At 40.2% G+C, this 66,686-nt stretch overlaps 1 protein-coding gene, 2 long non-coding RNA genes and 1 pseudogene across 4 annotated transcripts; all 4 read right to left on the reverse strand.

The window, feature by feature from the left end:
• Positions 1-9,450: 9,450 nt before the first annotated feature.
• LOC110182226 (uncharacterized) lies at positions 9,451-11,153 on the reverse strand. Of its 2 annotated transcripts, XR_015272883.1 has the most exons (3): positions 10,404-11,153; positions 9,590-10,010; positions 9,451-9,519 (listed from the first exon to the last, which is right to left on the reverse strand). It is a non-coding gene; the product is annotated as an uncharacterized LOC110182226 (long non-coding RNA). The 2 variants fall into 2 exon arrangements; XR_015272882.1 differs by having other exon boundaries at positions 9,451-10,010.
• A 19,760-nt stretch (positions 11,154-30,913) lies between these two features.
• On the reverse strand, positions 30,914-31,851 carry LOC147644905 (uncharacterized). Its single transcript, XR_015272884.1, has 2 exons — positions 31,439-31,851; positions 30,914-31,374 (listed from the first exon to the last, which is right to left on the reverse strand). It is a non-coding gene; the product is annotated as an uncharacterized LOC147644905 (long non-coding RNA).
• A 7,209-nt stretch (positions 31,852-39,060) lies between these two features.
• Positions 39,061-39,441, reverse strand: LOC147644906 (uncharacterized). The gene has a single exon (XM_086838344.1). The coding sequence runs from the start codon at positions 39,439-39,441 to the stop codon at positions 39,061-39,063; it is 381 nt and encodes a 126-aa protein (XP_086694470.1).
• Positions 39,442-39,474: 33 nt separating this feature from the next.
• LOC147644907 (uncharacterized) lies at positions 39,475-45,171 on the reverse strand (annotated as a pseudogene).
• Positions 45,172-66,686: the final 21,515 nt, after the last annotated feature.

A 66,686-nucleotide genomic window follows, 5' to 3' on the forward strand; every position in this document is an offset into this window, starting at 1 on the left:
ACCCTTGCCTTTAAGTAATGCGGAACTTTTCAACCAACCCCCGCAATCAAATGATAAGAGCTTTTTCACAATCATTAAATCAATTATAGCTAAAGAAGCGTTCGATGACCAATCACATTAGATTACGATCGTATGATTGCACAGTTATATAAGGAAAGCTCAAAACTGCAGCTTTCCTGCTTGTAGCTTCCCAAAGCCCTTATTAATATTCTCTTATCCTCTCGATGAACGTTTGTGTTTATGAGACGTCGTCAATCAATTGGATATCACACGTGTCTCAAAGTTATTATTCTTTAAATTATTAAATCGAGAAAAGCCGTGATTGTCAAAGGCAGTTTTGTATGTGAATTTGTGCGAGAACATAAGGTAATTAAGTGCCGTGTTGTGAGTCCCAATATTAATGCAGATTTCCGAAGGGCTCAGCTTCAAAGGTGTATCGGTGGCGGAGTCCCCGACAACAGAACCTTCTCTGCTTTCGAATATTTTATTCGAGCCAATTCAACACAGCGACCATTTTCGGCTCATAAATGGCTCATACGATCCATAGGCAGCGGCGAAAAGCCGCCCGGTGACGGATGTGAACTGGGCAACCAAAGAATCCAAGCCATATGAGAGATTCGATGTAGATCGGATACATCGCCTCATAACTTAACTATTATCAACGCGTGGCGGCGAAAAAACCCCCATCTGGCCGAAGATCCAGTTTATTAATTCCGCACATATCAGGTCGCAGTGTATGCTGCGTGCAACATTGTTTTTGTTTTGATTTTGTTATATTTTATTTAATTATTTTGGCAATTTAATAATAAGCAATTACCCCGCAAGATTGACATGAGTATGGCTTTCGTGTTGATGATTAGGTTTATTTGCATTTTTGACCAACAGCTCTCAACGCCACCGTGAACTTGGGCCCAACTTTACAGCGTATCATGGAGTGGTGAAATGAAAGGTCGTGAATAACAAATAACAACAACAACAATTACCTATTATCATTCTTTATAAAATACCGCTCTACTGTCCTTATTTTAAATCAATATTTTGCGGTAAAATCTAAGTAAATCTAAGCTTATATACAGGGTGCGGCAAGAAAACTTGGTGTTTTAGAAGGTTATAAAAAAAAGTAGTTGACATACCATTCCAAATTTTTTTTATTCTTGTAACACACATGCTGAAGTTTTCATTACACAGTTTTGAAGATTACATCGGACAAGTGATGGCCGCCGTTTTCAATGCACTGAGATACCCGATTTTCGAAGCTCAGCTGAACTCTCTCAAGCATATCGACGGGTATCAATTGGCGGGTATGCAATTACGAAACGACCGTTGGAAAAGTAAGCCTCGCAGGAAAATGCGCGCTGCTCTTTCGTCCAATGCATGATGTCGACTGACTGTGGAGTAGACAAAACTTCAGGAAGTCCCATAAAACATGAGACACTCCCCAACCTTACCCGACCACTCCCCGCCGCTTGGCGCCAAAAACGAATCAGCAAGTTTTCGTGCCGCACCCTGTATTAATCATGCCTTAATCGATAGTAAATACTTACAGCTACTTAATTGTTAATAATTATGATTAGGTGTAGAATTTAAGGGATAGTTAGGGAGAACGGATGATAGGTTAAATTTGATAGATTGTAAATGGAACTTAACTTGCTACGGCAGCAACTAAATTTAGATAAATGGATTATTAAATAATATTGAATTGAAGAAGATGACTTTTGAATAAAAAGGTCCTAATGGTTTGTCGCGTACTTATGTCGAACGCTCACTTAAATATGTGGTAGAGATTTTGATTTGATTTGCCACTACAGAAGTATCATTCTCATGGTACGGAGGGTAAAAGACTTTCGGGAATAATTACCATCTGAATTCCCGATATCCGTTAGAATCCCTTTGCTCAACTATACACGAGTCGGCGTGAACCCGAATTATCACCTTGACCCATCCTTTTCTTTCGCGATTCTTTTCGAGTAAATTATTGTTGTGTAAGACTCACTAATTAAATGTAGTATCGTGTCGTACTATCCTAAGCTAGAAAGAACCTCGACCACGGCGAGCTAGACCCGAGCATAGCAAGAGTGCGCATCCCTAGCGAAGGAAGTACAAGGTCCTCTCTAATAGTAAACAACACCCTCTATTAGAATATTAACTGGATACAAACCCTTTCAACACGAGGTACACTACACATTTTGACGTATAACGTGGGGCCACTAAACATTTTGGCGCACAAACGTGAAGCCGAATCAGGTCGTATATCTGTTTAGCACACGAAGCTCTATACTTAACCACCCACATTAGGAAAACAAAAGAACTAACTTAAATAAATGAACTTATTGGATTGAGAGCATCGATTGGAAGAGAAAGTGTAATTGAGGAATATGCGATTCAATTTAAAAGAGTATTGATCGACCAAAGGAAGCTGTTTCAATTCCACAGAAGCTTATCACCATACGTTATTTAACTCAACCTTGTTTACAATCTGATCTTCTTGGAACACATTATTCTGAAACTTTAATAAGTTGGTATTTTGTCCTATTTTCTAAGAGAGTTTGAGGCAATAGACAAAACTACAATCCACTAGTAATTATAGATTGAACTGAGATTTTCTGACAGGAGAATCGACATAAAGAAAGACAAACCAAATAGTCAAAACTAATTATAATTTAATATCTAGAATATGGCAGCCAAGCATAGCTCTCATAATGCAGTAGACATGTCGCAAGGCATCGAAAACAGCTACGCTTTATGTAAAGAAATATTTACACCAACAGTTTTAAACATGTCCCACTTGCAATGCAAATTGCAACGAAAGAATTTTATAGTATTTTAATAATTCATTGTTCTCTGAATTAAATGCCGCAGTAGCAGGCATATCTAGTGAAAGCGAATATCAGAAAAATAATGATAATTATCCATCTAGAAGAAATACCAGATCAGGCAGAGTCCTAGGTACACCTCCTAGAAGGGGAATGACAAGCAGAAACACATATAGAGGAAATTTTAATATGCTCCAATCACGACAAAAACTCCAACAACTTCCGGTGTGACTTTTAGTATTCAGACGGAGATGATGAATTATGTACAATTCACTGTTAGCCAACGGCAGGCACATCTAATGGAGCAACTCCCCTCTTACATAGGGAAGACCATAGAGACATCCATTTAAACTCAAAAAGTGTAAGTTGTCCACACTTTCCACAAACCACTCACAATAATTCCACACACGAGAATATTCAATCCAACAGAGATCGTAGTAGGAATGATTCTGATCAAAATCGTTATTCTCAAAATTATTCAGGTAATAATGTAAAAGAAAATAGGCATAAACAGGAGCAGTCCAAACTCTTATGTTAGCCCAGAAAAAGTATCAGGAATTATCCAAAAATGAGGTTTGAAGTTTGACGACAGCAAAACCAGCATCCGAATGGACGAATTTATTTTCAGGATATGTTCACGTACCAAACAAAATCTAGGTAATGATTTCGGTCTCTTATGTGACCATTTATACCTCTTATTCGCAAGAAAGGCAAGCGATTGGTATTGGAAGTTTTACGAAACAATTACAATTTCGATTAGAATACATTTTGTGGCGAATTCAGGAGTAGATTTGGTGATATTGAGACAGACCATGACATTTGGGAAGTCAATCTGAGATTAATTTTTCTTCCACGCCTTTACACATAAGGGTACAAAATTACTTAAATAAGCGTAAGGAAATATTTAATAATAAAGAAAGTACTGGGACGTTTTTAAACCCCAAACGATCTACTATAAGATTAAGAGAGTATTAGAAGAATGTTCGTCATGATCGACAAAAACTAATTTCGGCAATAGTTCTTAGTTCTGATCAAAGACTATATACTGATATTCCGATAGAAGGACATATTTATAAGGCATTATTAGATTCTGGAGCATCTATTAGTTGTTTAGGAGGCTTAACTACTCAGAATCTACTCAAACACAAAAATGTAAAGAAATGTTCTGGGGTAATCAAAACTGCAAACGGAACAAAAAGTAAGATTGTGTCAAAAAAAAAAAAAAAAAACTAATAAATAAAATTTCATTTCAGAGTTAGACATCGGTAACTTAGATGATAATAATGTGTCTCCAAAGTATCATGAGTTAAATGAAGGAGAAATACTTCGCCTTGAGACAGTTATTAAAACAGTTCCATCGTTTGCTACTGAAGGATTAGGTCGTACCAGTCTGTCCACACATATCATTGATATTGTGGATGCGAGTCCTATTAAACAGTGGCATTGGCCAGTTTCACCAGCAGTTGAAAAGCTGATGTTTGCTAAAGTAGATTACATGCTTGCCTTAGATGAAGAATCAACTAGCGCCTGGAGTAGTAATTGTGTCTTAGTAAAGAAGGGAGATAAAAACAGCTTGTGTCTTGACTCGAGAGAAGTAAATAAAGTTACAAAGCGAGACGCATATCCACTACCTCATATAGATGGCATATTAAGTCGTTTACCTCCAGCTAAATTCATAAGTGGTCTTGACATGAAGCATTCATATTGGCAGATACCGCTTGATATGAATTCTAGACAATATACTTCGTTTACAATTCCAAATAGACCGCTATATCAATACAAAATTATGCCTTTTGGTCTTTGCAGTGCAGCTCAAACTCCTTGCCGTCTGATGGATTGAGTTATACCGGCCCATCTAAGGACCAAAGTTTTCGTTTATTTGGACGATTTATTAGTTTCGTCCGAAGACTTCGAGTCACATATGTTTTTACTTCAATAGATAGCCTTATGCTTGCGTAAAGCTAATCTCACTATCAACGTCGGCAAATCAAAATTTTGCTTTATAGTTGGAAATGGACATATGAAACCCAGATAATGTTAAAGCGGTAGCAGAATTTCCACAGCCATCTTCGGTTAAGCAATTGCGACGATTCCTAGGCCTAGAAGGATGGTATAGACGATTCTTAGAAAACTTTGCTACTCTTAGTTTTTCTTTGACGGACCTCCTTAAAAAGAAGGTTTCGCTTTGATGGGATGACAAGGCATGACCGCATTTGAAACCTTAAAATCATGCCTTACTAGTTCACCTATTCTTATAACCCCTGATTTTTCCAATCAATTTATTTTGTTGTGCGACGCCAGCTCTTTTGGAATTGGTTGCGTACTGGCTCAGGAGAGGGACGGAGTAGAACTTCCAGTTTCATATATGTCCGAAAAGTTGACCAAAGTGCAACGTAATTATTCCGTATCTGAACTAGAATGTCTTGCCGTAATAAAAGGAATTACGAAATTCCGTGCATATATCGAGGGTCAGAATTTCTTAGTCAGCTCTGCAGTGGTTGATACGACTGAAGGACTTATCAGGAAGGTTAGCTCGATGGTCAATGAAGTTAAGAACATTTAAGTTCATTATTAAGCATCGCAGCGGCTCGCAGAACGTCGTAGCAGACGCTTTATCGCGACAGAACGAACCGAATTTTGCCAAAGTGGTCCAATAGTTGTCTTAGATTCTCCACATTTCAAAACCGCGGAATACTTAGACTTGATAGCGAAAGTATCTAAAAACCAGTCTGAATTTTCCGATCTATAAGTCAGGGACGGATACTATAAGAGGACTACATTTGCATCGAGAGATATAAATGGAGAAAATCCATGGAAACTTTGGATACCTTCAGCTTTAGTTCCCGACATTTTGTACCAAGCTCATGATTCTCCAAGTTCAGCTCATGGTGGCATGAGTAAAGCTGTAGAAAATCTGAAAAGATATTTGTTTTGGCCATGTATGGTGATGCACATACGCAACTATATATCTTATTGTGTCATTTGTCGTACCACGTACCCAAACACGACTCTAAAACCTCCAATGGGTAAACCTTTGACCTCAGAGAGACCATTTCAAAAGCTATATATTGACCTATTAGGGCCATATCCTCGAACAAAGAAAGAAAATATAGGATTACTTATCGTAGTCGATCATAATTCCCGCTTCCCTTCTTGTGTCCACTTAGAAAGTTTATAGCTTCTAAAATCTGCGACTATTTGAGGGGGCCTATATTTTATACATTCGGCGTACCAGGAGTTATACTTTCTGATAACGGTAGTCAATTTAAGTCAAGCTATTTTCAAGCTTTTCTAACCAGTTTCCGAGTACAACAAAAACTTACAGCAATCTAGTATCCACAGGCTAACGCTAGTAAAAGGCTTAATAGATCAGTATTAGCCGCGATTAGAGCTTATATAGGAAATGATCACACCAATTAGGATGACAATTTAAACCCTATAAGCGGCCCTCTAAGAGCATCTTTGCATCGTAGCACACGTTCATCTCCTACCATTTGGTCAACATATGATTCTAAACGGCAAGGATTACAGCCTCTTGCGCTCTTTGAATTTATTAACTGACGACACTCGGCTACAAAATCCAGATATATTACAATTGCAGAGACGGCATGATAAATTAAATATAATCAGATCATATGAAGAAAACGCTAATAGATACAATTTGAGTACTCGGCAATTAGAATTGAAAAAAAATTGGCGACTTAGTTTACGCCAGAAATTTTACGCAAAGTAAAGTAAGGCTTATCCAGCAGAGCTTTAAGCAATGCGGATCTTTTCAACCCACCCAAATTATAAGAGCTTTTAGGCTATGTCAAGGTGTGTAAATGAACTATGTGTCGAGGAGTGTGTGGGTTCGCCCTTGTTAAGAATCACATAATTGCTGTTAATAATTAAAGTATCGAGAGTTTGTCCTCGTCTATTGTTTTGGGGTGATCCCCACAACGTATTCCAGCTGTTGAAATCCCCTGTTCCCAGAGAAGGAATGTAATTGGTTGGTAGTATTGTTTCTAGTTCTGTTTGTGTAAAATTCTGATTTGGGAGTATGTATGCTTCGGATATTCTGAATTTTATTTTTGTTTGGACTTCGAGGGCAATAAAGTTGGTAGTATTGTTTCTAGTTCTGTTTGTGTAAAATTCTGATTTGGGAGTATGTATGCTTCGGATATTCTGAATTTTATTTTTGTTTGGACTTCGAGGGCAATAAAGTCGAAAATGGTTTTTGTGGGGATATGTTTGTATTACAATGATTTGAGTATTAATAGTGCGACACCACCTTTTGCTGGGATGGATGTTGTGTGAAATTTTTCGTAGGGGTAGGAAATTTTTGGGTAAGTGTTATATAGGTTTCTTGGAGGAACATGATTTTAGGTTTGCGTTGCTTTATAAGGAGAAGGAGTTAGTTGTAATTATTTATATAGCAGTTCAAATTCAATTGTAGAATTGTGAGCGTCCCCAGTTTTTCTGGGTTAATTTAGGGTTATTTATATAGCCGTTCAAATTCAATTGTAGTATTGCAAGAGTCATAGTTTTTCTGGGTTAATTCAGGGACTGGTATCGTTTTTCCTATCTTTTCTGTGTTTACTAAATACTTAATTTTAGATCTAGTTGGCATTGGATTTTCGTTATTATTTTTAAATCATCTTTTCTCTCTTTTTGACAAATTTTTTGGATACATTTTGGTTTTAAGGGTAGACATAGCCGTATTATTGTGCTCCGTGCTGAGAGAACTTCTAGACATAGCTTCGTCATCTTCTTATTGTAAGGGTGTTCGCTTGCATTTTTTATTGGTTGTTGTGAGTTTGATGTTGTAGGGGGGTTGGGGGGATATTGGGCCTTTTTCTGTTGTGTTGTTTGGCTATGGGTGGACTTGGCCCCTGTCGAATATAGTGAGCCACTTTGTTGATTTTTGTATATATGGGCAAGGCTGGACTGTTGTCTTATTTTTGCAGTGTTTTTATGGCTTGAATTTCTTGGTACGTTATGAAATCTGGGCATTTTCTGTCCCTTGAGATGTGATCTGCGTTGGGGTAGTTTTTTTCACGGTACTTGAAGCAGCTCGGGTTTTCTTCGCATACTTCTCCAATATCTAGGTTGATTTGGGATGTGCGGCTGCACTTGAGGCATGTTGATGGGCTTTTGCAATACTTGGCCGTGTGCCCAATGCGCAAGCAATTGAAGCAGCGCGGGGGGATGTGTGGTCGTACTTTTACTCTCTTGTATCCAAGGTTTACGTTTTCTGGGAGATTAAGCAGCGAGTAGGTAAGGATAATTAGACCAGTTTCGGTCGTATTACCCAAGGAGAACTTCATAATTTTCTTAACCTCTGTGACCTTTTGTTCTTTTGGGTTCTCAAAAACTTCCGCTTCTTCAATAACTATCAACTCATTGCAGTGTATGAAACCTTTGCACGCATAAAATTTGTGTTCGGTGTCTTTATTGGGAATGTTGCTGGGTATTGTGTTAAGTTTGAGAAGTTTGTCAGTTTGGATTTGGTTTATTGTTGCGTTCTATTAATTGACACTGGTAAATTCAGTTCATGTTGTTCGGGGCTATAGTACTTGGGAGAATTCAAGAAAGACACAACCGTACTGCAGAACTGCAGAAATATTATATATGGGCTATTTTTCAGAAAGGTTCACCGCGGCCAAAAAATTAAAAGTTCTTAAAAACGAGTATTTTTAACATGGTTACATAAAAAATTGGTCTGATTGATAAAGATTAAAAAAATATTTAATTTTTTAAAATAAATTTCGAAATAATCGATGTCAAAAACGCAATTTATGTTATTTAAATAAAAAAAGTCATAAAAAAGGCATAATTTGTTTTGATGCCAATCTCTTAAACAAAAGCACTTTATAAAAGGAATTCCATGCACTAAAGTTAAAGTAGGTGAAATGAAAATTAGATTGATCGATCCAAGTAAAACTGTTCAGAAAAGGCCATACCGATTAAGTCCATGCGAGCGAGATTTAGTTCGAGGGAAAATTGAGGAGCTTTTGAGGTGTAATATAATAAGGCCAAGCTGTTCACCTTATGCAAGCCCTATACTGTTAGTTAAAAAAAAAAAAAAAATGGTTCAGACAGACTCTGCGTTGACAATAGAGAGCAGATACAGAGCAATTCAAACACAGTGGCTGATAAATATCCGCTGCCACCTTTACAGGATCAAATAAATAGACTTCGAGGAGTTAATTATTTTACGTGTCTAGATATGGCCAGTGGATACTACCAAATTCCTATGGATGCTGATTCTATAGAGTGCACAGCATTTGTGACGCCAGAATTTGTGAATTTGTGCCATTCAGGCTTAGAAATGCGCCTTCCGTTTTTTAACGATTAGTAATCCAGGCGCTAGGAGATTTAGCGAATTCTTATGTTATCGTCTATATGGATGATATTATGATAACTGCCACAACATTAGAGGAAGCTTTTGAAAGATTGGAGATTGTTTTAAATGTTCTGACAGAGGCTGGATTTTCGTTTAATATTACAAAGTGTTCCTTCCTGAAAACATCGGTGCAATATTTAGGCTTAAGTGTCAGTGCTGGTCCAGTGCAGTCCAAACCCTCAGAAAATTGTAGCGTTAACAGCCCTTGTTCCTCCACAATCTGTAACATCACTTAGACGATTTATTGAATTAGCATCGTATTTCCGGCAGTTTATTAGGGGTTTTCGCAGTTAATGAAACCGTTATATTTCTTAACTTCTGAGAAAAATAAATTTAATTGGAAAGCAGAACATGAGCAGATACGGAAGAAGGTTATTTCTATACTTACTGATGAGCCAGCTCTTGTTATTTTTGACCCAAATTATCCAATTGAACTGCATACAGATGCAAATTGCAGTGGCTACGATGCATTTTTATTACACAGAATTAATAACAAACCCCAGGAAATAGAATATTTTAGCAAAACAACTTCACCTGCAGAGTCAAGATATCACTCGTATGAGTTAGAAACCTTAGCGGTCGTAAACTCCATTAAACATTTTCGACATTATTTGTTGGACAGGAACTTTACAGTTTTTACCGACTGTAACTCATTGAAGGCGTCAAGAAATAAGCAAGATTTGACTCCTAGAACACAGCAATGGTGGGCCTTTTTGCAGTCATTTACATTTGTTATCAATATAGAGAAGGGAAAAGAATGGCACATGTTGACTTTTTGTCGAGAAACCCTATCGCACCAGGGTCCTTTGCTGTAAAAGTAGTTGAAGAGAAGAGAGTTAACTTGGCTGAAATTTCAAGTAATTAGCTAATTGCTAAACAACGTCGAGACTCAGATATAGCCGAAATAGTAAACAAATTAAAAGACTTTTCTTTTGCTGAAGATATTGCGAAAACTTATGAACTAAGGGCAGAAATTCTCCACCGAAAAATTCAGAGAAATGGCAGAACTCGTTGTTTACCAATTTTGTTCTGATCAGAAAATAAATTAGCATTTGATTGCCACCGGTGCTAGTCGAGCTAATGGCCAAGTGGAACGAACAATGAGCACGTTGAAAAATATGTTAACGGCGGCTGAAACGGGTATACACTCTTGGCAGGATGTGCTAGGAGAGGTGCAGTTAGCAATTAATTGTACAACTTACCGAGTGACGAAGGCAAGTCCTCTAGAAATGTTATTGGGAAAAGTATCAAGGCCGTTAGGATTACTTCCACCTTGTGACATAGAAAACGAAGTTGACCTGTCAAACGTGAGAGCGCAAGCTGAAAAGAATGTTGTATCTACAGCAGTGAATGATAAAGAACGGTTTGATAAAAGTAAGGCGAAAGTACGTAGACACAATGTTGTAGATTTTGTTTTACTAAAAAACGAGGAAAGGCATCAAACCAAGTTGAGTCAAAAATTCAAGGGGCCTTTCCAAATAACAGAGTATTAGAGGGTGACAGGTACGTTTTAAAGTCAATAATCAGTAAACGAACTTATAAGAATGCGCATGAAGATTTAAGAAAGTTACCAGAAGGGGAAGTACCCGAAGAGCTGAATGTGTTTGATGACTATAATAATGAAAATAATGAGAATATTGAGAATGTTGAAAATGTTGAAGTTATTGACGAAAGAGAAGTGCCCAAATAAGGGTGGCAAAGATATGTTGTACTGCTGGCCAAAGGAAATGGCAGAGTAATTGGATGGTGTAATGTAAGCACAAAAATGAAATGTTTGAAAAGAGAATGTAAAGAGACAGTATCGTGGCCTGAGTGGATGATAATGAGATAATGTAATATTAATGTAAGCACAAGTGGAAAATAAGCTGATGTTTGTTTTGATCATGGCGTGTGGTGCATTAGATATTTGGAATATTGAATTGAGTTAAAGAATTGGATTAAAGAAAAAAAAGAAGAAGTCTGTATGTGTGAACATGAAACATAATTTTTGAAAACCTGAAGTATTAAAGAAACCCAAACAGAATGGTAATGTTTATGCTAAAGTTTGTTTTAAGAAAGTTTGATACTATTTTGATAAGTTGACATTAGTTAAGAGAAGTAAATAGGATTACTAGAAATATTTGTTTAAGTTAATAAATAAAAAAAAAAAATAAATAAATGAATGAAAAGGGGGCAAAAGAGAAACGTTCAGTTACTTATACACGAGGTCGTGTTAGAGTCAGTATGGCCGTGTTGGCGAATGGATATACCATTCGTATACCAGAGTATGCAGAATGCTAGTTCCTGGAAAGTTTGTCTTACGCGGAAGTTTGGCATTCTTGGTTCTCTTCTTTGATTGGTCCTCTTCGTTCGTTGTGGCGCGACACAGCTGCGCTGTCAGTTCCCTTTTTCATAGGAATCGTTATAGCGGGGCGGCAGCGTCGCGTCGCTGTCGCCGTGTGTGGTTCGAAGGCAGAACGATCGGACAGTCTTCAGCGATCGTCAGCCAGGAAAGTCGAAACTCACTCCGCTCGAAAATGGAACGCGACCACGAACCGACATATACTTTATATGGTCGGAGGTGCCTCCTTCAATGCGTTGCAAACTTCTGACTGAAATTATAATACCCTGCAAGGGTATAAAAATAACTACTTAACATTTTAAAGTCAACCCAAATACATTATTAAAATTTATTGTATTACAATTTTTTATTACTCTTCGCTGAAATCGAGCTTAAACTGTTTTCTTGGAAATGCAAGTTTTGTTTTTGTCGCTTGTGAATGCAGTACATTTTAGTGAATATCTTAAAACGACACTTCGCATTTTACTCTCCATCCAAATTTGATAGACTTGTTTTAATGATAGTTAGGCTAAGATTCTTCGGTGCAACTCCGAATTATTCTCCTTGTCGTTAAAAATTTGACCATTCACTACGAAAATATAAACAAAGATGGCAAGGAACGCGTGAAAATTGAAAAACGTCAATGTTCAAAGGACGCTACAGAAACGCTTGGGAGTTTTCCGGTATATTCTAGCGCCAAATTGTCTTGAATTGCTACCATTTTTTATATAAAATCCTATTTTGGGGGCAATTTCTCGTCATCTTATTTTAATTTAGCGCCAAAATATATTCCCGGTATCTACATGTTTTCAGAAAATGTTGGTTGGTTCAGCAGAAGCCACTTTAACCAGCTTGGTTTATATTTTGAATGAGTCACCGCATCGATTAGTAATTGCAGGTTCATATTTAGGAAAAATCTTAACTGTGTCACACGGATGGATTCTGTTTGAAGACAGTATTATTCATACTAGGTCGAAATATTTAAGCAACGGTTTGACTGAGATTCGAGACCCTAAGTGACTTAACAAATTTATTCAATTGTCACCAAGGGCTTTTTAATTTAATTAACTATGATAACATATTTAGGGGATTCCCTATACGACTAAATCGTTACGTTTAGAAAAACATGATCACCAATCAGTGATCAAGTGTATTCTGCTCAACGTTTATGATACATTACGCCGTCCTAAAAATAATCGGCAAAAATAAAAACTAAAGTTATTGTCCAACTTCCCCCCCAACAATTAAATGATTTTGTGTATAAGAAAAAAACTCAGAACATTCTAAAACATTCCTTAAAGTGTCCAAGCAATAGGTTTTGATCAGACACCTAATAAAATAATTTGATACTTAATGTGGCCCCTTAAGAAACAGGTGTTTAAGATTTATTTCTGCATTGCCTCAATCACAACATTGTATTTGTGGCTAAAGAAAACGAAACAATAAACAAAGAAATTAAAATAAATAAATAAATAAATGATATCTGATTATTATAGAAAAAAAAAGGATTTATCCTTATCGATATTTTAACCATCCATATATTGGGTTGGCAAGAAAGTCATTTCGTTTTTTTTTAGTAATCGTTTTTAATATAATTTATTTACGACTAATCGAGCACCAGGGTCACACTTTTTAGTATCTTTTTAAAGCTTATAGTCTTAGGTACTATCGACGAAAATTTGGTAATTATTCGATAACATTTGTGGAAACTATAGCAAATTAAACATGGAGGACCAAAGTTAGCATTTTCGGCATATTTATAAAAAGCGGTCAAAGCTCGCGAAAAATTGTGCGAAGTGTATGGTAAAGACGCCATTAGTGATCGCCAATATCAGCGCTGGTTTGCTAAATTCATGCTTAGAGATTTTGGAGTTAAAGACGCCCCACGTTCTGGTCGACCATCGGCCATCATCTTTTAAAATATTGAAAAAAACGACATGACTTTCTTGCCAACCCAATAATTCATTAGTATCGCGAAAAAGTAGCATACTATTTTGAAGATATTTTTTTTTACTGATTATGATGGATGAAATCTTGTATCATGATCAGTGATCATACTCGTTCTGTCATAACTGTGAGCACCATGGGCAGTGCGACTATACTCTTTAAGTGAGGGCGGCTGGAAGCAGGTCCCCAGTCGAGGTTCGACCGGGGATGCTGTCTAATTGTAGTGGGGCGGGCAAGTCTTTAAACAGCCTCCCCTCAACTCAGGCAGCTTCCCAGGACCAGGCAACCCTAGGTCGTAAGTTGCCTTGCCGCAACTTGATTAAGACTCAATCTTCCTTAAAGCCACTCGACAAGGAGGTGGATAAGCTCACGAAATTCCAGAACAACACCTTCCGAAAGACAAGTTAGATATCATTCTCAAAGAAGCAGTACCCACCGTGGTAGACAAAAGAACTGAGCGATCTCAGAAGAAGAGCGCAAAAGTATTTCAACGAAAGCTAAGTAACCCTGGAATGGGAAAGGCCAAGAAAGATTCCTGGCAAAGCTACTGCGAGTTAGTTGAAGACATAAAGGACACGGCGAGATTAAGCAAGATGCTCGACAAAGGGCGCGCAAGTGCCCTCCCTTATCAACAGAGCAGACGGTACTGCTATAACGACAATAAAAGGGGAGGGGGGGGGGGGGTACATCATTACCATGGAAAGAATCCAGTCGGCAATATATTCTTTTGTTAAATTAAAAAGCCCGGACTCTGACGGCATAATACTGGCACTACAATAATCAGCCAAGGAAATCATCTGTAGATGGCTAAAAGCCATTTACAAAGCTTGTATAAGACCGGCGCACATCTTGCTCTTGTGGAGGGAAGTGAAAGTCATCTTCATACCAAAACGAGTCAGAAGGGGGCACATCGTAGCAAAGGAATACATTCCGATAAGCCCCACCTCCTTGGCCCTGAAGACACTAGAGACATCGACTATCGGATGCGCAGCACGCGTACCGAAAGGGCAAGTCAACAGAAACAGCACTTGTACATCATATCGAGAAGACACAACAACACAAGCAATACACGACGGATGCCTTCCTAGAAATCGAACGCGATTTCAATAACGCGAATCCCGATTCCATCCTGTGCTCCTTTAACTTGCTAGGTGTTGAGAGAGGCATCAGAGACTGAATCGTGGTTATGCTAAAGATCAGGACGATCACAGCCGAACTGAGTGGCACTTACCTCACGCGGACTGTGAAGAGTGGCACACCCCAGGATGGGGTTCTATCGCCCCTACTCTGACTTATAAATATGAACGCCATATTGGTAAACCTATGTAAATATGGGTGGCATCAAAGCAGTGGCATACGCAGACGATGTGGTGCTGCTAGTATCAGGACCCAATCCTGAAGTGAAATAATGACAGGTGCGCTGAGTCACTTAAACATAAGGGCAAAAACTTGCGGACTAAGAATCATCCCCACTAAAACAGAACTGATGCTCGTCACAAGAAGTACCAAGATACCAGTTTTTAACATGCCCAGCGTACATGGCATGGAGTTAAAACTAGCGGAGTAGGCCAAATTTCAAGGAGTGATACTAGAAAAAAGCAAAAAAAAAGGGTTAGAAAAGCAAGCATTGATTTCAACTCCTGCAGGAAAATGTTTGGAGACAAATGGAAACTACACCCAAAGATTTTTGTATGGTCCTACACAGCAGTGGTATGACCAATACTAACAAACGGGGTCCTAGTATGTGGCCGACACTAACTAGGGCATACAACAGATTGAAGCTGACACGGATACAACGAGTAGCGAGGGCGGGCCGTGGGAGTAATGTGCTCACGGCCCGCGGCTGCCCTTGCTATCCTGAATATTTTGCCGATAGAACTGTTCGTAAAGGACCTTGCAGCGAAGAGCACAGTTAGATTTAAGGCAAGCAATTGCTAGAAGGAATACGGCTTGGCAAGATACTTGAAAGCATCAGAATAAAGACAAACGAAAAAGCGGACTACATGACCGCGGAGTTAAACTTCTCGAACGCATTCTCGACCTCGACAAAGTGGCAGTAGAGAACGAAGTGTTCCTCTACACCGATGGCTTCAAGATAAGCTGTGGCGTAGGGGCTGAGGATCTACGTTGTAGCAATCAATCTTCGGAAGCAGCCGAACCCTCCATACGCCGAGAGCTCAGAGACACCAAAGTACGGATCTACTCAGATAGCCAAGTGTCTATCAAATCCATAGCTGCCGTGAAAACAAACTCAGTGCTAGTGACAGAATGCAAGATGGCCCTTAATAGACTTGCTGAGAAAAATGAGGTACAAGTAACCTGGGTACCGGCACACAACGAGATCTCAGGGAACAAAAAGGCAGACAAACTAGCTCATGCAGGCTCGGCAGGGCTAAGTACGGACATTGAACTACCGATTTCCCTAACCGCGATCCAGACAAGGATCCATGACAATTTCAAACAGACAACCAATAAGAAATGGTGTTTAAATTAGGTGTATGATTTTACTTTTCGTTCAGAAAGATATTCCTAAGTTTAATTTAGTAGTTCTTAGGGTAGCTAATAAGTTTGAGGGCGGTAAAAGTCCGAAGAGGTTGGTCCTAAGTTTATGATAGTTTATGATATGTTTCACTAGTAGTTCCCCCCCACTGTTAGAACAGTTTTGCCGTCTTTCGCCGTTTAGTATGTGCTTGTGTGTGAGTTTTGTGTGTCCAGTTTTTAATCGAGTGATAATGGCGCATTTCTTCTGTCGCACGACGCAGGATATTTGGTTGCCTTTTTTTTCCAGGGTCAAATTGTTTATACCAGTGGATAAATGACGACCAGTCTTCCAATTCGATGTCGAGCTGTACCTGTTTGATATTTTTCCAGATGTCCAGCTGTACTTCAGGTATAATTGTATGGCACGGAGCCCGTCTGGCTAACTTTGCTTTAGAAATGTACAATGCTTTTTCGGCTAACTCGTTTCTAGACATTCCCATATGCGCTGGGACCCATAGTAGCTAAATGTTGGGACTATTTTGTATGCAGAGGTGACGAATTTCACATAAAAGGTTGCAGTAATTGTAGAAGTTTTGGACCCCTTGCAGGGTTGAAAGACTACCACTGTGAAAGAGGTTGTGGCTTTTGACTTAGATCCGTCCGTATAGAACCATTTCCGATCAGAGTAGTTGTCGGTAACTTCTTGAAGTAGCTGCTTAAACTATGTGCCTGGTGTCCTAGATTTTTGCAGAACATGGATTGAAGTGTCAATGGTCGTGGAGCGAAATTTCCATGAGGGATGACTTTATTCCATCGGTAAGGCTTTTCAATATTGTATCTCTTCACAAACTGTATACATTGAACTTTGAATTGCCTTCGATGCTTCAGTCCCACGTCGTAGTCCTTGCAAAGAATGGAGTTCGTTGAGCACATGAGTTTTGGTATCAGCTTAAAAGTGGTTTGGGTTACTCTGGTTTTAATATCCGGTAATTCGGCTTCGGCCAAGAAGCATTTCTTTGGGGTCGTTGGAATGGTGCCAATACTCCGTCTCACAGCAGCGTGATAAGGAGGTAAGATCTTATTTAGGTTAGATGGCGCACATCATCCGTAGATAGGGAGGCCATACTCGATTTTGGATAGCATCAAGGCTCTCGTCGCTTGCATAAATGTTGTGGGGTGAAATAATGAGCGCTTAGTTGTTAAGAATTTTATAATGTTAAGCCTATTGATAAGTTTTATCCTAAGTTCTATACAATGCTGTTTGAATGTGTGTCGTTTTTCGATAGTCAGGCCGAGAATTTTAAGAAATGGTACGAGTTCTATGTCTATGTTATTGAAAAACAATGATGGATATGCACAGTGTTGTTTTTTGAAAGAGTTTACATTTATTTACAGCAAGAGTAGCACCGGAAGTGTTTCCCCTATTTGGATTTCATCAAGAATATCTGTGAACTTATTGTTGAGTGAATTGGTATTCTTACATTTGCCAAAAATTATGGCATCATCTACATAGATTGAAAGGTTAATTTGCTTATATCTTAAAATGATATTATTTAAGTTTTTTGGCTAACATTTTTTCAAGAGTCTTGCTTAAGCAGAGAGAGAAATGGTCTAAAGGAAGATATTTCGTGGGTTGGTTTATTAGGTTTTAAAATTGGGATAATAATGGCGGATTTCCAGACGTGGGGGTAGGAGCCTTTACCAAGCATTTCATTGTACATTTCTAATAGGAGATACTTAGCTCCGGTCAATACTGGGAGTTTTACCTTTCGCGTACTGAAGGGCATATTCAAGCTCGCTACGGGTAAAATTAGAGTCGAAATCGGTAGCAGATGCGAACAAATTGGTTACTGTATAATCCTGCGGAGGAATTTCTACTTTGAAGGTCTTGTATTGGTGGGAGAAGTTGTCGTCCTTGGAATAGTCCGACCAGAAGTTCCCAAAAGCGTGGCAAATGTCAGTAGAGTGATGCAGCTCTTTATCTTTATATTTAATTGTTCTGAGGCTATATGAGGAGTTACCAATTAGGCGATTTAGATCGGACCATTTCTTCTTAGTAGAAGATAAAGGGCAAATATTTGATGTAAGTCGTTCAAAGGATTCTTGGCTACAAACAGATTTAGGTCGTTGGTTGAAAGAAAATTAGAGCTAACTTTGCATTCGGCGCGGTACAGATTCCAATTTGCCTTATCTATTTTAAATTTCGGAGGTGGTGGAAAGTTTTTGACATTAGTTTGCAAATGTATGTGTGTAACTATAGGATAGTGATCACTTCCATATAGAGAGTCTTTTACGGCCCACTTACAGAAAGGGAACAATGATGCGGATGCTAAAGTAAGGTCAATAGTCGTGAAGGAGTTGCGGGTAGAATGATGGGTAGCTGAGCCATCATTCAGAATAGTCAAGATTAATTTGGTAATTACCTTATCTATTTGAAGCCCTCTTGAGTTATATGAGGTTGACCCCCACATTGAACTCCAAGCATTGAAATCTCCAACATAAAGGATTGGTAAGATCCACTATTTTAAGAATTTCGTTGGCCGTCACGAGTTGGGATGGAGGTATATACGTATTGAAAATACAAATATTGGGTTGTAGGATTTCAATACCTAAAGAGCATGTACTGCCACTTCTTAATATAGGCTTATGAGGAATGTCTTTCCGAATGAGTATGCTGAGTATTAGAGATTGAGTTGTAGAAATATGCAGTAAATTGCTTGGGGGAAGCAACATTTGTAAGGTTATCTTTTATATGCGTTTCTGCAGGCAAATAACATCCGGGTTGGTAACGTTAATCAAAGGTTGTAGTTCGTGATAATTGTTAAAGTAACCATTCATGTTCCATTGTACTAGTGTAATGAACATAAATGGGACAAGAGATGGAATATTATTGCATTGAGATCTGGGATAGACGAAATTATGAATCTATATATATAAAAATGCTCGGTTCGTGTCTACTTCCTTTATAGACTTGAAAAGTTCTGAACCATTTAAGCCCCAATTTTTACACAACATGCGTTGAGGTTCCAGCTCGGTTATTGTCTACTTTAGATGTTGATAGCTTATCTGCGGTTGCGAATATATAATTTTTTTTAGCGTTTCCCCGTGACCCTACTGCTGCGCCCTCTACACGCAGCCAGCTGAATCGAAGCATTTCCTGTCAAACATTCAAAACATATTGAAAGAAGAAACTTGAAAAGTTCTGAACCGTTTAAGCCCAAATTTTTACACAACATGCATTGAGGTTCCAGCTCGGTTATTGTCTACTTTTGATGTTGATAGCTTATCTGCATTTGCGAATATATCAATTGATTTCGCGTTTCCCCGTGCCCCTACTGCTGCGCACTCTACAGGCAGCCAGCTGAATCGAAGCATTTCCTGTCAAAAATTCAAAACATATTGAAAGAAGAAATTGGAGATAAAAATTTTATTTTTTTGTTCAGGTTCAGTAGGAAACGAAGTCATGCCACCCATGAAGTCGAGTTTGGGTCGTCGTACTCGCAATACAGAAGCAAAAAGACGTAAGATTACGAATATGACTGACGAAGAACGGGCCTCCATCCGAGAGACTGAGCGGCTGAAAGCAATGCAGATGCACAACGAGGAATCAGCAGAAGGACGAGCAGATAGGCTTTAGAGGAAACGATTGAGAGTTAGGCAGTCGCGTTCTGCAGCAATCGATTTGATTCACTCTCAAAATAATGAACGCGATAGGGCAAGGGTAGCTGAAGCGCGTTTACAGCTTGCAGCAGATCAAAACCTGCAATACAATCGTCTTGCATTCAGATATAATCCAACTGTTGATTACAGCTCGAATCGCAATGTCGTTATTGGCCGGATGCATCAGGTCTGCATATACTGTCAGGCTCCTTCGATTGAATCAGACGAAACTTCGGTCCGAGGAATATATCCATTTGCGGGATGCTTTGATGAATGACCGTAATACAACCAACGTTGGAAAGCTCAGATTTTGCTATCCTCATACATAGGTAGTCCACGCCACATGCATGAATATGCTCAAGATGCCATGGCATATGTTCGTTGCTACGGCCGTTCAGACTTATTTATCACCTTCACATGCAATCCAGCTTGGGACGAGATAGTACAGCTGTTATTTCCTGGACAATCGTCTAGGATAGGCATGACATCACAGCCCGTGTTTTCAGACAAAAGCTCAAGTCACTGATGGATTTCATTGTGAAACATGGGGTTGTTGGATCTGTGCGGTGCTGGATGTATTCAGTAGAATGGCAGAAGAGAGGATTGCCGCATGCGCACATACTGATTTGGCTGTATGATAAAATTACTCCAGACGAAATCGACGATGTTATATGCGCTGAGATTCCACGGGCAGAGGTTGATACGGATTTGCATGCAGTTGTCATCAAGAACATGATCCATGGCCCTTGTGGTACCCTCAACCCATGTTCACCATGAAAGGTAGACGGGAAGTGTTCCAAGCGATATCCTCGAGCATTTACAGCCAACACCGTAACAGGGGACGATGGATATCCTCTGTATAGGAGACGGTCAACTGAAGATGGCGGCACTTCGGCAACTTTAAACATGAGAATTGGTGATATTGAGGTAGACAATCGCCGCCTGACTCTCTACGAACAGGCTTACCGCCTCCCATGGGCGGGCTATTTCCTGCGCAAGCTCTGTCGCCTTCCTGATTGGAAGTTTATACGATCTCGGGGTCTGTAGAGTATATGCCCGCTCCAACTCCTCCTTTCATCTTTGAGCCGTCAGTGTTAATATTGAGGTATCGAGCTTGGTCCTGAACCGTTTTCCATTCTTTAGATCCCATAAATGTTGATGTTTTCACATCCGGGCAAGTTCTAAGCCTCATGTAGTCAGATACACTGCTCATGGTTCGACCAGTTGAACTGTGCCGTTTCCTTTCCAATTATAGTCTCTAGAGCTTTTGTGGGGGTTGACCTCAGCGCCCCAGATATGCATAAGCTCCATAATCTTTTTGTAGGTCCTTTTTTCCGTGGCTTGCCACCACACAAAGACTCCGTATAGCAATGTCAGATGCACCACCGATATGTAGACCCAGTTCATCAGAGCTGATGAGAGGCCCCTTGTGCTGCTATCTTCTTGGATGCATATAGCGCAATGTTGGCCTTTTTCACTCTTTCTACATTGGGTTTCCAAGCCAGCTTGCTGTCCAGTACCTCGCCAGGTATTTGACTTGTGTTTTCGGGGTCAACCTGGTTGAGTTTTTTTTTGGAGGGATCGATGGCGGTACCTTGTATCCAAAATCATACAAAGCGCACATCAACGTAGAATATTGCAATTCCGTGAAATCGATTAAATATAACATAAATTTGTTGTAATAGTGTAAAAGATGCAGGGGATAGGTTATATTTGTTTTGATCAGGTAGAGCGGTTAAGTTGGACTGATAAGAGCCTGTGTGGATAGGGAAGAAAAAATATTAGAGGAAAAATGCAAATCTGTGAATGTAAAACTGCAAATATAATATGTATAGGTGAATGAAATGAAAGCAGGTAAATATAAATATATATAATTTATATTGTATGGATTCCTAGTCATCGAAGTTCTATCTGCAAGGGTATATAAACTTCGGCGTGCCGAAGTTAGCTTCCATTCTTGTTAATTCTGTCATTTGTTTTGTTTTGGTTTTTATTTTCGCTGCGTTGATGTGATAATTTAGCTACTGAAGAGTAGGAAGCGGTATTATCCGAAAAATTTGACAATGTCTTGAATATTGTTTTGGCCTCCCGCATGGTAAATTTTGTTGTTGTTTTAATTCTTAGTATTTCCTTTTGTTCTTGGTACTTTGGGCAGTCGGTAGGAGGCGGGGTGCTCACCAGCAAAAGTGGCGCAGCTAGTTTTCGTTCATTTACTTGGGTTATACGGGGGAAGGTCACGTTCGGAGCAGATAGGAGAGTTTTTACAGTGTTTGGCTGTGTGTCCGATCAATTGGTACGTCTGGCAACGCATGGGGCTTGGTGTGTACTCCCGAACTTTAACGGAGTGCAGGAAATTTAAACTTTACCTGGGAGGCTATTGAGTTCAAAGGTTAATAGGACGACTCCACTCGGCTTGGAGACACCATCTTATGACTTCATAAATTTGTACACGTCCTTCACTTTTTGTGATTTAAGTTCGTTGACAATTTCTTCAACGGGAATGTCGGAAAGATAAGGAACATAAACCGTTCCTTTTACAAAAAAGGGCCTCATGGAGCTTGCACTTTATTTAGCATAAACCAGTGAGTTAAGTAGTGTTTATAAACTTTTCAGTATAGGTTTGGGTTCTTACTAGCATTAGTAAATTTCCGTCCCGGAGGTTAAAAATTGACACAATGTTTTTGGAGATCACCGAACCAGTTGGCGCCCAGGATTGGCGACCCCGGGGCCATATTAAACCTTCAATATTATTAATTCGTATTTTATGTAAGTAATTGTTTCAAAAATTAACGCGAGAAAATAGGATGAAGAGGAGGGAAAAATATGGAAATATGGACTTGGGTCGATAAGAATAGAGGCCGATCGAGAACTGCTGTAGGGAGATAAAAGACGTCCGCTCGCAACGAGAGATATTCGAAGACTGTACCTACCCTAAAGTACAAACAACCAAGGAAAATGCAAAAGAAAAACAAGAGAACTAAGTTTATAGAGCTTATATAAAGTAATTTTTAATATGAGTTTCAAATTAAACTATTAAATGATATAATTTTATATTTATGCTTTGCAGAAGCGTTCCAGTATGGCGTTCAAAATGGGACTAAATCGATCTAGCTAAGTTTGCCTGTTCGTTTTTACGCAAACTAGTCCCTCAGCTTTAAAGCTATCTAAATGAAACTTTGCAATTAGTCTTATCTTCAAATAAAAAATGTTCAAATATTCAACAGATTTGCATTCAGACAGATTTGATTTCAGGTAAAGCCATTTTATTTTATTAAATAATTCCGCTTTTAATGTTATGGAAATCGGACTACTATATCCTTAGCTATCATACAAACTACCGTTAGAAATAGAGAAAAACATAAAAATGTAGAACTGGAAATCTGTAAATATTTTTAATAATTTGCTAGTATATACGTACAAATTAATTTGATTTGGGCTTAGGTTTATTAATAACCGTTATTTATCAAATGATTATTTGTGTACATTAATTTCATTTGGGCTTCGGTTTATTAATAACCTTTATTTATCAAATGATTATTTGTGTACCCAAAGCCTGTTAAGACTAAAAGTATTACAAAAAATATATTAAATGAAGCACAGCTAAGGATGTGGAGTACCAATGTAAGACTAACTTAAGGGTCTAATCCGACTGCAGCTCGTGGTCTCTGCCTGATCGCAGCGCTGCCACCAAAGTGCCGGTTCAGCATTTGATATCCGGCCAGTAGCGATCATTCGCTGACCGAGTGTTCTGGCCGGAATCCGGGTGATTACCCCTGGAGTGAGGAATCGGCAGTTTCTTGACTGCGCGTGTTGCCCATCGAATATGGCCTGCAACTCGACAGTTTCTGTCCATGGGAACTGGAATTGGATGTGTTAGCTTTCATATATATATTTATATACAGTCAGCATTACATTTACTCGGGTACCCGTGATTTTCAACTTTATTCATAAATGCAGTGTTCTCTTTTAGAAATTTGTAACACCGACATTGATTTAGTGATATTGTTTAATGCATTCAACTGGTAACTTGTAACTTAATTCAATCTTAATTTAACAAAACGTGGTTATCTTAATTTAGAACGTCCAAGCAAAACGAGATTCTGGCGGCGAATGCCATTGCGAGGAGATGCCAGACTTATCTGCAATCGATTACTTCCTTTTAGTACATTGTATCGAAGGGAATCAGAGACTTAGTATGTAAGTCCGCTTCTGGTAACTTTGGCCACCCTACCAACACTACCGGATCCAACATTCGGCCTACCTGATGCTTGATTCGACCCGAATGGTTTCATATACTCTGCAACTGTCTTAGTCCTATATGGCCCTTCTCCTTGCCCTATTCTTTCCACGTCATAACGTCCATGATTATTGACCTTGACTACTTTGTATGGTCCTAAATACTTTCCTTTCAACTTCAAGCCTGTCCCGTGTTGGGTGCGTTTAATAGCAACTAAATCATTCAACTCAAACTTACCTTCTACCTTTCTTTTAGAGTCGAATGCCATTTTATTTTTTGTTTGAATATCCTGAATATTCTGCCTTGCTATCTCTCGTAGCTTTTCCCTTTCATCCTGTAGCTCAGAAATCAGACAATCTTCGATAAGTTCTTTCAATTCCTGATTACTTAAAACACGCATATCCAATCCAGTTAGAAATTTGAACGGGGCGACTTTCGTGCTCCTCGGCTCAGTGTTGTTAATCGCCTGTTGCATTCTGCCTACCTGCTTATACCAGCACCCTGGATTTTCCTGGCTCAGTTTCGATAGCAGCGGGACCACTATCTGATGCATACGCTCTACCTGTCCGTTACCCCTGGGAACTCCTGTCGCGATTAGCAAGTGCTGTATTTTCTCCCTTTCGCAATACTCCTTAAAAAGGTGTGAAGTGAATGCAGCCCCTCTATCTGACACGATTCTGTATTGGTTACCAAAAAGAACTGATTGGCGCTCCAAAGAACTCAAAACTTCTTCAACCCCAGTGCTCCGTGTAGGGTATAACCATACATACTTTGAGAAAGCATCGACTATGACGAGAATGTGGTTATAGCGCTTCTTAGTTACTTCCATCGGGCCAACATGGTCAATATGGTATGTAACCAACGGTTTGTCCCCTTTGTCTATCGGCGTCAAAAACCCTTCCTGCTTTCCAGCTTTTGTATTCACTAAAATGCACTCTACACGGCTCTCAAGAATCTTCGCTATCTTCTCTCTCACCTTGGGAATGAAATAAGACTTCTCGACCAATTCTTGCGTCTTTTTTGATGAAAAGTGTCCCTGCTTGTGGGCGTTTCATATGATTTCGTCTTCCATAAGCGATGGAACTACAAGCAGCTCCCTATTCGGATCTTTGAATAAGATTCCATTTGATACATAGAAGTCTTCATACTGTTTTGTTTCGACAACACTCTTCACAGCCTTGGTTCAATCATCTGATAGCTGAGCTTCTCGCAAACGGTGTATTAAGCTATCTGTCACAACAAAACAAAACACCCTGATCAACGCATCTACATCTCTCATCTTATTACCTGACCTATGTTCAATTTCAGTCTTGAAGGTACATTGCCCAACGCGATACCCTGAGCGGAATCTCTTTCTTTCTCATGGTCATGGCAAACGCATTACAGTCTGTGACTATTTTAAATCTTTTCCCAAGAACGTAGACTCGCCACTTAACCAAAGCTCCAATAACTGCAAGCACTTCCAGTTCATAAGAATGGTACTTCTCTTCGAACGGCTTGGTCTTCCAACTCATATAGAAAATTAGGTGCCACAAGCTATCTTCCTTGTCACGCTGAAGCAACAAAGATCCGAATCCAAATTTTGAAGCGTCAGTATGAATTTCCGTTTCGAGTGAAGGGTCATACAACTTAAGAACAGGCCCATTGATTAGCGCTGTTTTTAATTTATCAAATGCTTCAACTTGCTTTTCTTTGAACTCAAACTTAGCTTCTTTACGTAACAGATCGGACAACGGCTTTGCAATCACGGCATAATTTTCTACGAACCTTCTAAAATACGAAGTCAAACCTAAGAACCTTTGAATTCTCTTTTTATCTCGTGGGATCGGAAAATTTGCAGCCGTTCTTGTTTTCTCCTCACCTGGTTTTATTGTACCCAACTCCACGATATATCCTAGGAAATTTACTCTGTTTTTCAATATCTGACACTTGCTCCAATTTATACGCAAGCCACTTTCTTCTGCCACTTTCAATACTCGCTTTAATTTCTCCAAGCCCTGTTCTACACTTTTGCTGGCAATGCTCACATCCTCCATGTACACTACTGCATCATCGTTTCTTATCGCCTCTCAAAAGACAGCCATTATAAATCTGGTAAACACTGCTGGAGAATTTGTGATACCGAAAGGTACAAACATGAACTCATACTGCCCATTCATGGTTACAAATGATGTGTACTTTTGAGATTCTGGAGACACAGGAACATGAAAGAATCCATTTGTCAAATCCAAAGTTGTGAAAACCTCTCCACCTTGAAGTCTTTCTAAAACGCAATCCATGTGTGCTGTTGGGAAATTATCTCTGACTATCTTTTCGTTCAGTTTCCGATAATCGCAGCAATAACGCTTCTTCCCATTCTTCTTGTCTACCAAAACAATTGGTGAAGCAAACTCTAAAGTACTTGGTTTGATTATTTTTTCCCTAAGCCATTCCTCCACTTGATCATCTACAATCCTTGGATGTTGAAAAACCGGCAACTCATCTGTCAGCAAAATTTTCATTTCTACAGGTAAACGTTGGTTTTTCTTTGGTTTGTAATTTTCCACCAACAACTGTACTTCAACAGCGACATTTTCCTTTCAATGATTCAATTTCAAGCTTGACTTTTGATCTTCGGTACTTAACATACAAAGGCTGCCAAATTCGTTCATAAGCTGCATACAGGAACTTTCCCTTCCCTGAACCTCTGCTGGCTGCACACTTTGAACTCTCTTTGAAAACACGGTTCCTTTCTGTGTGACCATCATTTCTACATTTTCTAAAATTGTAGTGCCTAAAATTGCATCAAATTTCATGTCTTCATCTGGAATCACGTGGAACTCGATCCACATTTCTATGCCATCGATACTAACTAGTGCTTTGAAACTGCCAAAAGTCAGCACCTGACTTTCTCCAATTCCAGTCAAAACTCTTTGCCTACCCATCAAACTGCCAACGCCTACATCAAGTTTTAAAAATACACACCTACGCATCAAACACAACTCTGCCCCTGTATCTACAAGTCCTTTGAATTCAATATTCGAACAAAATACGGACTTTGCTTCTAAACCACAAGATACACGAGAATGCTTCGGAATTATTTGCTCCGCCTGAATCACGTTAGTTCTTTCTTCCGTTTCGACTTGAGTCCCTACTTTACACTGCGCTGCTCGATGCCCTGACTGATTACACTTGAAACATTTCGATTGTACTGAACAGTCTCTCTTCATATGAGACGAATCTCCGCACCTAAAACATTTCCTAACCGACTCTGTTGTCTTTTCGTTGACAGACTCTTGAGCTACCTTACTGCTTTGGAAAGTGTACTTGTTGTCCGGCTTATACGAGCTTCTTGCCTTCTGGTATGCTTCAATCTGCCACTTCAACTCTTTCAGATTTCTAGCCTGATATAACATTGATTTATTCAATCTAGCATTTGGTATACCTTCTACGAAGTACTCGATTAGACTTTCGTTTTCCAACCGTATAGGCTTAGCTATCTCCATTAGGGCATATAAATACTCCTGTAAAGATTCACTTTTTTGCTGACGACGCTTTCTTAGCCTGCGATGAATCTCGGCTGTAGAAACCTGCACTCCGAACTTTTGTAGGAGAGCTAACTTCAAACTTTCCCAGTCCTTAATGTTTCTCTGGCTACGTACAAACATTTTGGCCGTAAGAATAGCCTGGGTGCCAGGACACAACGACATACCAGGAAATAAGAAATCGGACGAGCTAACCAGAGGAGGCTCAGCTGGGCGCAGAAACAGTATGGAGATACTAACACCGATAAACGCTGTCCCATCGACGATGCACGAACACTACAAAAAAATGGCCAACAGAGAATGGTCAAGGATGAGTCAATACATAAGAGCGCAGCTATGTTCGACAAAAAAAAAGCAGGCAAGAGCTGAATTCTCAAAGCAAGAAGGATATCAGTAGGATCACGGCAGCCCCTTCTGGTCATTGGACGATACGATCGCATGCAATAAGATGGAGCTACCCCATAACACAAACTGCAGAAGTTAAACAGCACCAACGAAGCAGGAGACGCCAAAGCACTTACTCCTGCCAGTGCCCAATACTAAACAGGACCAGAAAGCGTCACTTCGGTGCCTACCAGCTAGAATCGCTGAGAGAAGTAGAGAAGCGCAAAATTATTTTATTTTTAGTTGTCAAAATTATAAAAGGTCCGACAAATAATCGGATAAACTTAATAGTACAGAGCGTACGAATAAATGCTGTATATATCAATGTTCGGAGCAGACCGCTCGCGCCTTATTATGCGCTTATAGGTGTATCGCTGCACTTGCTTCGCTCTTAGGCGTTCTCTTCGTTACCTATTGCTTTTCCTCTTCTTTTTCTACCTTATCTGTTTAGCAAAACTACATTGTAAGCTAATATATTGTTAAAGTCAGGCGTCCAATCGACAGTTGCAGCTACGACGAGATTAAAACAAGAAAATAAAAATACGGCATATAATCGACATATTCATGTGTTAATTTTTATTCCTGAAGGGTGGTAAATTCGTTGTCCTCCTTATAAACAGTCTGCAACCCGGTGTTCACTGTTTAATATTGTTTAAACAAATCGCTTTGTTTAGCTGCCGCTTACTGGCACTTGGTCATAAGCACACAAGCAAACGCAAATACATACATACACAACTACCTGAGTGCACATAGCCGGCCGCTGATTTTCGTGTACATCGCGCTGTTAAAACAAAGTTGTGCCTAATATTATAAGCAAAAGTGGCTCGCGTTTAAGCTTCGTAAAAAATAGCACCTATTGCATATATAAAAACATATGTAATATATCAAAAACTCGCGTTTGTTATTATCTGCTGTTGCGACGCAGACAATTTAGAACAACAACATTGTTGAGGTTCCGTTGCATCTCGGTGACGCTGATTAAGCTCTAAATTTGCGCGGTAAAAACTAAACGGGTTCAGACATTTTTCTAATATTAATTCTTGTCGCGTGTGAAAATAAAACATGTCTAATACGGAAAATTCGGTTCGGCCTCAAAATGAACCGCAAAGATATGTTGACTTCTACCAAGCCCCTTTTGCGGCAATTGAGCTCGATGAATAATTATATGAACGGCGAGTCAGTTTCCCAATTCCTTAAACCTGGTCCTTGATTTTGCACAGACTTCGCTGGAAAATTTTGATTCTGGGGAGATAGAGAGTGGCCATCAATTCGATCGATTTCTCCACAGCGTTCATGAATGTGAAGACGAAAATAAATCGAGGTTTAGCGTCGCACCGCAAGTCGCAATTGCGGGCTGCAACCGCTGCAAATTCAACATCCTTCGACATTATTAATCATCCGGATCTTTCTTTCCGATCTAGGAAGCCTCGTTTCCATGGATCCTATTCTGATTGACCGGATTTTATTGCGACGTTCACCACGGTCACCGGAAATGATGAGGAGCTAACCGATTTTGAAAAATTACAATATCTAAGGTCAAGTTTAGGCGGCGTGGCTCTGGAGACCATGCGTTCGCTTGAGCCCTCGAATGCCAAATATAAAAAGGCTTTGGATTTACTCACCAATCGATTTGATAATAAAGTTATACATTTTTAGGCACACTTAAAGGCACACTTAAAAAGTGTCCAAAAGGGTTCGGCCAAGGGTCTTCGGGAGCCAAGTGTTTGCATAAATTCGCATCTGTTAGCAATCTCCACCCTTGCCACTACGCAGCAAATCTTGGATGGATTGCTAATTCACATCGTCGCACGAAAGCTGGATCAGAGGACACGCGACTGTTTGCGCCAGGGGCATAGCTTGCAGCAATGCAAGTCAACGCACTGCAGATATTGTCGCATGAAACACAACTCATTGCTCCAGTCTCAACACTACCATCCGATCCACTTTTAAACTCTCAGCCATCAACAATATCTTCATCAGCTTAATATCATGTTCACATTCATCATCAAAACCTGATCACCATTCATTAAATCCTCCACCAAAACCCACAAAAATTCTGCCCGTTGATTACGTGTTGTTTCCAACCGCTATTATATATATGACAAATAGGACTGGAGAATTTATGCCTTGCCGAGCAATCTTAGACTCGGCGTCTCAGTTTAACTTCATAACTTCTCGCCTAGCGAACCAGTTAAATTTGAATCACCGAAAGTCGTATACACTAGTCTTTGGGATTGGTAAATATTTCTTGAATTCTGCAATCCATCATGCCTCATTCTTCGCGGTCGTGACTCATAGTATCACTGATTATCAGGCCCATTTAAATATAAATGGAACATCATGGAAAATTCCACAAAATATATCGCTCGCTGATCCTAACTTCAAGCGATCAGAACGAATAAATCTATTAATTGGTGCTGGCCTCTTTTTCGAAATAATTGCTATGGGACAAATTCATTTGGGTAGCGCATTGCCAACACTTCAGATCGGTTGGATCGTGTCTAGAGGGCAGCCGAGTGCGTCAACAATGTTTATGGGGAAGACAACGAATTTGACACCGTTGAGCAATAATAATTAACGCAATCATTTTGAAGCAATTTCTAATGAAAATAAACGATGATTGCCTTTGCGACTGCAAGATCCTTGCGTTACAAAATCGGATGCCTCTTATCGTAGTCCACCAACGCAAATTAACCCATAGAAACCGAGCATTGGCCTCAGTTTGCTTTCCTGAGGACACGGCTTGCCATGGCTGAGAACCCTATACTTCTTAGTACAGTACCAAGGTTGATCTCCTCAACCGAAAGAAGGCCTTTTAACCGAACAGCTTTGCAACTTATCAAAAGTGTTGATGAATTTGCAGCTCGATGAAACGTCAATGCAAACGGCTCCATCCATAAGTTGCGGAACGACGGTCTGGAAGATCCTTAACTGGCTCCAGCAGAGAGGGCCAATTTGACGAGCTTCGAACAAGGAAAGAAAGTCAGTTAGCCCAAAGGGAATTATCCAGCAATTCTCTGTGGTTACATTGCGAATTGTGGAAATTTTACAATCTGAATGACTACCAATTGAGAGGTCAACTCCCCCATGATGAAAGAATGGGATCTGGCAATACATCATCCCAATCCACGTTAGCACTCCATAAGGATTGAAGAAAGATTTTAGATTTTGTAATGATTGGTGTAATTAGTCCAATGTCGCAGTCAGACTCCCCTTCGAGAGCTCCTGCATCATTCGAACACCATTTGCGGATTGGAAAGTAATCTCGCGACAGTAGTTCTTGAACTGAATCACCACCAGAAATTAAATTATCCACATAGAAATCTCTACGAACAATTTTTGCTCCAGCTGGGAATGATTCCTCCTCTTCATAAGAGAGTTGATGCATTGCTCTTATAGCCAAGAAGACAGTTGGTTTGGTTCCATAAGTCACTGTGTTTAACTTAAAAACACTCAGCTCGTCCGTGGAGTTCTCTCGTCACTGCAAAAAGTCATCAGGATGCGAAACGCGCAAGCAGCGGTACATCTTGCAGATATCTCCACAATGAAAAATCGAAAGCAAAGCAGGATGTTGAAGATTTTTTTTGAATTGTTGGCCCTTGGAGATTGAAATTCGATCACTAGGAATTAATACAATATAATTTAAATATATTTATATTTAAAAACAATGAAGTAATTTCTTACATTCACAGTTTTGCACATTCCGCTATATCTAACAGTAGTAAGAATACCAGATTTTCGGGACCTTCGATGTCGGCAAAAAGGGTAATAATACCTTTATATTCATCTCACTCGCCGCACTTAGCTCTGTGGAAATTTTTACATTAATCGGTCCTGATTTTACAGACATATTCTGGTATGACAGATCAACAACAACGATAGGAGCCTTCCTTATGAACTCCATGGGGGATAGAAGTGCTCGTGGTTCTCGATTGTAATACCTCTCTTTGAATTTTATATACATGTCGTACAAGACGGCAAACCGATTCTCATTATATTTAATATTCAAATCCTCATAGGGATAGACCTCAGAATTTAGATATACTTTTGCAATTCTCAAATTGTTTGTAATTAGCTGTCCATTTAAACTTAAATGCAATGACAGTAAAACGTGTGCGTTCTCGATTTGCAGACAACTTTACATTCCAGATATGATGTGTTTCCTGTACCAATGTTGAATTAATATAACAATCCCCAACTCCGGAATGCGAGTGGGAGAGTAGCTCCACTTTTCAGTACATTAAACATTTTAATTTTAGCACTGTCATTTAAAACGATGTGGAGGATCTTCCAACATATGTTATGTATAGCAATGTTGTGTGTTTTTCCATCAACTGTTTTAATATACATATCATCAGTGTTTTTTGTAAGCAAGAGAACGAGCTCATGTTTACAATTTAACACTACTTTCTTGTAGTCTTCAGCGAATCCCATCAACATTTTTAAAGGTACAGAAAAGCTGAAATGTCCTCCCGAAGGAATATTGTCTCCACCACTCCACCCGGCATTACGACAAAGAACTCCTTCCTGTTGGCCGACTGAGAGAAAGTTCTTAATAGTTGTAATTCCAGTAAACCGTGTCCTATCTAATTCACACCCGTTTAACTCATATCTTATTTCATCTAGAAAATAGGCCATACAATTATTTTTAAGCATCCCGGTAGTCGTTCCTGTGTTTGTTTTAATAATTTTGCTAAGTGTTCCCTCAAAGTGGAGAAAACTTTCACATGAAAGACATACAAGTCTTGGTTCTGTATTGTGATGCGAACTTCATCATTTGGCTTGAAGTTTTGTAGATATGGATAATAAGTATAAATTTCTTTTTTAATAATGCTTTCATCATTGACAGGTTTTTCTTGAACTTAAAATATCTCATTCATTTGAATAATTTTTATTTAATATTAATCCCAATGATTTTAAAATCAATTCATTTTTTAATGTGAGAGTCGGGCGTTGATTTGAAGAACCTCGGGTTGACGACGATGATGATTTTGAAGATGATGAATATGATGATGATTTCACTTCAACTGTAGATTTAATAATGTTATCAGTTTCTCCACGCAAATTAATTAATTCTCCGTTTTGATCAGTTATCCGTATTTCGAGTGTGCTTATTTCTCTGGTTTTGACCGGTAAATAAATCAAGTTTCGTGGTGTAATGTTCATTTTATATCCAGGCGGAACATTGATTCCAAATTCATGAATCACATGATTTGGTCTATTCCCCACATATGATCCACTAACATCCTTTTCTGTATCGTCCAGTTTTCATATCATCATCCTTAGAGATTCGTAGAAATCCAAATTTATCTTCCCAACACCTTTTTGATATATTTATAAATGCATTAATATAAATATCTCATGTCAACAGCGATATGGATATATACGATGCATGTTTAAGTCATCCTGTTTAATCATTAAAATAAAATTCGCATTGTCTCGAATTAAATGTTTCGGTATACGTTTGAGATAAATAGAATGAATCAATCTTCCTATGTCGTCCCATGTAAAAATAATCTCGAATATTATCTTATTTTTCGGATGCGACAACATCAAATGTCATAATGGAATTGTTTTCTGCTTTGATGAAAATGTGTAATATCCCATTCCTCGATTTGGTTTCACACGATTTTCCAAATACTCATATTTTGGTTGGTATAAACTCTTTGAAAATACATACAAATTTTCAAATTTTAAGCCATTTGGACTTTTGATAAGACACATTGGTTTATCCACAATTGGATGGTCAACAATTAAAGGTCTAATTGTGTTTGGTAACAATGAACTGTGTCGTGGATGAGTAATTTCACCACGTCACCACCTTCAATGTTTCTTACTGTGATACTTTTTATTTGTCTTAATAAACGCATGATTTAAAGGTAAGTACTTTATTCGAGGACAATCATTCATTAATTGAGGTTGATATAAAATGAGGAAACATTTTTATAATATAATCAGTCATTAATCAAATGTGAAACAGGGAACTGGTCTCATAAATAATTTAATAAACACTTTACCCTTTGAGGCTCATATACCTGGGTACAACTACTGTGGACCTGGAACAAACCGTGAGAAACGATTGCTTCGTGGTGACCGAGGGATCAATGGTTTAGATGAGGCTTGTCGGGAACACGACATAGCATATTCAAATAGCAAGGACTTGAGTGAACGACATAAAGCAGATTCCATCTTAATTGATAGGGCTCGGGATCGTGTAAAAGCATTGAATAGCAGCATTAGTGAAAGGGTTGCAGCATATTTTGTGAGCAACGTGATGAAGCTAAAGAAAAAATTTGAGATGGTAACAAAGCAGCAAAAAAAGATAATTGTAAAAAACTCTTGCCTCAATCATCAGAAAGGCAACAATCGAATTACGAAAGAATAAAAATAAATAATAAATATTTTTCAGCATTTTATTTTAAGCTCTGTTTATCAGATCAGATATGTTTATCAGATCAGATCTGACTATCAGATCAGGTCTTACAACCGGGTCTGTTTATCAGACCTCTTAACACCAGGTCTGTTTATTTGATCAGATCAGGTCTTATAACCAGGTCTGTTTATCAGATCAGGTCTCACAACCAGGTCTGTTTATCAGACCTGATAATGCCACACCTCTTTATATATATGCTTACGGTTAATAAATTATTTCTCAGTGCATTCCCAACCCCAAGTCTGAAATAACCACCCCTACTCTTTGAATTTAAATATTTTCAAATTCTATTACAATGAACCAAAGTACAAAATACACAATTAAATAAAACTCGAAATGCTTTAAAAAAAAAGTTTTCAGATTTGGAAGGAACATTTAAACCCATAACTGATCCATTAAATGAACTTGTTAAAAATAATAATAATATTAACAAAAAATTCCTGTCCAATACAGAGGGAGACAATCAAAATGATCAATTTGAATTTGACAAAGAGAATAAAACTACGCTTATGAAAAAAAAGAAACTAACATTTTACACTGCAGCTACAAAAAATTCAAAACCTAAATATAATGCATACAAACCATTGGATTGGAGATTAAAAAGTGATGATGATTCTAATAATATTTCTGATGGGTATGAGGTAGACGAGAACGATCACTTTTATTCCCAATCAGCTATAGATGATGATTCTTCATTTTTACCACCTGATCATCACTCACATCAATCATCACCAGTATTATTAAACCAAGCGACTGCTCACACCACTCAAACCACCCCCCATACATCACCATTGATGAGATCTCCACCACCAGTGCTTGAAGAGAGTTCAAAAAATTTTAATGTTAGTGAACTAGCACGAGATCATATTTGGGATAAATCGTATGGACCATACCACTGTAGAACCTCCTTTGAACTGCATGAACCTTATAGAGTGTTATGTGCAAATTATAATGATTTGTACACATTAATCTCTAACGTAGATTCGCTTCCCAAATTAAAATCTTTAATACTAACATACTTAATAAATATGCAAGCTAACAACCTGGCAGCACGCCGGTAGTCAATTTCCTCGTATTCTGTCCTATATTTTCCATCGCGCCTACTAACACCTAACCCAAACAGGCACGTGCCTGTGCCATACGGGCCACTTGAATGTCCTGACCGTAGTGAATCAACGTCAAAAAAAAAAAAAAAAAAATGACTCTGGTCAATTAATGTTGTGGAATAATCAAATAAATGTCTCAAATAGTACAATTGTGTTTGAGGATGAGCAAAACTGGCAACTCACCAGCGGATTATATTCTTTAATATTCCATCATCTTCCAAAAAATTATAATACAGATGATCTGGAGCTATATAGAGAAATTTTACTAAAAACTAATGCCTACCGAAGAAATTTTCTACCAAACGGACAAGTGAAAGGAACGATAGTATTAAAATATTCTCAAACTAGCTGTACCCTGCCACGTTTCTCTGTGGCATATTATGGTTGCACGCATAAGAAATAAGTCAAACAAATTCAAATTCATTTAATTCTGTAATACTTGTTGGTATACAATATTCTTCGTTCTCTATTCTCCGCGTAAATATAAAGACTAAACAATCTGCATCCAAATCTAGACTACATAACTCCAGAGATTGACCTTGAGCTTTATTAATGGTCATTGCATACGCCAAACGAATGGGAAACTGCAATCTCTTGAACTGGAACGGTGTATCAGTCGGGATCAGAGGAATCCTAGGAATGAGGACCAGTTGAAGGACCAGTTATGATCGTTGCTTCTACTACGTTGTTCGTCAATTTCAATTGACTGCGAGTCGCGTACCGTTGCAGAGTTTCGGTTTATATTCCGGAGCATGATAATCGGCACATCTATTTTTAATTTCAATATGTGTGGTGGCATTCCAGGCAGATCAAGTGAGTTTAGAAATTCCGTAGGGTAATTAACTGCTTCCTCTGCCTCCACAACGGTATCTATCGACTTATATGTAATTTCGTCAGTTTCTATGCTGGATTGGATTACATGATTGAGCTGGTAGGCATCTTTGTTCTTGGCAGCGAGAATAGCTCGTCCACTGAGCCAATCGTGATTCCTATAATTTATTCGGATATCGGGGAACACTTTTTGGATAAGTTCTTCCTTCTATGTAACTAAATTAGAGAAATTCTCGGGCAATACTATTTTTCTCGACGTCTTGTTGACTGGCAGCTTTCCGTTCCCAATGTCCAGTAGCTGTCGTGAGAATACGTCGGCAGAGTCATCGTTCTGTAACTGGACACGCAGATTCGTCTTCAACTGTAATGTACGTACATGTTGCCACAATATAGAATATTTTAGGCAAGCATTTATCTCGTCAGCTGGTTTCGATCGGGAAATCACAGGCAACGTTTGCCTTAAGTCCCCTTCGAGCAATATTAACGTATTCCCAAATGGTTGGACAGCTCCATGCAAATCCCGCAATGATCGATCGAGCGATTTTTTGTGTGCCATCGTGCATTCATCCCAAACAATGAGTTTACATCTTTGCAATACTTTTCCGATGCCAGAGGCTCTGAAAATGTTGCACGTAGGAGTCTCGATGATTTACATGTTCAACGGCAACTTCAGCGCTGAATGGGCAGTCCTCCCACCAGGTAACAATATCGCAGCGATTCCAGATGAAGCAAGAGCTAAAGCTATGTCCTTGTTAGCTCGAACCGTAGCCAGAATCAATGTAATGAGGAAGTTTTCCCCGTTCCTCCTGGTGCATCCAAAAAGAAGATGCCCCCAGCCCCACTATTTATCTTTTGCATGACATGATCATAAACCTTTCTTTGTTCATGGTTTAATTTCGTAATGTTTGATTGGACATATGACTGGAGATCACAACGGTTGTAATTCTGCTCACGCGGCAAATCCACATCAAATGCTGCAGTCGCAGTTCGGGCAGGTGCTGGCATTCCCAATTGACTTAGCACTTTATTTGCAATAGCTAAGCACTTGTCTTCAATCCTTATCAAAGTTTCATTGTAAATTCCTTCTGTCAATTTCATGGTATGTCAGAATTTTCTGGACGTACTCTGTGCGAAATATAATCACCCATATGCGAACGATATCTTTCCCATAACTCTGTCGGAGATGAATGGAAGCAAGCAGTCAATATGATTGCAAACAATGAGCGAATTTGGTCCGGATGTGGCGTGTTGCACCCATCATGAATGCAGATATCCCACTGTTGGTCGTTCTCCAACAAGTTTAAGGCTTTGCACGCACTGCGGAAGGTGGCATGCGTGATGCCGTTGAGATTTTTCAAATACTGGAAAGACCTGGGACCGGCCACATTCACCAACAGCATGCGAAGGAAGAAACATTCATCTTGATTAGGATGCACTGTATAGAGTCTACCGATTGTATTCTCTTTAAAGATGCCAGATTGTCCTTCGACGGGCTCGCCTCGTTATCGTCGCGCGAACACTTTTTTAGTGGCATTCCACGTGTAATAAGAGGGCACTTCTGAATACATCAAGGTTCTGGCAAAAGCATCTTCCTGGCATAAGGTGAAGAAGGCAGTCAGAGTTGTCGCAGGCGGATTCAGGACTCTTTCTTGCACATTTAGTTTTGTGAAATAGACACGTTGACCATTCTCCAAATGGACTGCCAAGTGAACTAAAGCTGGATAGCGTTAATGACTTGGGAACGAAAAAATTCGACATGCAGCCCCGTTGCTGCTTATGTATCTTCCAGTCTGGTATTGAGAGATATCATCGACAACTCGTACTGCATTGCTGTCACCTTTTTCTGCCTAAACACCAAAAACTGCCATATCGCTGACTTTATTCACGTACTTGCAGATATATTTAATCGATTTCACGATTGCAATATTCTACGTTGATGTGCGCTTCGTATGATTTTTACAATTGAGGTGAGTATGGAACCACCCAACGATTGTCTACCTCAATATCACAAATTCTCATGTTTAAAGTTGCCGAAGTCCCGCCATCTTCAGTTGACCGTCTCCATCCGTCTCCATCGCTTGGAACACTTCCCGTCTACCATGCGTGGTGAACTTTGGCATGAATTGCGCATTTATAATTTCCGCACCAAATGGCGTCATTTGAAAGCAAGAGTTGTACTTTTCCTAATGTTCGACAGGAAATGCTTCGGTTTAGCAGTAGATCCAGCGAATAGAGAGTACAGAGGCTCTGATGGTGCTTTAAGTTGAGGCAATTTCACTTTCCCGAAAGCTCAACACAATCCTTTTAGTTCGTTTTTTAATTTGAGAGCCTGAAAGTATGTGCACACCTGATGCATCCAGACAATAACGACATTGCAATGCGAGCTATAATCAACAGTTGTATAACATCGGAATGCAAGACGATTGTATTGCAGGTTTTGATAATCTGCAAGCTTCAAACGCGCTTCAGCTACCCTTGCCCTGTCGCTTTCATTATTTTGAGAGTGAATCAAATCGATTGCTGTAGAACGCGACTGCCTAACTCTCAATCGTTTTCTTTAAAGCCTATGAAATGAAGTGGGCGGATGGTGTCCAACAGAATCCTCAGCCGTCGTCAGCCAATAATTCCTCCTTGTTCGTTGGTAGGGTTGCTTCAGTGTTGTTGTTGGTGTTGTTCACTTTATGTCTCTTGCACAGTAAAACGAGTAGTTGGCTTCAATTTGGTTCGCTTTATTAGGCACTTCATTTACGATTAAATCTAAAACCCCGCTCAAGGGCTGCTGGGACCGGTGGAGTCGCCTTCGGCTGCAAGACGAGACGGAGCGAGCGAAGGCCGGGAGCAGCGAGAGCGAAAGCTCGTGCCCCCACACTGTTGCTCGAAATTAAGCGCCCTTGTGGCGCGAACATTCTCCCCCCCCTTTCGCACGCAAGACCGCGTTAGGCCTCTCGGCATGCTCCGGAGACGGTCCATCCGAATACGGTGCTCTGGGCGACGGGCAATCCCTCGTCCAATTTCAGGAACCCCGGTTGGATCAGTTTCGGATACAAGTCCGATCCTAACACGAGGGAAATTGTCGCTGGGCAATGGAACAAGGGATCCGCCAGACGGATGTCATCAAATTTCGCACGGGTGACGTCGCTCAGAGTCCGTGTAGGGGTTCTGATCTTGAGGCTGGGATCGAGCCTCAAAATCACCTCCAGGCTGAAACTGCCGGTCCGGGACCGGATGGTCGCCGAGCAGACCTGGTCTTCTCCTACGTCCACGGTGGGTAGTCTATACGCCGCCGCCAGCGACCGGTCAATCGAGCTGACCGCCATGGGTCAATCATGGCCCCCATCTCGAAGGTCGTCTTACCGGTATCCAGCACGACGCAGGCCGTCGGGAGCACATGAACGACCTTCTGGTGCAGCAACGCTGCCACCGACGAGGATGGAGTGGAGGCCGCAGGACGGGTTGCCTCGATTGCTGGCGACGGAGACCTGGAGACGGTCATCACGGACGGCCGCGGCTCCCTCGCCCGACGCGGAGAAGGCGGGCGCGCCTTGCGTTTCGAAGAAGGTGCTGGTGGCGATGAACGCGGCGGCTTTTCATGCAGATGCAGCAACGTATGGTGGCTCTCGCCACACTTTTTGCAGCCATCTATGCTGCGACACGTTCCGTCTGAATGTTGGTGGGCGAGGCAGTTCGAGCAGTACTTGTTTATCAGTACTGCTCGAAGGCGCTTTTCAGTGCTCAGTTTTAGAAACCTCTTGCACTTCCGAAGAGGATGGATTCCCCGGCAGACTCGGCAGCGGTAGGAGTTCATACCTCGTGAACGTCTGCTGTCCAGGGTTTCGGTGGTTCGAGGACGCGGCACCATGATGTCGAGTTGTTCTGCGGGGAAACGAAAAAAAAAACTTTAATGGGAGTCGGTCATGTGGTTGGAAACGGAAGGATTTTCATCGTTGGATACGTAGGGGACTTTACTCTCCCCAGGGAGGCGGATGACCTTGTGGACGGGCCGTTTTATTGTGCCGCGCGCCGTACGGATCTCCACCACTCGAACTCGGCCGTCAGCGCCCGGACAAACCGAAACGATCCTCCCGAGCCGCCACTCGTTCGGTGGCAGATTGTCATCCTTGACGACTACCATATCGTCTATTTTGAGATTCGTGGTCGGAAATTGCCACTTGTTGCGTTTGTGGAGCTCTTTTAAATACTCCTCTTTCCATCGTGCACTAAACTGCTGGTGTTGGGCCTTCAAATGTTGCCATCGATTCAGTATCGATTTTGCTTCGCCTTTTATTTCGGGCTCAGCCGTGGAAAGCAACGGCCCTCCAATTAGGAAATGGCCTGGTGTGAGGGCCAGCAAATCGGATGGATCTTCGGACATGGGGGAAAGGGGTCTAGAATTGAGGCAAGCTTCAATCTTCGCAAGAGCGTCGCTAGCTCCTCGAATGTGTACTTGCGGGTAGCCGTGGATTTGTAGAAAAGGGCTTTGAAACTTTTCACCCCGGCTTCCCACAGACCCCCCATGTGTGGAGCCCCTGGTGGTATAAAACGCCATACTAGTCCTTGAGGACTGTATGCTGCATTTACGGTCTCTTGGACGAGCTGTAGGAAGTCCCTTGATAACACAGCTGCTGCCCCCACAAAGGTCTTGCCATTGTCCGAGTGGACCCGCTGAGGACAACCGCGCCTAGCTACGAAACGAGCAAAGGCTGCTAGGAACTTCTCGGTTGTTAGATCGGATGCGGGTTCCAAATGGATAGCCTTAGTAGAGAAACACACGAATACACACACGTATCCTTTGGTAACGAGACATGCTCTCCCAGTATAATTTTTGATTTCGAAAGGGCCAGCATAATCATTGCCCGTGTAGGTAAAGGGCCTGGAGAAGGAGACTCGGTCTCTCGGAAGGTCGCCCATCAGCTGTGTTTGAAGTCTTTTCTTATATATTGTGCACACTTTACACGGAATCACCACAGCCTTGACAAGATTCTTGATCTTCGGAATCCAATACTTTGACCGGATCAGGCGCACAATCAATTGACTGCCGCCGTGGAGCGTAATCTGGTGAGTCAACTGAATGAGAAGGCGGGCCAGCCTACAGTCGTAGGGCAGAAGGATCGGATGTCGCTCATCGTACTGCAGAGCTTTTGACGCCGTGACGCGCCCACATGCCCTTAGAAGACCGTGTCGGTCAATGAACGGATATAAGTTCACAATTGAAGATGCCACTGGAAGGGGCCGTTTCTCTCGCAAACACTTGTACTCTTGGCCGTATGCTCTACGCTGCGCAATGGAGATCCGCGCTCGTTCTGCCTCTCGAATTTCTTCACTCTTAAGTCCTTCCGGCAGCGCTTGAAGAATCGTAGAACATACGCCAGGACTCGTAACGCTTTGTCCAGCTTCGAGAAGCGTTCCAGAAACTCGTCAGAGGGGGGCTTACTAAAATGCACCCTGACCGCCCGCTGCTCTAGCTCTGTGTTCGGATGCACATCGTTCTGTACTGGCCATAGCTCTTGTGGCCCTTGCAGCCACTCAGGTCCATGCCACCACAGTTGACTGTCCGCTAGCTCGTGTAGGGACACGCCTCGACTAGCTAAATCGGCGGAGTTCTGTTCGGATCGAACGTTTGCCCAGCAGTCGACTGGTATTGCCTGGGTTATCTTGGAAACTCTGTTGGCCACAAACGTGGTCCAGTTGCAAGCAGTTTCGTAACCAGGCCAGCACGATCGTGGAATCGGTCCAGCAGCGCACGTCGGAGCTGGCAGTCGGCATATGTGGAAGAATCGTTGCCACCATGTCGGTCAACAGAACGGCACCGCAAAGCTCTAGCCTGGGAAGGGACACGGTCTTTACTGGGGCGACTCGTGTCTCGGCTGTAAGGAGGTGTGCGAAGGTTTCGTGCCCAAACTCGACGCGCACGTAAATAGCCGCTCCAAAAGCCTTTTAGTACGCATCGCAGAAGCCATGGTACTCAACCTTTATATCGGGCTGGTACCGGACCCATCTCGGAACCCGGATCTGGCTGAGGTCGGAATACTCCAGGAGGAACGATCGCCATCTCTGACTCATTTCGCTAGAAAGCGTTTCGTCCCAGCCCAGATCTTGCAGCCAAATTTCTTGCATGAAAATCTTGGAGCGCACTATGAACGGAGCGAGCCATCTGGCCGGATCAAACAACCTCGCAATTTGGGATAACACCTCGCGCTTGGTGTAGGAGGTTTCCAGTGCTATTTCTGGAGGGACGAAATAAAATTCGTCGGACCTTGCCTTCCAACGAATACCGAGGGTCTTGGCCGTAGTTTCGGCATCGATGTCGAGGAACTCGCTATGAAGAATGTGCTCGACTGGAATATTCTCCAAAATGGACCTGTGGTTGGCAGTCCACTTCCTTAATGGGAAACCCGCGGAGTTAAGAGCCTCTTGCAACTCTTGGATTGAGATTTGGGCTTCCTTAAGGGAGTTTGCTCCTGCCAAGACGTCATCGACGTACATGTTTTGATTAAGAATCCGACTGGCTTTTGGAAATAGCCCTTGGACATCCTCTAAAGGGCGCGCAGTTGACCCCGAAGGTCACCGTTTGCAACTCGAAGTCTCGGATATCCCCTTCCTTATTTCGGAACAGAATCCTTTGAAAGGGCGTATGCTTCGGATCGACCCAGATTTGACGGTACATTTTTGTGATGTTTGCACTAAATATGTATTGAAAGTACCGCCACTTCAAAATCTGGATAGTTAGATCGGATTGCAGGACTGGGCCAGCATGAAGAATATCATTTAAGCTGGTTCCATTTGCAGACGGACTGGAGGCGTTAAATACAACGCGAAGCTTTGTCGTGATGCTCTCGGGCTTAAGTACTGCATGATGTGGAAGGTAATAGGTAGGAGAACTATGAGTCGGTGAAACTTCCTTCATATGACCCAGATCCAGATATTCCTGAATCACGCTGTCATATTGCTCTTTTAGGGAAAAGTCTCTTTTTAAACGATTCTCGTTTCGAAGAAACTGAGCCAACGCAATGGACCTTGAATATCCCAGATTGGATCCGGAGTTTTCAGGGTCGCAGAATGGGAGCGTGACCACGTACCTCCCGCTTGCGTCTCTTTTCGTAGTTCGAATAAAATTAGTCTCACAATAAGACTTCGACTCTCCTACCATCTTCATTGGAAGATCCTCCACCTCCCAGAACTTGCTGAGAAGGGTGTCCAATGCATCATTATGATCATGGCGAACCTGAGTCGTGAAGGATGCGACTCGGCTGGCCTGAATACTGGAGATCGGCCCCGTTAGCACCCACCCAAAGATGGTCTCTTGGCCTAGAAGTGAGCCGCATATATCTCTTTGCGTGCCACCCGTCATCACTGACGGTAGAATATCGGCCCCGATTAGGATGTCGATCTGGGCACTTTCAAAGAACCGAGGGTCCGCCCATTGAAGATCGGGCAGGTCCTTCAAGGAATTTTTTTAAACAGGATGCGACGGCAATTTACCCGCTAATTCCGGGAGGACATAGGCTACGGTGTCTAATTGTAGCCCCTGGTTTGGTAGGTGAGCGGATTGCGAAATTGCAAAGTTTTGTCGACTTTGCCGAAACCGAATGGTTTAGCCCGGAGACTTGCGTCTGGATGTTGCGGAATGGCAACTTAACTATCTTGAAGAAACGCTCGGAAATGAACGTCGCCTCTGAACCCGAGTCGATTAAGGCTCGTGCTCGGTAATTTGTTCCCAAGTGGCACACGTCGATAATCGCCGTGCCCAGTAGAACGGCTGTAGTGCCGGTGGCGAAGTAATTTTGCACCGTTGATGTGCTCGCAGATGGATTGCTGCTGGAGGGTCTTGAAGGCGTAGGGGGCGAGGTGGAACTCGCATGGTCGGAACTTGGGGGGCCGCGATGCAGAAGCGTATGATGCCTCCCCTTGCATGTGAAACAACTGTAGGGGCTTGAGCAATCACGAAGCTGATGGCCTCTCGCGAAACAATTCAGGCAGAGCTGCTTCTTTTTGATGTACCCGGAGCGCGCATCGACGGACATTTAAAGAAAGCGCGGGCACAATCTTACCGGATGATTCTCCTTGGAGCATAAGTCACACCCTCTCTGTTTGGTGCTGACCTTTGTCTCGAAGGATTGAAGCTTTTTCGGAAATGTCTGCGTTGGTTTCATATCATCGATGGCCTCTAATGTCCGATACCTCTCACTCAGGAAAGTATTCATTTCCTCCCAAGCTGGTATCTCGGATTTTGAAGTGAGGGACTGTTCCCATAAGGACAGGGTGGCCTTTGGCAATTTGCTTTCGCACAGGAAAACCAGTAGACAATCCCAGTTTTCTGTGGAGATTTGGGAGTGTGCTAGCGCTGTTAAACACCCCTGCATCGTGGACTCGAGCTCCTTTAGAGCATGTCCCGACTCTTGAGAAATGGAACTCAAGTTGAAAAGGAGCTTGAGTTGGCTGTTGACTAGGAGTCGCTTGTTCTGGAACCGGTCTTGAAGAGCTTCCCACGCTGAAGCGAAGCCGTCATTTGTCAGCGGGGATTTTGCGACAATGGTCTTTGCTTCGCCACTAGTCTTCGTGAGAAGATGAAACAGCTTCTCGACCGGGGTCAGCCTGGGGTTATTAACATAAACTGCCGTGAAAGTGGGCCTCCGGAGGTAGTCCCCGTCGAAAACTTCCATATCACACGGAGGTAGACGACAACCGGACGAAAGTTGGGGTTGAGAGGGAGCTGGAACGGTAGGAGGCGACACCCTTTCTAGGGTCTCACCAATTTGTGGTGCACATGCCTCATATACCGAGTAGCAATAATCATATTTTGATTGCAGCATCGGCAATGTGCTGAGGGATCCTTCTAGGGCAATTAAGTCGGAGCAGGTCTCATACTCCTTCTCGACTTTTTCCCATAAGGCTCGCACCTGTTGGAGGCGTACTTGTAGTGTATGCGAGGACGGTGTCGCTTGACCAGGAGTGTTTATCTTTGCCTCAAAGAGGCTTACGCGATCGCTGACCGCAATAAACTTGTGCAAAGCTGCGGTTGCTGCTGTTGGCTGGTCGGAGGATGCCATGTTTTTGCTGACCGCGCGTGTCACCCTTAGGAATTCACTCCCGAAAGTGGAGGGGATCTCAGGCTTAACTGCCAGCGACGATTCGCTGGATGCTTTCGCCAATGGACGGGAAATTACAATCCGGGGAGTGGTCTTTGAACTCGGCGACGGAAGCTCCCTTTCTGGAGATCCCGACAATACGGTTCTTCCTTTCGGACTGACTGACTTGGGTGTTGGCCTAGCGCGAGGCGGTACTGGAGTGGATGGGTCGGCTTTGGACTCCTTTGCTGGCGCAGATGTCGGTTTCGACTTTCCCTCTATGGGCATGCTCAATTAGGACCTGACGAAACCGAAACCGCCTGACTGACGCACTGCTCAACCAGAAGACGAAGAGAAAAAAAAAAAACACTGCGACAAGGCCTGGACTAGGACGAGCCACCCAGTCTAAATCTCAATTCAGAGAGAGAAAAAAAAACAAATAAATTAGCTAAAAAAATAGCTGAAAATGCGGCTACCAATGTTAGCTAAGGCAGATAACTAGAAAAAATATCCCTTTAGCTTGGTCAAATGCGCGACATAAAAACAAAAATCAAACAAAAGAAACTTTAGCTTGCCTTTTTTATACAAAAAAAGCAATTAGCTAGAAAACCACACAAAAAAATAGCCAAATGAGAGAAGGATTGCTCTCTTATTTTTTTTTAATAAATAAAAAAAATACTAGCAGACACTCGGCTAAAAAAATAACAAAAAAGGTGGGAATCGGCTACAATAGCGCAACCACCCCAACTAGGGACAAAGACCGCAACACAATTAAAAAAAGAACTTTTCTCGCCAAGCTAATGAAATTAGCTATAGGCCTATTGAGCGGTACCTGACAATCGCTTCCAGCCGACAGCCTCGATTTTAACTTCCGGAATACGACGGATGATCGCAGAAGGGATGTGAGCACGAATCGAGACAGAAAAAAAAAAAAAAGAAAAAAAATTAAAAAAATCGCTAAACTGGAAAAAATAACCAGCTATAAAATAGCTAACGCGTGTGTAGCTCGTTATGCAGCAATTATGGAAAGTAAAAATAAATTTGGATATTTTTTTTTTTTAATCAGTTCACGAAATTTATTTCCTTAAAACTTTTAGGTGGCGGATTTTATCTCGTCGGCACTGTTCGGCTGTGGACTGTATAAGTGCAGGGCTTGTACACGCTCTAGGCACAAAGAGGAGACGAAAAAAAAGAAATGGCAAATAATCACTTGATATGCCCTTATACGGGCGTGTGTATATATGTATGTATGTAATTGGAGATCGATGCTCAGCGCAGAATAGCGCGAAGCTTGCCCAATATATATGTATATATGTATGTAGATAATTGAAGAGATCAATGCTCAGCGCAGAATAGCGCGAAGCTTGCCCAATATATATGTATGTATGTATGTATGTAGATAATTATAGAGATCAATGCTCAGCGCAGAATAGCGCGACGGTTTCCCAATATGTATGTATATATGTATGTATGTAGACTTATTATTATTATTTTTAAATGATGTTTGTGCAAACGTGTTTTTGTGTATATATATTTCTTTATTATTTATTTTTTTTTTGTATTATATATAAAAAAAGGTTATATTTTTGAGTGTGTGTGTATAATTTTTTTTTTGTTTTTTTTCGTATTGTATACTAAAAAATTATTTTTTTGTGCATATATATATGTGTGTGTAGATTTCCGTATTGTATATTAAAAAATAGGGTTATTTCTTGTGCATGTGTGTGTGTGTGTATATATATATTTTTTCGTATTGTATATTAAAATTGGGGTTATTTCTTGTGCATGTGTGTGTGTGTGAGTGTGTGTATATATATATATATATTTTCGTATTGTATATTAAAAAATTAAGTGCAGTTTAATGACGGACACTGGTATTTTTGTGTGTGAATACTCCTCTGGATTAAATAATATATATATATATGTACATATATGTATATATATATGCTTGGAACAGCGGATCACAGTGAGTCGAAGTAGGGGGCCGATATTGGCAAGCGCTTAAGCACTTAGAAATGAAGAAAATTCACTGTGGCTGAGCATATGTATGTAGGTATGCACTTGGATGTACATATGTATATGCATATATATATATATATTTATTTGGCACTTTTCACTTTTATGGAATCAGATGGAAAGAAAAAAACGCCGTTGGAAAAAAGAATATGGCGACCACGGACGAATGGAAGGCGAGTCGTACTTGTCTTTGGAAAAAATCCGTGATGGGGCACTGGTGCGATCAGGATAGATCCGGCGATCGAAGGACCATGAAATGAAGTGGGCGGATGGTGTCCAACAAAATCCTCAGCCGTCGTCAGCCAATAATTCCTCCTTGTTCGTTGGTAGGGTTGCTTCAGTGTTGTTGTTGGTGTTGTTCACTTTATGTCTCTTGCACAGTAAAACGAGTAGTAGGCTTCAATTTGGTTCGCTTTATTAGGCACTTCATTTACGATTAAATCTAAAACCCCGCTCAAGGGCTGCTGGGACCGGTGGAGTCGCCTTCGGCTGCAAGACGAGACGGAGCGAGCGAAGGCCGGGAGCAGCGAGAGCGAAAGCTCGTGCTCCCACACTGCTGCTCGAAATTAAGCGCCCTTGTGGCGCGAACAGCCTATCTGCTCGTCTTTCTGCTGATTCCGCGTTGTGCATCTGCATTGCTCTCAGCCGCTCAGTCTCTCGGATGGACGCTCTTCGTCAGTCATATTCGTAATCTTACGTCTTTTTGCTTCTGTATTGCGAGTACGATGACCCAAACTCGACTTCTTGGGTGGCATGACTTCGTTTCTTACTGAAACTGAACAAAAAAATTAAATTTTAATCTCTTATTTCTTCTATCAATATTTTTGGGATGTTTGACAGGAAATGCTTCGCTTCAGCTGCCTGTAGAGGGCGCAGCTGCCTGTAGAGGGCGCAGCAGTATGGGCACGGGGAAACGCGAAAAAAAACTGATATATTCGCAAACGCAGATAAGCTATCAATATCAAAAGTATACAATAACCGAGCTAGAACCTCAACGCATGTTGTATCAAAATTTGGGCTTAAACGGTTCAGGACTTTTCAAGTCTATAAAGGAAGTAGATAAGAACAGAGCTTTTATATATATATAGATATAAAAGAAATGGACCATACAAAAAAGACTCTGGTCAATTAATATTGGTGGAATAATCAAGTAAATGTATCAAATAATAAAATTGCGTTTGAGGATGTGCAAAACTGGCAACTCAATTGCGGATTATATTCTTAAATATTCCATAATCTTCTATATAAGGAAATTTTACTAAAAACTAATGCCTACCGAAGAAAATGTCTACCAAACGGACAAGTGAAAGGAACAAGAGCATTAAATTATTTTCAAATTATCAAACCACTTTTAGCTAATTTACCCGTCACCAAGTCTATACGCAAACGCGATAAAGAAAACGTAACCGGGTCTGGTTTCATGTCACTTGAGCGGAATAAACCTAATTATGTATGTATACTGGAACGACTTCAACTTTTAAAAGCTTCGGAAACAGCTGGAAATACAAATCACGCAAACGAAATTACATTGATAATTGAAGAGCTCCGAGAGGCCAATATTATGATCAAATGTAGTATATATTTATGTTGTTATATTCAAATGAGATTATACTTATCATGACCGTTGACAAGTTTGGACGTTATGTACATGAAAAGCAGAACACTAATAATTTAAAACGATATGAGAAAACTGAGGCGGGACTCTACCTAGATACTGATGGAAACTTTATTATACAAAAAAGGCGAATATAAATGGTGGCTCCCAAAAGAGAACGCAGACATCGTCATCAAAGTTTATGTTGATAAAGCTATTCATGAGTTGAAAGTATCCTTAACATAATTGATTACAAAATTTCAAGAAGAAATTGGACAAAGTTTTGATGGTCTTGCGGCAATCGATACTGATACAGTATTTTAATATTCAACGTTTAAAAAATGACGGGATTCCCAGAGAAGCTATAGATATAGCCAACAAGGAATAAGTCGACAAGTCTGTAATGAGGATGAGGGATTCGATTATTTCACATCAACAATATCAAAATGTTAGTATTCCTGTTGAGAAAACTGCAGATATTGAAGATCAGTTAGAGAGACTTGAGGTTGTTTTCTTAGCTAGAATAGAAGAGATAAGATTTTCGAAAATTTTTGATAGTCTTTTATCTGATAATGAGTAGGCGAGGAATTTTCTACTTCGGAGGGTTATTACAAAGGGAATAAATTCGTTATGGCAGGCTGATCTGGTAGAAATGGGAAAGTACTCTGCCTCGAATAATGGATATCGCTTCCTACTAACAGTAATTGACACATTCTCGAAATTTGCGTGGGGTGAAGCACTTAAATCTAAGGCTGCAAAAGATGTTGTTGAAGCAATGGAGAAAAAAATTAAATCTGGGCGTGGAGTACCAAAACATCTACAAACAGATGATGGTAACGACATCAAATAAATCATTGTTCAACATTTAGTACTTTGAAGGCTTCAATTGTTGATAGATTTAACAGAACATGAATAGAACTTATGTGGAAAGAGTTTTCTTACAACGGGAACTATAAGTGGGTTGAAATCTACAAAAAGTTAATTAATTTTTACAACAACAAAATACACAGGACTATAAAAATGGCTCCAATCGATGTGAACGCTAAGAATGATAATGACATCTTGAGAACGGTATACAATAATATAAAAATGTTCACAGGTAGCAAACTGAAAATTGGTGACAATGTTCGAATTAATATAAGGGAGTATTTGAGAAAATCGTACACTCCTAATTCGATTGTTGAAATTTTTAGGATATACATACTTCAAAATACATATCCAACCACATATCTATTAGAAGATTTATATGGAAATCCTATTAAGGGTGGATTTTATAAGGAAGAGCTGAAAAAACAAGATATCCCAATATCTAACTAGTTGAGAATTTACTTAAAAGAGTAGGAAAAAGATCTCTTGTACGTTGGTTAGGTTTCCCGAAAACCGATGACAGCTGGATAAATACCTCAGAAATTTTATATGAAATAAAGTCAACATAATTAAAAACAAATAATAGTGACAGTGACACAGATTAACACATATATACATTTATATACATACATATATATAAAAAATTATACATTAGTGAAGTTCAACAAGCAAGTGTTATTATTGCTTGTAAAAATTGTTGCCCGCGACGCGCTGTGTTTAATAAATTAAATTAAAATAATTTTAATAAATTAACCGTGTCGGTCGCGAAAAAACTCTGCTGCGCCAACTACTGCCATCAACGAGGGATCAACAAGTACAGGAAAGTACCAATCAGAGGTATTTGTGCAACAAATTGAAAGCTGGAGTAAAATAAATTAATTGTTTATTGTCTAGTGTTGAAATATTGCACCTGTAGTGTCCAGCAGAGCTTTAAGCAATGCACAACTATTCAACCCACCCTCGCACTCAAATGATAAGAGCTTTTTCACTATCAATAAATCAATAATAGCTAAAAAAGCGTTTGAAGACCAATCACATTAGATTAAGATCGTATGATTGCACAGTTGGATAATGCAAGCTCCCAAACTGCAGCTTACTTGCTTGCAGCTTCACAAAGCCCAAATCATTATTCTCTTATCTCTCTTGACGAACGCTTGTGTTTATAAGACGTCGTCCAAATATTAATTGGAGACCACGCGTATCTCAAAGTTACTATCATTTAAATTGTTATATTGAGAAAAGCCGTGATTATCAAAGGCAGTTTTTTGTGTGAATTTGTGCGAGAATACAAGGTAAATAAGTGCCGTGTTGTGAGTCCCAATAATAATACAGATTTTCGTAGGGCTCAGCTTCGAAGGCGTATCGGTGGCAGAGTCCCCGACGACAGCACCTTCTCTGCTCGTGAACATTTTATTCGAGCCAATTCCGACACATAGCGGATATTTTCGGCTCATTTTTGGGTCCTACGATCCATAGACAGCGGCCAAAAGGAGACTTAACCTCCAGCCGCCCGGTTACGCAACCTGCCGCATGGCAGAGGCACACTGGGCAATCAAGTAGAGGACTGGAGTGCTCCACGGAACAAGCCATGTGAGAGATTCGACGTAGATCGGATGCATCGCCTCACCACTTTACCATTATCACCGCGAGGCGGCGGAAAAACCCCCATCTGGCCGAAGACCCAGTTTAGGGTTCTGCACATCTCAGGGCGCAGTATACGCTGCGTGCAGCAATGTTTTGTTTTGATTCTGATTTTGTTTATTTTATTTGAGTATTTTGGCAATTTATTAATAAGCAAATACCCGCAGATGGACATGAGTGTGGCATTCACGTAGACGATTAGGGTTATTTACATTTTTTGACCAGCAGCTCTCAACGCCAACGTGAACTTGGGCCCAACTTTACAGCGTATCATGGAGTGATGAATTAAAAAGGTCGTGAGTAATAAATAACAACCACAATAATTACCTAATATCAATCTATATGAAATGCCGCTCTACTGTCCCTATTTTGAATCAATATTTTGCGGTAAAATCTAAGTAAAACCTTGTAAAATTAAGCTTAAATAATAATCATGCCTTAATTAATAGTAAATACTTATATTGTTAATGATTATGATTAGATGTAGAATTTAGGCCATAGTTAGGGATAATGGACGATAGGTTAAATTAAATAGATTGTAAATGAAGCAACTAAATTTAGGTAAATGGATTAGTAAATGAAATTGAAGTTGAAGAATATGAATTTTGAATAAAAAGGTCATAACGGTTTGTCGAGTTTATGTCGAACACTCAGTTACATATGTGGTAGAGATTTGGAGGCTCGGCCAAGGGACAATGCCAAATCACACGTACCATTGTCACGGTAGGGAGGGTAAAGACTTTCGGGAATAATTACCATCTGAATTCCCGATTTCCGTCAAAACCTCTTTGCTCAACTATACACGAGTCGGCGTGAAACCAAAGTATCACCTTGATCCATCCTTTTCTTTATCGATTCTTTTCGAGTAGGTTTTTGTTGTGTAAGACGCACTAATTAAATGTAGTAGCGTGTCGTACTTTCCAAGCTAGGAAGAACCCCGACCACGGCGAGCTAGACCCGAGCATAGCAAGAGTGCGCATCCCTAGCGAAGGAAGTACAAGGTCCTCTCTTAATAGTAACCAACACCCTCTATAAGAAGACCGACTGGGAACAGCCCTTAAAACACGAGGTGCACTACACATTTTGGCGCCCAAACGTGAAGCCAATCAGATTGTATATCTTTTTAGCACACGAAGCTCCTTATTTAACCATCCACCTTAGGGAAACAATAGAACTATATTCAATAAATTGACATATTGGATTGAGAGCATCGATTGGAAGATACAGTGCAATTTAGGAATATGCGATTCAATTTGAAAGAGAATTGATCGACCAAAGGCAGCTGTTTCAATTCCACAGAAGCTTATCACCATATGTCATTTAATTCAACCTTGTATACAATCTGACCTTCTTGGAACACACTCTACCGAAACTTTAATATGTTGGTATCTTGTCCGATCGTCTAGTTAACAAGAGCATGAGGCAATAGACAAAAAACAATCCACTAGTAAATATAGATTGAACGGAGATTTTCTGACAGGAGGATTGACATAAAGAAAGACAAACCAAAATTCAAAACTAATTATAATTTAATATCTAGAGTATGGCAGCCAAGCATAGTTCGGACAATGCAGTTGACATGCCACAAGGCATCGAAAACAGCTGCGCTATATGTAAAGAAACATTTACACCAACTATTTTATCTGCAACAGCACCTTGCAGACATTCATTTCATAAGCAGAGTATTATTAACCACATAAAAAGTACACAAACATGTCCCACTTGCAATGCAGATTGCAACGAAACAAATTTATCATATTCCAATAATTCACTATTCGCCGAATTAAATGCCGCAGTAGCAGGCACATCTAGTGTAAGCGATTATCAGGACAATAATGATAATTATCCATCCAGAAGAAATACCAGATCAGGCAGAATCCGAGGTACACCTCCTAGAAGGGAAATGACAACCAGAAACACATACAGAGGAAATTTGGATAGGCTATTATCAGAACCACCAACAACTTCCGTTATGACTTTTAATACTCAGGCAGAGATGATGAATTATGTACAGTTGACTGTTAGCCAACATCAGGCTCAGCTAATGGAGCAACTCACCTCTTACATAGGGAAGACCATAGAGTCATCCATTAAAACTCAATTGGACAACTTACAATTACCACAAACCACGCACACAAATTCCACACACGAGAATATTCACTCAAATGGAGATCGTAGTAGGAATGATTCTAATCAAAACCGTTATTCTCAAAATCATTCAGGTAATAATGTAGAAGAAATATGCATAAACAGGAGCAATCCAAACCCTTTTGTAAGCCCAGAAAAAGTATCAGGAATTATCAAAAAATGGGGTTTGAAGTTCGACGGCAGCAAATCAAGCATCCGGATGGACGAATTTCTTTACAGGATATGTTCACTTACCAAACAAAATCTAGGTAATGATTTCGGTCTTCTATGTGACCATTTATACCTCTTATTCGCAGGAAAAGCAAGCGATTGGTATTGGATGTTCCATCGAAACAATTACAATTTCGATTGGAATACGTTTTGTGGCGAATTCAGGAATAGATTTGGAGATATTGAGACAGATTATGACATTTGGGAAGCAATCCGCAAACGCAAACAAGGAGAAAACGAAGCTTTTGAAGATTTTCAAGAAAACTTGGAAAGATTGCAAGATAGACTTCAGAACGGAGTTTCCGAAGCACAGTTAGTTGAATTGTTAGTTAGGAATGCGAAGCCTAGTCTACAACACGAGTTATTGCATCTTAAAATCCCAAATAGAGCACAGCTCCGATACGAAGTACGCAGGCACGAACAATTCTATAACAATCTTAAAACATTCAAACCAAAACCTTTTCGCTCATACGTGGCAGAGTTAACTACCGAGAACGAGGAGACAGGGTTAAGGGAAGTAGATGAAGAAATAAATCAAATTCAGCGTCGAAATATTCCAACTTGTTGGAACTGTGACAAGCAAGGCCATAGATTTGACGATTGTATGGCTAAACGAACGATATTTTGCTACGGTTGCGGCCTTAAAGAAAAATACAAGCCCACTTGTCCGAAGTGTAATCCGGGAAACCGACAGCAGGATGTTTTTCAGAGCAACAAGGAGATACATCCTTAGAACCAGAAGTTGCAAATCCGAATTTAACCATTAAGTTTTAATGAATTGCAGGAGACAAGTAAGTTAAGTCAATCTGAGATTCATTTTTCATTCACACCTTTACACATAAGGATACAAAATTACTTAAATAAGCGTAAGGAAATATTTAATAATAAAGAAAGTATTGGGACACTTTTAAAACCCAAACGATCTACTATAAGATTAAGAGAGTTTTGGAAGAAAGTTCGTCAGGATCGACAAAAACTAATTTCGGCAATAGTTCTTAGTTCTGATCAAAGATTATATACGGATATTCCGATAGAAGGACATATTTATAAAGCATTATTAGATTCTGGAGCATCTATTAGTTGTTTAGGAGGCTTAGCTGCTCAGAACCTACTCAAACACAAAAACGCAAAGAAATGTTTTGGGGTAATCAAAACCGCAAACGGAACGAAAAGTAAGGTTGTGTCAAAACTTACTACCTCTATTAAATATGGAGATAAGATAGACACTCTTGAATTATTTATAATACCCGACCTTAAAGAAGAAGTATACTTAGGTATCGACTTCTGGCAAAAGTTTGGATTAATAAATAAAATTACAAGTAACCCAGTAATTTCAGAGTTAGACATCGGTAACTTAGATGATAATGATGATTCTCCAAAGTATTATGAGTTAAATGAAGGAGAAAAACTTCGACTTGAAACAGTTATTAAAACATTTCCATCGTTTGCTACTGAAGGATTAGGTCGTACCAGTCTGTCCACACATAGCGTTGATATTGGGAATGCGAGTCCTATTAAACAGCGGCATTGGCCAGTTTCACCAGCAGTTGAAAAGCTGATGTTCGCTGAAGTAGATAACATGCTAGCCTTAGATGTTATCGAAGAATCAACTAGCGCCTGGAGCAGTAACTGTGTGTTAGTAAAGAAGGGAGATAAAAATCGCTTGTGCCTGGATTCGAGAGAAGTAAATAAAGTTACCAAGCGAGACGCATATCCTTTACCTCATATAGATGGCATATTAAGTCGTTTACCTCCAGCTAAATTCATAAGTGGTCTTGACATGAAGCATGCTTACTGGCAGATACCGCTTGATGAGAATTCTAGACAATACACAGCGTTTACAATTCCAAATAGACCGCTATATCAATACAAAATGATGCCTTTTGGTCTTTGCAATGCAGCCCAAACTCTTTGCCGTCTAATGGATAGAGTTATACCAGCCCATCTCAGGACCAAAGTATTCGTTTATTTGGACGATTTATTAGTTTTGTCCGAAGACTTCGAGTCACATATGCTGTTACTTCAAGAGATAGCTTTATGCTTGCGTTAGGCCAATCTCACTATCAACGTCGGCAAATCAAAATTTTGTATGAGAGAGATCATATACCTCGGCTTTATAATTGGAAATGGACATATAAGAACAAACCCAGATAAAGTTAAAGCGATAGCAGAATTTCCACGGCCAGCTTCGGTTAAGCAATTGCGACGATTCCTAGGCTTAGCAGGATGGTATAGACGATTCGTAGAAAACTTTGCTACCCTCAGTTTTCCTTTGATGGAACTCCTTAAAAAGAAGGATTCGCTAAGATGGGATGACAAGGCACAGACCGCATTTAAAACCTTGAAATCATGCCTTACTAATTCACCTATTCTTATAACCCCTGATTTTTCCAAACAATGTATTTGGTTGTGCGACGCCAGCTCTTTTGGAATTGGTTGCGTACTGGCTCAGGAGAGAGACGGAGTAGAACTTCCAGTCCGAAAAGTTGACCAAAGCGCAACGTAATTATTCCGTATCTGAACTAGAATGTCTTGCCGTAATAAAAGGAATTAAGAAATTCCGTGCATATATCGAGGGTCAGGATTTCTTAGTTATAGCCGATCATGCAGCTCTGCAGTGGTTGATGCGACAGAAGGATTTATCAGGAAGATTAGCTCGATGGTCTATGAAGTTGGGAACATTTACGTTCACTATTAAGCATCGCAGCGGCTCGCAGGATGTCGTGGCAGACGCTTTATCGCGGCAGAATGAAGCGGCTATTGATGAATTTTGCCAAAGTGGTCCGATAGTTGACTTAGATTCTCCACATTTCAAAACCGCGGAATACCTAGACTTGATAGCGAAAGTATCTAACAATCAGTCCAAGTTTCCCGATCTTCAAGTCAGAGACGGATACATCTATAAGAAAACTACATTTGCATCGGAAGACTTAGATGGAGAAAGTCCATGGAAACTTTGGATCCCTTCAGCTTTAGTTCCCGACATTTTGTACCAAGCTCATGATTCTCCAAGTTCAGCTCATTGTGGCATGAGTAAAGCGGTAGAAAAGCTGAAAAGATATTTGTTTTGGCCATGTATGGTGACGCAAATACGCAACTATATATCTGATTGTGTCATTTGTCGTACAACGAAAAGCCCAAACACGATTCTAAAACCTCCAATGGGTAAACCTTTGACCTCAGACAGACCATTTCAAAAGTTATATATCGACCTATTAGGGCCATATCCTCGAACAAGGAAAGGAAATATAGGATTGCTTATCGTAGTTGATCATAACACGCGTTTCCATTTCTTGTGTCCACTTAGAAAGTTTACAGCTCCTAAAATCTTCGACTATTTGATGGGGGCTATATTTTATACATTCGGCGTACCAGAAGTTATACTTTCTGATAACGGTAGTCAATTTAAGTCAAGCTATTTTCAAGCTTTCCTAACCAGTTTCGGAGTACAACAGAAACTTACAGCAATCTATTCTCCACAGGCTAACGCGAGTGAAAGACTTAACAGATCAGTATTAGCCGCGATTAGAAATTACATAGGGAATGATCACACCAATTGGGATGACAATTTAGACGCTATAAGCGGCTCGCTAAGAGCATCTTTACATCGAAGCACAGTTCATCACCCTACTTCTTGACATTTGGTCAGCATATGATTCTCAACGGCAAGGATTATAGCCTCTTGCGCAGTTTGAATTTATTAACTGACGACACTCGGCTACAAAAACCAGATATCTTACAATTACAGAGACGACAAGCCAAATTAAACATAAACAGGTCACATGAAGAAAACGCTAATAGATACAATTTACGTACTCGGCAGATAGAATTTAAAAACGGCGACTTAGTTTACGCTAGAAATTTTACGCAAAGTAATACCATAAAAAAATTCAGTAGTAAATTGGCACCAGTATTACTTCCAGCCAAAGTTCATAAGAAACGCAGTTCTTATTATTATGAACTAGAAGATGAGAAAGGAAAGAAATTAGGAGTATTTCATTTAAAGGATATACAGGTATGTTCAGATAAGGCTTCCTAGAAAAGTCTTGTCACCCTTATCTGTGGGTGTAGTGTCCAGCAGAGCTTTAAGCAATGCACAACTATTCAACCCACCCTCGCAGTCAAATGATAAGAGCTTTTTCACTATTAATAAATCAATAATAGCTAAAAAAGCGTTTGAAGACAAATCACATTAGATTAAGATCGTATGATTGCACAGTTGGATAAGGCAAGCTCCCAAACTGCAGCTTACTTGCTTGCAGCTTCCCAAATCCCAAATCATTATTCTCTTATCTCTCTTGACGAACGCTTGTGTTTATAAGACGTCGTCCAAATATTAATTGGAGACCACGCGTATCTCAAAGTTACTATCATTTAAATTGTTATATTGAGAAAAGCCGTGATTATCAAAGGCAGTTTTTTGTGTGAATTTGTGCGAGAATACAAGGTAAATAAGTGCCGTGTTGTGAGTCCCAATAATAATACAGATTTTCGTAGGGCTCAGCTTCGAAGGCGTATCGGTGGCAGAGTCCCCGACGACAGCACCTTCTCTGCTCGTGAACATTTTATTCGAGCCAATTCCGACACAAAGCGGATATTTTCGGCTCATTTTTGGGTCCTACGATCCATAGACAGCGGCCAAAAGGAGACTTAACCTCCAGCCGCCCGGTTACGCAACCTGCCGCATGGCAGAGGCGCACTGGGCAATCAAGTAGAGGACTGGAGTGCTCCACGGAACAAGCCATGTGAGAGATTCGACGTAGATCGGATGCATCGCCTCACCACTTTACCATTATCACCGCGAGGCGGCGGAAAAACCCCCATCTGGCCGAAGACCCAGTTTAGGGTTCTGCACATCTCAGGGCGCAGTATACGCTGCGTGCAGCAATGTTTTGTTTTGATTCTGATTTTGTTTATTTTATTTGAGTATTTTGGCAATTTATTAATAAGCAAAAACCCGCAGATGGACATGAGTGTGGCATTCACGTAGACGATTAGGGTTATTTACATTTGTTGACCAGCAGCTCTCAACGCCAACGTGAACTTGGGCCCAACTTTACAGCGTATCATGGAGTGATGAATTAAAAAGGTCGTGAGTAAAAAATAACAACCACAATAATTACCTAATATCAATCTATATGAAATGCCGCTCTACTGTCCCTATTTTGAATCAATATTTTGCGGTAAAATCTAAGTAAAACCTTGTAAAATTAAGCTTAAATAATAATCATGCCTTAATTAATAGTAAATACTTATATTGTTAATGATTATGATTAGATGTAGAATTTAGGCCATAGTTAGGGATAATGGACGATAGGTTAAATTAAATAGATTGTAAATGAAGCAACTAAATTTAGGTAAATGGATTAGTAAATGAAATTGAAGTTGAAGAATATGAATTTTGAATAAAAAGGTCATAACGGTTTGTCGAGTTTATGTCGAACACTCAGTTACATATGTGGTAGAGATTTGGAGGCTCGGCCAAGGGACAATGCCAAATCACACGTACCATTGTCACGGTAGGGAGGGTAAAGACTTTCGGGAATAATTACCATCTGAATTCCCGATTTCCGTCAGAACCTCTTTGCTCAACTATACACGAGTCGGCGTGAAACCAAAGTATCACCTTGATCCATCCTTTTCTTTATCGATTCTTTTCGAGTAGGTTTTTGTTGTGTAAGACGCACTAATTAAATGTAGTAGCGTGTCGTACTTTCCAAGCTAGGAAGAACCCCGACCACGGCGAGCTAGACCCGAGCATAGCAAGAGTGCGCATCCCTAGCGAAGGAAGTACAAGGTCCTCTCTTAATAGTAACCAACACCCTCTATAAGAAGACCGACTGGGAACAACCCTTAAAACACGAGGTGCACTACACATTTTGGCGCCCAAACGTGAAGCCAATCAGATTGTATATCTTTTTAGCACACGAAGCTCCTTATTTAACCATCCACCTTAGGGAAACAATAGAACTAAATTCAATAAATTGACATATTGGATTGAGAGCATCGATTGGAAGATACAGTGCAATTTAGGAATATGCGATTCAATTTGAAAGAGAATTGATCGACCAAAGGCAGCTGTTTCAATTCCACAGAAGCTTATCACCATATGTCATTTAATTCAACTTTGTATACAATCTGACCTTCTTGGAACACACTCTACCGAAACTTTAATATGTTGGTATCTTGTCCGATCGTCTAGTTAACAAGAGCATGAGGCAATAGACAAAAAACAATCCACTAGTAAATATAGATTGAACGGAGATTTTCTGACAGGAGGATTGACATAAAGAAAGACAAACCAAAATTCAAAACTAATTATAATTTAATATCTAGAGTATGGCAGCCAAGCATAGTTCGGACAATGCAGTTGACATGCCACAAGGCATCGAAAACAGCTGCGCTATATGTAAAGAAACATTTACACCAACTATTTTATCTGCAACAGCACCTTGCAGACATTCATTTCATAAGCAGAGTATTATTAACCACATAAAAAGTACACAAACATGTCCCACTTGCAATGCAGATTGCAACGAAACAAATTTATCATATTCCAATAATTCACTATTCGCCGAATTAAATGCCGCAGTAGCAGGCACATCTAGTGTAAGCGATTATCAGGACAATAATGATAATTATCCATCCAGAAGAAATACCAGATCAGGCAGAATCCGAGGTACACCTCCTAGAAGGGAAATGACAACCAGAAACACATACAGAGGAAATTTGGATAGGCTATTATCAGAACCACCAACAACTTCCGTTATGACTTTTAATACTCAGGCAGAGATGATGAATTATGTACAGTTGACTGTTAGCCAACATCAGGCTCAGCTAATGGAGCAACTCACCTCTTACATAGGGAAGACCATAGAGTCATCCATTAAAACTCAATTGGACAACTTACAATTACCACAAACCACGCACACAAATTCCACACACGAGAATATTCACTCAAATGGAGATCGTAGTAGGAATGATTCTAATCAAAACCGTTATTCTCAAAATCATTCAGGTAATAATGTAGAAGAAATATGCATAAACAGGAGCAATCCAAACCCTTTTGTAAGCCCAGAAAAAGTATCAGGAATTATCCAAAAATGGGGTTTGAAGTTCGACGGCAGCAAATCAAGCATCCGGATGGACGAATTTCTTTACAGGATATGTTCACTTACCAAACAAAATCTAGGTAATGATTTCGGTCTTCTATGTGACCATTTATACCTCTTATTCGCAGGAAAAGCAAGCGATTGGTATTGGATGTTCCATCGAAACAATTACAATTTCGATTGGAATACGTTTTGTGGCGAATTCAGGAATAGATTTGGAGATATTGAGACAGATTATGACATTTGGGAAGCAATCCGCAAACGCAAACAAGGAGAAAACGAAGCTTTTGAAGATTTTCAAGAAAACTTGGAAAGATTGCTAGATAGACTTCAGAACGGAGTTTCCGAAGCACAGTTAGTTGAATTGTTAGTTAGGAATGCGAAGCCTAGTCTACAACACGAGTTATTGCATCTTAAAATCCCAAATAGAGCACAGCTCCGATACGAAGTACGCAGGCACGAACAATTCTATAACAATCTTAAAACATTCAAACCAAAACCTTTTCGCTCATACGTGGCAGAGTTAACTACCGAGAACGAGGAGACAGGGTTAAGGGAAGTAGATGAAGAAATAAATCAAATTCAGCGTCGAAATATTCCAACTTGTTGGAACTGTGACAAGCAAGGCCATAGATTTGACGATTGTATGGCTAAACGAACGATATTTTGCTACGGTTGCGGCCTTAAAGAAAAATACAAGCCCACTTGTCCGAAGTGTAATCCGGGAAACCGACAGCAGGATGTTTTTCAGAGCAACAAGGAGATACATCCTTAGAACCAGAAGTTGCAAATCCGAATTTAACCATTAAGTTTTAATGAATTGCAGGAGACAAGTAAGTTAAGTCAATCTGAGATTCATTTTTCATTCACACCTTTACACATAAGGATACAAAATTACTTAAATAAGCGTAAGGAAATATTTAATAATAAAGAAAGTATTGGGACACTTTTAAAACCCAAACGATCTACTATAAGATTAAGAGAGTTTTGGAAGAAAGTTCGTCAGGATCGACAAAAACTAATTTCGGCAATAGTTCTTAGTTCTGATCAAAGATTATATACGGATATTCCGATAGAAGGACATATTTATAAAGCATTATTAGATTCTGGAGCATCTATTAGTTGTTTAGGAGGCTTAGCTGCTCAGAACCTACTCAAACACAAAAACGCAAAGAAATGTTTTGGGGTAATCAAAACCGCAAACGGAACGAAAAGTAAGGTTGTGTCAAAACTTACTACCTCTATTAAATATGGAGATAAGATAGACACTCTTGAATTATTTATAATACCCGACCTTAAAGAAGAAGTATACTTAGGTATCGACTTCTGGCAAAAGTTTGGATTAATAAATAAAATTACAAGTAACCCAGTAATTTCAGAGTTAGACATCGGTAACTTAGATGATAATGATGATTCTCCAAAGTATTATGAGTTAAATGAAGGAGAAAAACTTCGACTTGAAACAGTTATTAAAACATTTCCATCGTTTGCTACTGAAGGATTAGGTCGTACCAGTCTGTCCACACATAGCGTTGATATTAGGAATGCGAGTCCTATTAAACAGCGGCATTGGCCAGTTTCACCAGCAGTTGAAAAGCTGATGTTCGCTGAAGTAGATAACATGCTAGCCTTAGATGTTATCGAAGAATCAACTAGCGCCTGGAGCAGTAACTGTGTGTTAGTAAAGAAGGGAGATAAAAATCGCTTGTGCCTGGATTCGAGAGAAGTAAATAAAGTTACCAAGCGAGACGCATATCCTTTACCTCATATAGATGGCATATTAAGTCGTTTACCTCCAGCTAAATTCATAAGTGGTCTTGACATGAAGCATGCTTACTGGCAGATACCGCTTGATGAGAATTCTAGACAATACACAGCGTTTACAATTCCAAATAGACCGCTATATCAATACAAAATGATGCCTTTTGGTCTTTGCAATGCAGCCCAAACTCTTTGCCGTCTAATGGATAGAGTTATACCAGCCCATCTCAGGACCAAAGTATTCGTTTATTTGGACGATTTATTAGTTTTGTCCGAAGACTTCGAGTCACATATGCTTTTACTTCAAGAGATAGCTTTATGCTTGCGTTAGGCCAATCTCACTATCAACGTCGGCACATCAAAATTTTGTATGAGAGAGATCATATACCTCGGCTTTATAATTGGAAATGGACATATAAGAACAAACCCAGATAAAGTTAAAGCGATAGCAGAATTTCCACGGCCAGCTTCGGTTAAGCAATTGCGACGATTCCTAGGCTTAGCAGGATGGTATAGACGATTCGTAGAAAACTTTGCTACCCTCAGTTTTCCTTTGATGGAACTCCTTAAAAAGAAGGATTCGCTAAGATGGGATGACAAGGCACAGACCGCATTTAAAACCTTGAAATCATGCCTTACTAATTCACCTATTCTTATAACCCCTGATTTTTCCAAACAATGTATTTGGTTGTGCGACGCCAGCTCTTTTGGAATTGGTTGCGTACTGGCTCAGGAGAGAGACGGAGTAGAACTTCCAGTCTCATATATGTCCGAAAAGTTGACCAAAGCGCAACGTAATTATTCCGTATCTGAACTAGAATGTCTTGCCGTAATAAAAGGAATTAAGAAATTCCGTGCATATATCGAGGGTCAGGATTTCTTAGTTATAGCCGATCATGCAGCTCTGCAGTGGTTGATGCGACAGAAGGATTTATCAGGAAGATTAGCTCGATGGTCTATGAAGTTGGGAACATTTACGTTCACTATTAAGCATCGCAGCGGCTCGCAGGATGTCGTGGCAGACGCTTTATCGCGGCAGAATGAAGCGGCTATTGATGAATTTTGCCAAAGTGGTCCGATAGTTGACTTAGATTCTCCACATTTCAAAACCGCGGAATACCTAGACTTGATAGCGAAAGTATCTAACAATCAGTCCAAGTTTCCCGATCTTCAAGTCAGAGACGGATACATCTATAAGAGAACTACATTTGCATCGGAAGACTTAGATGGAGAAAGTCCATGGAAACTTTGGATCCCTTCAGCTTTAGTTCCCGACATTTTGTACCAAGCTCATGATTCTCCAAGTTCAGCTCATTGTGGCATGAGTAAAGCGGTAGAAAAGCTGAAAAGATATTTGTTTTGGCCATGTATACGCAAATACGCAACTATATATCTGATTGTGTCATTTGTCGTACAACGAAAAGCCCAAACACGATTCTAAAACCTCCAATGGGTAAACCTTTGACCTCAGACAGACCATTTCAAAAGTTATATATCGACCTATTAGGGCCATATCCTCGAACAAGGAAAGGAAATATAGGATTGCTTATCGTAGTTGATCATAACACGCGTTTCCATTTCTTGTGTCCACTTAGAAAGTTTACAGCTCCTAAAATCTGCGACTATTTGATGGGGGCTATATTTTATACATTCGGCGTACCAGAAGTTATACTTTCTGATAACGGTAGTCAATTTAAGTCAAGCTATTTTCAAGCTTTCCTAACCAGTTTCGGAGTACAACAGAAACTTACAGCAATCTATTCTCCACAGGCTAACGCGAGTGAAAGACTTAACAGATCAGTATTAGCCGCGATTAGAAATTACATAGGGAATGATCACACCAATTGGGATGACAATTTAGACGCTATAAGCGGCTCGCTAAGAGCATCTTTACATCGAAGCACAGTTCATCACCCTACTTCTTGACATTTGGTCAGCATATGATTCTCAACGGCAAGGATTATAGCCTCTTGCGCAGTTTGAATTTATTAACTGACGACACTCGGCTACAAAAACCAGATATCTTACAATTACAGAGACGACAAGCCAAATTAAACATAAACAGGTCACATGAAGAAAACGCTAATAGATACAATTTACGTACTCGGCAGATAGAATTTAAAAACGGCGACTTAGTTTACGCTAGAAATTTTACGCAAAGTAATACCATAAAAAAATTCAGTAGTAAATTGGCACCAGTATTACTTCCAGCCAAAGTTCATAAGAAACGCAGTTCTTATTATTATGAACTAGAAGATGAGAAAGGAAAGAAATTAGGAGTATTTCATTTAAAGGATATACAGGTATGTTCAGATAAGGCTTCCTAGAAAAGTCTTGTCACCCTTATCTGTGGGTGTAGTGTCCAGCAGAGCTTTAAGCAATGCACAACTATTCAACCCACCCTCGCACTCAAATGATAAGAGCTTTTTCACTATCAATAAATCAATAATAGCTAAAAAAGCGTTTGAAGACCAATCACATTAGATTAAGATCGTATGATTGCACAGTTGGATAATGCAAGCTCCCAAACTGCAGCTTACTTGCTTGCAGCTTCACAAAGCCCAAATCATTATTCTCTTATCTCTCTTGACGAACGCTTGTGTTTATAAGACGTCGTCCAAATATTAATTGGAGACCACGCGTATCTCAAAGTTACTATCATTTAAATTGTTATATTGAGAAAAGCCGTGATTATCAAAGGCAGTTTTTTGTGTGAATTTGTGCGAGAATACAAGGTAAATAAGTGCCGTGTTGTGAGTCCCAATAATAATACAGATTTTCGTAGGGCTCAGCTTCGAAGGCGTATCGGTGGCAGAGTCCCCGACGACAGCACCTTCTCTGCTCGTGAACATTTTATTCGAGCCAATTCCGACACATAGCGGATATTTTCGGCTCATTTTTGGGTCCTACGATCCATAGACAGCGGCCAAAAGGAGACTTAACCTCCAGCCGCCCGGTTACGCAACCTGCCGCATGGCAGAGGCACACTGGGCAATCAAGTAGAGGACTGGAGTGCTCCACGGAACAAGCCATGTGAGAGATTCGACGTAGATCGGATGCATCGCCTCACCACTTTACCATTATCACCGCGAGGCGGCGGAAAAACCCCCATCTGGCCGAAGACCCAGTTTAGGGTTCTGCACATCTCAGGGCGCAGTATACGCTGCGTGCAGCAATGTTTTGTTTTGATTCTGATTTTGTTTATTTTATTTGAGTATTTTGGCAATTTATTAATAAGCAAATACCCGCAGATGGACATGAGTGTGGCATTCACGTAGACGATTAGGGTTATTTACATTTGTTGACCAGCAGCTCTCAACGCCAACGTGAACTTGGGCCCAACTTTACAGCGTATCATGGAGTGATGAATTAAAAAGGTCGTGAGTAATAAATAACAACCACAATAATTACCTAATATCAATCTATATGAAATGCCGCTCTACTGTCCCTATTTTGAATCAATATTTTGCGGTAAAATCTAAGTAAAACCTTGTAAAATTAAGCTTAAATAATAATCATGCCTTAATTAATAGTAAATACTTATATTGTTAATGATTATGATTAGATGTAGAATTTAGGCCATAGTTAGGGATAATGGACGATAGGTTAAATTAAATAGATTGTAAATGAAGCAACTAAATTTAGGTAAATGGATTAGTAAATGAAATTGAAGTTGAAGAATATGAATTTTGAATAAAAAGGTCATAACGGTTTGTCGAGTTTATGTCGAACACTCAGTTACATATGTGGTAGAGATTTGGAGGCTCGGCCAAGGGACAATGCCAAATCACACGTACCATTGTCACGGTAGGGAGGGTAAAGACTTTCGGGAATAATTACCATCTGAATTCCCGATTTCCGTCAGAACCTCTTTGCTCAACTATACACGAGTCGGCGTGAAACCAAAGTATCACCTTGATCCATCCTTTTCTTTATCGATTCTTTTCGAGTAGGTTTTTGTTGTGTAAGACGCACTAATTAAATGTAGTAGCGTGTCGTACTTTCCAAGCTAGGAAGAACCCCGACCACGGCGAGCAGGACCCGAGCATAGCAAGAGTGCGCATCCCTAGCGAAGGAAGTACAAGGTCCTCTCTTAATAGTAACCAACACCCTCTATACGAAGACCGACTGGGAACAACCCTTACAAC

The sequence above is a fragment of the Drosophila serrata genome, unplaced genomic scaffold, assembly GCF_035046125.1.
Source record: "Drosophila serrata isolate PLE 108 unplaced genomic scaffold, ASM3504612v1 contig_67, whole genome shotgun sequence".
Classification (NCBI taxonomy): domain Eukaryota; kingdom Metazoa; phylum Arthropoda; class Insecta; order Diptera; family Drosophilidae; genus Drosophila; species Drosophila serrata.

What these genes read in the sequence shown, in the direction of transcription:
- LOC147644906 (XM_086838344.1), bottom strand. Translation starts at nt 39,441, where the DNA reads ATGGCGGTCAGCTCGATTGACCGGTCGCTGGCGGCGGCGTATAGACTA.